Here is a 72,089-nt window from a genome sequence, read left to right on the forward strand (position 1 = left end):
TAAAACTTAACATTGTAAGCTGATGCCAGATAACAACATCACTGCACTCCAACTGCTAACGACTGAAACCACACCACGTAAAGCACCACATACGTCGGGATTAATTGCTTTCAACGTGTTTTATTAAAATGTAAATAAGTGATTGACATTATGACATTTATTTGCCAATTTTATCGAGTATCACCTGCCAGTATGTCAAAGCTCATGGTTTATATTCTGTTTTAGTTGTTCTGATCAGAGTTAATTATCTTAACGTGGTATTAGGGCCTATAATGCAATTAAGTGATTGACATTAATGACATTCATTTTGAATCTATCAAGCATTATCTGCTATTGCCAAAGCTTATGTTTTATATCTCTGTTTTAATTGTTTTATTTAGTATATGTGTAATTATCAACGGTGTGAACATTGTAATTCATAAGGTCATTCGAAATGGTATATAACGTTTATGTCGTTGTTACTCATGTTTTACCATTATGGCATTATCAAGTATGTATTAAGACCATCTTTTAGCATCTGAAGATGGCATATATATATATATATATATATATATATATATATATATATGTGTGTGCCGAAAATATGTCAATACAATATTAATAGATAAGCATTAGACGGTCCCATTCAATCATAACCTATTATAAAAATATGCTAAATCTTGAAAATCCTAGCCCTAATCATTAAGTTTGATCTCTGGTAGCGCAAATAAAGCAAAATCATACTATTTTTGTGCTTCTGACTTTCTTAAAGTTCGATCACTGGTTTTAGTTGGTACGGTTGCAGACTACGATAGGTACTTCCTTAGAATTCTCCAAACCGTGCTTGTAATCATTCGAATATGCCTAACACTATGAATTTCATAATAATTATTTCCACTTATTTCGTTACTTGTCTGAAGCAGTGGCGGCTCGTGGGTATTGAATTAAGGGGGGCTGCATACAAAACGTTTAACATAATCTTTATAATGGAAAACATAGCTAACGCGGTCAGTCTCTCTTCTCTCATCGTATTTCTAAGATAGGACTTTACTCTCTTCAAACACGAAGAGCAGCGTTCTGGTTCGGAAGTTGTCATTGGTATGGTGATAGCTATGCGTAGTAGTTCCACAACTTCTGAAAATGAGGCCTGCAAGTTCTCATATAGAAGAACCTGCAAGAGCTTCATTGCGCCATTGATATTTCTGAATTCTTGTCTCTGATACAACACAGTGAGTTCCGTTTTTAGTTTGCCTTTATCGAGCATTGGAAAAAGCTTCACACATATATTTAGGTCATTTTCAGGAAATGAGCTTTGTAGCTTTCAGATTTTTCTTGACACAGAAGAGAAGATAATAGCAGATGATCTATGAACTGGAATCGGGTGTTAGCTTGTGAGATAATGAGGTCACACACTTCCTTGGCTGCCGCAACCCTTGTCTGAATCCCTTCGACCTTACGACGCTTTTTAGGGTTTTCATTTTCACAGACCTCGCCGCTCAACTGTGCACTGTTCCGTATTGTCTGTATGGCATTAACAAAACTTGATATGCAGAGTCGACCTCGGTAGCATAGTCGGTTGCGGGTTCGATCCCGGCCCAGGTCGATGACATTTAAGTGTGTTTAAATGAGACAGGCTCATGTCAGTAGATTTACTGGCATTTAAAATAATCCTGCGGGACAAAATTCCGGGCGACGCTGTTGCTGTTGCGAGTGTCGTTAAATAAACCATAATTTAATTTTTTATATGCAGATTTGAACCTTAGAAATATCTAACTGGCGATGTTGTAGTTGGTTGTATAATATATCTACATGATACATCAATAAATGGAAAAAAAAAAAAAAAACTGAGCCAGAAATTGAATTCAGGATCTTCAAGAGTACGCACCAGGGCGCTTGCCTCATTTATTGTGATGTTGTTAGATGTTTCAAATTCCATTATAGTTTTAAAACATTCTAGCAATGGCTCCTTCTTCTCATGAACAACATTTACTGTTCTTGTTTAAAACTCCATCTTGTTGCCCCAGGTGATGGAATTGTCTTTCAAACATATTAATTTAATATAGACTGTGTGGAGATCGAGAGAAGAAAGCAGGGATACTGGAAAATATGCGAGCTTTGTAGGCTATTTTGTTTAGCGGCTCTTTCCATCATGAGATTCAACTGATGGGCACTTAATTTCACATTTCTCCTGAATTGTTAAGGTACTGAACTGAATAGACTCTAAATATTGTACAGAATTAAACATTGTTGCACTTGTTATACTAACAACGTTAAAGAAAATGTATTTAAAACTGCGCGCTACTGACAAACTACTGCAAATTTTGCAGCGCCTGGAAACTCTAGATTCATGGCAAGGGGCTAGCAGGAGGAGGGGTAAAACTAACGCGCAAAGCTTCCGAGACGAGACTGGCAGCTCCAGGGGAGGAAGTGGCTTCACTCTATAGTCCTTGTCTCTGGTTTCGCTCTGGCAGCGCCAGGGGAGGAAGTGACTTCACTGACGATTGCGTGCATGTCAATGAGAGCGAAATTAAAAAAAAAAAATCGAGCCGCTAAATAGAGAATGTATAATAAATGCATTTCACAACATAAAACGAGACAAGGGCCAGGGGTGCTGCAGCTCCGCAGCCCCACTTCGAAAGCCGCCCCTGGTCTGAAGTATCTCAGAAGCAGTGATATCATTGATTACCTTTTATCTTCCAGATTTCTTCTTATCTACAACAGAACCAGTTTCCCCAGACTTCCTGATAGGAAGCGATGAACTAGTAATAGACTATAAACAAATATTTTGTCCAGGAAATAATGAATCTGTTGCATACGAAGATTGTAGGGGTTTTCGTTGTCAGTAATAAGAGTGAAATATTTCTTTTTAACAATTTAATATATAATTTAACATATAATGTAACAAAGACAATTATACAAGAATTATAACAAAAATAGTTTACTTAAAGCACTAATAACAATAACAAATTCAAATATAATTAATGATAAAAATATCTACAAGAATGTCCCAATTTCGAGTGGTAGGTAGATTTGAAATAACGGATAAATGGCAAACTAACGAACCACTTAACTCGTTCCCCGTAAATATAGAGGCACAACTAAAATCAGAGGTCGATAAATTCTGAGAAATCTGACCTACAGAAATAGATAGATCGAAGCAAGGCCGAGTAAAGTGAAAAGCAGAAGAAAGGAAACTAGTTGGAGTATATACTGTAACGACATGTTGGGAGGAAGATAAGAAAACGGAATTAAGATTGATATCTCTATAAAGAGAGATATGTGTAGCCATTACAAAACTTCATCCTCGAAACCCAGATAATCGTCGTTTTGAGAATTAGAAAAGTATCTCTTGGAATCTCTCCAAAACTTACAGAAGTGACATAAATGTGGGATTATTTTTAATTGTTTTCACTTTTTAATTCAGTTAGGAGTGTTTAAATTTATAATTTTAGAATCTTACATCATTAAACATTTTATGTTTTATCTTTAAATAATGTTACATTTTATGTTTTCTTTAAAACATCTATGTTCATTGAACTATAGACTATGCAATCATAACTCTCTCTCATGTCGTTGCATAGAAACAAACAAAAAACTGTGCAACTTGCAGTTAACGCAAGATTCTCTTGCAATCCTGACTGCTTGCGTGGAGTGCTTACACAAACAAAGGTTATGAGAACAGAACGAGAATTTCACCGTGACACAGATAGAAAATATCAAATATTTCGGAGTTACATGTCGGCTCTACCATCAGGAAAGGCACACGTTACCGGGGAAGAATGCTCTTAAGAGCAACTTTCCTATCTGCCAACGTTCCTTGATGACAGAACCGAAATGTAGTTCCGAAACCTGGGATCTTTCTGCATGTGTGATATAGTGCAACATGCTAAGAACTTCGGTACTATGTTTTACATTATGAAAATTTAAATTCATAAAGCCTAGCATATTTTGATAGATGAAAATTGAACGAAAAATTTCAGCTTTCGATGTATCAGATGCATCTTGAATTTTTAGGAGGAAAAATGTGTCTCATAAACTGGAATTTGTAAATAACAGCTTTCAAGGATGAAGTCTTACAGATATCTATGTAAGTTGTTGGCTACGGAAAGGAGAAAAAATTGGAACATTCGAGAAAACGTCGGAACAAACAATAAATCACTTTCAATCTAGCGAAATTATGACAGACTAATACTAAACAGATCCTTGTTTCCTGGACAGCCAGGCTGCACTTGGAACTTCTATTAGTCACAACATTCCATTAGGAATGATAATAATTCGTCTGAATCTGTTCTCAACCTCGGTAGAACAGAATGAGCATAAACCTCTTTGTAACGGGAATAGATCTTTGACGTAATCCGTGACGTTTATAATGATGATAATGATGGTGTTGATGATTATAATGCTGCCAGTATATGCATCATTTTCATACACTCTACAGGGTTAGTGAATCTATCCTGAATGTTTTAGATCCCTTCATTTTGATGCATTTTTACCTTTGTTTTACGGTATATGTACACCTTCACACACAAAAAATTTTGTTTCCCACAATTTTGCTCTGTAAAATTTTTATACAATTGAGAATGCTACCAAAAAGAGAATGAAGTGAATAGATTCCTTGAAATTATGTCTAAATTGTTTATAAAAATTATTTTGTTTATAACTTTGACATACAACTTGAAACATGATAACTCATGAAGTTTTTAAGATAGAGCCACAGTTCTTTCACTGTTTTATAGGTAAAACTATTCTTTAGTGCCTGACATAGAGCTATTTTTTATTTTTATTTACATTAATTAAATATTACCATATATGTAACTTATACTAATATTTTATGTTGCATAAATCATGTAAAAAATCCATAGATAATTATTAACTATATTAATGTTATTTTACTCATTGTCAGGCACTAGGGGGCATTTCAAGCTTCAAAATGACACCAATATCTTCTTGGTATCACCATATTTGGCTGAGATATCATGTTTAAAAGAATTAAATATTCTAAAATTACTATTTACAGGAAATGAGCCACAAACTTTCAGAGCCTAGAAGACTGCATCATCATATGTCACCTTTAAGCAGCTACATGTCGGTCCAGTTTCAGCTTCTTTCTGCCTCTCAAATACCTCCGCCTTGCTTTAACTTCAGGTGTTGAATGTTTTTTTTGGCATTTCTGTCCCGATTTTCCATTGATGCAACAAATCCTGCGATGGTGCTTGTACCAGAGTTTATGCCCATCTTCCTTAGAATTGTAATTTCTACTTTTGGACTCATTAAAATGACGTACAACATCACTGACACAAATTTACAGTTTTATGATAACAGTAAAATATTATAGGCCTATATTTATTCATTATGTAAAAAAGTGTTTTCAGTCTAATGATCATGCCCTGATATCTATGCATCTATTTCGGGACTAGAAAGAAGTTTATTTTACAAGCACTGCTGGACGAGGGGATTGACTGCTACAAGGATCACTCCAAAAGCAATCAACAATATTTATTTAAAAATTACAATTTTATCCTACAGCTTTGCTATTTTCATAGAATGTAGATACATCCTTCAGGAATAATACGTCACTTTTCCACATAATCCCCGCACCTTTTAACTGCCTTACGTAGGAAGGATGTATCTATGACCTCCGTAAATTGCAAAGGTTTAGAATAAAAATATGTTTTAAAAAATGTTGTGCATTACTTTTGGAGTGACCTTTGTAGAAGTGGCTGTGGCTGATGAAGCAGAATTTTTGAAAATGGGACTTATCTGAAAAACCATAAGGCATAAATCGAAAATTTTTATATCAAATTAAAGGGGAGAAAATTCTCTATTAAAATATTTATATTTTAAAAATTCTAATTTTTCATGATTTTTTGCGTTTTGTTAATCGTCTAACACAGGCGTTCTTGAAAATGGCGCTTTTTATTGGTGGAATGTTTTGATAATTTCCTAGAGGCTAGTCAAACAGTGAAGGAATCCGCCCTCAAACAGAGATGGCATGAAGATTTCTTGAACTGTTGAGATAAGGCGAAATTTATTTGGACTTCCGGCGAACCACGTAGAAAATTCCACCAGCAATAAGAAGAACAGCTACCACTCCGCCGACAGCTATGCCCACGATAGCGCCAACAGTGAGACCTGAAATGAATTACACATATGAATGCCGTTCATAATTCTTACGAATGCAAAGATTACACGTAGGCCCTAAATTTGAAGGGAAAACAGATTTGAACGTTAGGCTGATATTGATAAGGTTTTTATTTAATCTTGTGGTTAAATAATGATGGTTAATTTGGTAGATTCTGCTGCCGAGCACTTGAGAACGAAGTCATCGGCTCTTCTTAACGGTTCTCTGTTTACATGACGAAATTATTTATCAACTAGCCGTACCCGTGCGCTCCGCTGCACCTGTTAGAAATAAATATAAAGTAATTACATAATTAAAATAGGACGTTTGATCCAGGGAACAACTTTTACAACAGCGCAAGATAATCTGCTTCGCTCATTACCCAATTTTTTTTGCATTGCATTTATTGCATATATGTTTTATGTATTTTAACACGATTCAATTGAGCATAGTTAAAATTTGAATTATAAAATAATGGATTGCTAAGCTAACGTACTATTATTGCATACTAAATCAATACACTCTCGTTGTTCGTTAATTCTCTGAGATTAAAATGAGTGTACATAAATATTATTTTAAGAAATACAGAAAACGAATGTACAAAATAGCCTATCAAATTTTCTGTGCATAAGAAGCTATTTTAATCTTACCTGTCCTCGATTTACTCAGACGTTACTGTAATAACATTATAGCATTATGTCCATCTAGAGAAACTACACTTTGCAATGGTGAAATAATAATTAATTATACAAATCGGTTAATTTAGCTTCTGATATTACTTCATACAAACACAGAAACATTCTCTGTAGGCTATGTTTAATAACTTTCGATTGTTGATGTCCAAGGCCCCTGTTTCGATTGTTGTTGTCCAAGGCCCCTTATAGACGAAGTCATTTGTTCTTAATTCATTGCACCGTCTTAGATGGCGTTATTTTAATTTTAAAACTCATTTATCTCATTAAATATCAGTCCTATCAAAATTTTGTAAAGAATAAAACTTATCGGAAATCATTTTTAAAGAAACTTTTGTTATGTAACATTTTTCACAAAAATCAATAATAAGCGAGATATTTCGATTTATTTAATTCAGGCCCCCTTATAACCTCCCTTTTAAATAAAGTATTTTGAATGTCATATAGCCTAAAATCTAAGCTACAACGAACTTAATTTATATTCCAATTTTCATATAAATCGGTTCAGCTATTATCGCGTGAAAAGGTAACAAACATACAGACAGACATACAAACAAAAATTTAAAAAATGCGATTTTCGGTTTCAGGGTGGTTAATTATATATGTTAGGACCAATTATTTTTGGAAAATCGAAAATTACCAGAAAAATTTCGGCTACAGATTTATTATTAGTATAGATGTGTACACCTAGTGATATCACATAGGCAGAATCACTATGTAGATGATTCTGGACTAACGAGATTATGAAACGATAATTTAATAGTCTTAGAGAGATCTCGTTATAGAAGTCAATCTCTTAGAAAGAGTTTAAAATGGATTAATAATGACTTAACTTTTCGAAAAGCTAAGTATCTCATGCAAGTCCAGAACGTGAATTACAAAAAAATGACTACACATCTACTAAAACTCACAAAGTTTGAGAAACGAAGTAAACACCGTCTTCATTTTGATTATGAAGCTTTACTGCTTCGTTAGGGCTAAAATGCTTGGTGAGCTATACAAATAATTTAATGAATCAGTAAATAAATTAATTTAGCATTAAAAACATAGTGAAGCTTGGTGCATTTGGCTATTAGTTAATGATGCTACATCTTCGTCTTCTCTTCCATATCCTGATATATAAATATTCTGTGTGTTAGTAAATGAAGAGTTCACTGCAAGAATGATGGATGTCATTTGGAATACATTTTGCAGGAGAAGCAATTGAAAGTTTGAAATGCTTAGCGCTCAAAGCTTAACTGTGATTTCCCGATCATTACTGGACAATGACTATCAGTGTTAATGCCATGTAACTCTCTATGTACATTCTATATGTCTTAAGCTATGTATTGACAGTCTTGGTTCATTTTCGACAAGAAAGTGACATCCATCATTCTTTCAGTGGACTCTTCAAATGTAAGCTAGAAATTAGCTACGAAAAGCAATTATCAGCAATGTTGTGATTGTGCTGATGCTCTATTGTTTCATAGCTAATCTAATATTCATTTTGTGAAATCTTGTCTCTTGTCTTTTAGAAGTATATTTTTGTCAAAATTTCTATCAATTACCAACTATAAAATAGACTGTCAGTAAAGCTGAATTTTTCTACCGAAGAGACTTGGCAAATCATCCAAAAGGTCTTGTTTATGAATATTCCAAAGAGAGATGCTGTGGCACTTTAAAATCTCACTGATAGGATAGTAAGAATGCACGCAAATGCGTCGTAGGTAAATGAATACATAAAGTTGAACGCAATGTTTCCATTGCAAGCATGGGGCTGAACTCGTTATGGACTTTCCTGCGACAGCACTTACCGTTATCTTCCAGCGTCATGACGTCAAATCCTTCCTGGGCCGCACTGTCTGCCAATTTCTGCGGCAGTCCCAGACAGGTCCACTGGCCTAAGTCTTCTTCAGCTACGGAACTGATCATCAGTGTGCATTCCCCGGACATAAGTCCTGCACTAATAGGCTGATAGCGATCGAGGATCCTAGAAGAAATGAAATTCTATATGGAGTAGACCAGGGATGAGACGATATTAGCTCCCAATCATGGTAGAAGAGCTCGACCTTGATCACGAGCGCATAGCGCATCCACTACGTAGCGTCGTAACGTAGACAACAGGGATGTACAGTACATGCAGCGAATAAAGACAGCAATTATTACAGTAACTTGCGTTACTAAATTTCTGGCTATGTAATAGTGCTAATTATTCAGTTATTTAATATACATGTACATATATAAACAAATCGCAAAGGGAAGGGTTTGTTAGGAACAAAAAGAGAAATAGGAAAAGTTAATTGTATGTAAACCATTTTATTGTTAAAAGCAATTATTTATTATGTAAATACTTCACTTCATTGGTTAGGAGAAACTAATAGGCTCGACGTGTGTGATCTCTAAGTACTTTTGAGTATTTGTTGAAAAAATAATAATAGCAATATTGATTGAAATAGAGTATATTGATTGTGTGATTGTGAAAATGTAGTCCTTACTCTCCAGTCGTGATTATGTAATGAGTTTTCTTAGAGTGATTTGTGAGATGCACGTAACACGAAAAAACAAATTGATTAAATTATGGTATTGAGAGCCATCGTAATTTTTGGGGTCAATCATTCAAGGGGATATGTATTTTTTTAAAACTTCCTCAATTTCGGCCAAAATTTGTGAAATTTAAACTATATAAACAGATCTATAATAATATCATCTGTACAAAATTTGGTGCAATTAGGTCTAATAGTTTTGAAATTATATTTTTAAGTATATTTTATATTGACGTTACTAAAAAAGCTCCTTGCATCAAAGTTTTAAAAATGTTTAGTTCATATTTGCTAAAAATCCTGAAAATAGTTATTGGAATAAAAGTGAATTAGCATTTTGAGCTTAGTAATAGTATAAGTTAAAGTGCAATCAAAGATAAAATATTATTTCTAAATTAAAGAAACACGTAGTCTAATAAAAGTAAATATTCAGAAACAAGCAACAAAGAAAACATCAACAATACATTTAAAATAAAGAAATAAAAGGAATCTAGAAACTATCTACTGACCCAAATGTAAATTAATTTACCTTCGATGTAAATTCCGAAATGAATTTATTTCTCTCTTCTCCTGAATAATGCCTATTTTTTTTTCATGTTGCGTCTCATAATGTCGTTTTATGTTGGTTTTTTTGCAAATGATATTTTCTTTTTTTTTTTACACAACAAACACTGGACTTCATCAGCATGTTCGAAGCATAAATATTGTATCCTCCACTCTTCCTTGAAAGCTTTAAGAGCTTCCGTTCCGTCATGATGCGCTGTGTTCCAAGATCTGTACATTCTTCAGCAATGTTTACAGGTAAAAGAGCTCCACGCGCGCGCGTAGTGGGCATAAAATAGCTCTCGCTCGCAATTATTAGTCACCATCGCAAGATTGGCATAGACTGTTGCTTGTGTAATGTCGAGATGTAAGTGAATGACTGAGGGCTGGTATTATAAACGCCGTTTAAACCTTACGTTCAGTTTAAACTGAAGTTTTTCGTTCTGCTTCATATTATAAACCTTACCCACCAGTTAATCTTGAGTTAACTTGATCGGCAGTTCTCTGTCGTTTAAACTGCAGTTCAAGGCTCAACAGTGCATGATGGCGATTTCCGCAATACACATGGATATTGCAGATGTTTTCCAAGAACTTATGAGTGACGATAAGTGAGTGATCAATGTTACTGAACGACCACGGCGGCCAAGAATTTTTCGAAATAGAGTGCACCACTTTGAAATATACATAAATGAACATAAGTTTTAAAACAGATTGAGGTTTTCGAAGCAGACAGTCCTAACCTTCAGAATTAGGCTTATAGTCCTAACCTTATTTCGAAAAATTGAAACTCCACAGCGTCGGATCGAACCCTCCTCTTTCGGCGTAGCTCAGTGGTCAGAGCGCTTGGTACGTAGAACCAAGGACCCGGGTTCGATCCCCGGCACCGGAGCGAATTTTTCTCCTCAAATATTAATTGTCAATATCACAGATATTATTCTGTAGGCCAAATTAATAAATCCATAATATTCTCATAGCTGTAGTGCATATATTTGTACAGATTCTTGTGCACGTAACTGTGGAATCCCGACCAAACAAGTCACTCAACTGAGTGCGCTCCTAATATAATGGCAGTTGACACTGGACATATACGTCAACATATATGCCTAACTTGGAGTCAGGCCACAAAGGGAAACATTGAAGGAGGAGGGATCGATCCAGTGCTGTGGATTGAATTCGGCGTAGCTCAGTGGTCAGAGCGCTTGGTACGTAGAACCAAGGACTCGGGTTCGATTCCCGGCACCGGAGCGAATTTTTCTCCTCAAATATTAATTGTCAATTATTCTTGTAGGAATATTAATAAAGTCATTAATGACTTAATCAGCGAGATGAGGAGTAGTAATAAATCGTTAACGTTTTAATCAGCAAAATGTGGAGTAGTAATAAATCATTAATGTTTTAATCAGCAAGATAAAGAGTAGCAATAAATCATTAATGATTTAATCAGTAAGATGAAGAGTAGTAATAAATCATTAATGCTTTAATCAGCAAGATGAAGAGTAGCAATAAATCATTAATGTTTTAATCAGCAAGATCAAGAGTAGCAATAAATCATTAATGTTTTAATCAGCAAGATGAAGAGTAGTAATAAATCATTAATGTTTTAATCAGCAAGATGAAGAGTAGCAATAAATCATTAATGTTTTAATCAGTAAGATGAAGAGTAGTAATAAATCATTAATGTTTTAATCAGCAAGATGAAGAGTAGTAATAAATCATTAATGGTTTAATCAGCAAGATTAAGAGTAGCAATAAATCATTAATGTTTTAATCAGCAAGATGAAGAGTAGCAATAAATCATTAATGTTTAACCAGCAAGATGAAGAGTATCAATAAATCATTAATGTTTTAATCAGCAAGATGAAGAGTAGTAATAATTCATTAATGTTTTAATCAGCAAGATGAAGAGTAGCAATAAATCATTAATGTTTTAATCAGCAAGATGAAGAGTAGCAATAAATCATTAATGTTTTAATCAGCAAGATGAAGAGTAGCAATAAATCATTAATGTTTTAATCAGCAAGATGAAGAGTAGCAATAAATCATTAATGTTTTAATCAGCAAGATGAAGAGTAGCAATAAACCATTAATGTTTTAATCAGCAAGATGAAGAGTAGCAATAAATCATTAATGTTTTAATCAGCAAGATGAAGAGTAGCATTAAATCATTAATGTTTTCATCAGCAAGATGAGGAGTAGTATTAAATCATTAATGTTTTAATGAGCAAGATGAGGAGTAGCATTAAATCATTAACGTTTTAATCAGCAAGATGAGGAGTAGTATTAAATCATTAATGTTTTAATGAGCAAGATGAGGAGTAGCATTAAATCATTAACGTTTTAATCAGCAAGATGAGGAGTAGCAATAAATCATTAATGTTTTAGTCAGGACGATGATATCTATAGAAATGTATAAAATAATGACTGGAATACCCTTTTGTTTGCCCTAAAATAGTGAAGGTTTTGTTTTTCTTTCCTTTCTCTGCCTCATATAATGTTTATAACGTTTCAAATTTTGAATAATCCTACATAATATTTCTCACTCACTTTGACAAAAAAATAAAAAATGGATGCATGATCCTGTACAGTTTCTTGCATTCAGGGCGCTTTGTGAGAGATACTGTACTTACACGCTATTGTAGGAGTCATAATAGGTGCGGAACCCCGTACCATCGGGGCGGACGAAGCGGCAGTACTGGATGGGCGTTCCTCGAGGGACGGAATAGCACGTGAGTGTGGTTGACTGGTCGGTAGACACCTCGATGGTCTTCGTTTTGCTCAACATGCTCGATCCTGTAAGCAAAGAGCGAGGCGTGCAGCACTACATGGACTATACTGTTAAAAGATGGGAATGTAACGAATTGGAAAGTCTTCTACATGATGATGATTCTTGTAATAATGACAATACTGTTGTAGTACAATTCCTATTACTGCTAATATTGCAATTATTTCATTATTACTGCCTTTGGGGGTGAAACTGTCCTCGAAGTAAACAAATACAAAGACCTTGGTGTAACTTTCAGGAGGATATCGTTTGAGGGGAACACGTGCCGACACTGATACCGTGGGGAAACCATTGAGAACACGAACGCTACACTTTGTGATGAGAGTACTTACGTACTGGCTTTTAAGGAACCCGGAGGTTCATTGCCGCCCTCACATAAGCCCCCCATTGGTCCCTATCCTGAGCAAGATTAATCCAGTCTCTGTCATCATATCCCACCTCCCTCAAATCCATTATAATATTATCATCCCATCTACGTCTCGGCCTCCCTAAAAGTCTTTTTCCCTCCGGCCTTCCAACTAACACTCTATATGCATTTCTGGATTCGCTCATAAGTGCTACATGCCCTGCCCATCTCAAACGTCTGGATTTAATGTTCCTAATTATGTCAGGTGAAGAATACAATGCGTGCACTTCTGTGTTGTGTAACTTTCTCCATTCTCCTGTAACTTAATCCCGCTTAGCCCCAAATATTTTCCTAAGCACTTTATTCTCAAACACCCTTAACCTATGTTCCTCTCTCAAAGTGAGAATCCAAGTTTCACAACCATACAGAACAACCGGTAATATAATTGTTTTATAAATTCTAACTTTCAGATTTTTTGACAACAGACTGGATGATAAAAGCTTCTCAACCGAATAATAACAGAAATTTCCCATATTTATTCTGTGTTTAATTTCCTCCCGAGTGTCATTTATATTTGTTACTGTTGTTCCAAGATATTTCAACTTCTCCACCTCTTCAAAAGATAAATTTCCTATTTTTATATTTCCATTTCGTACAATATTCTCGTCACGAGACATAACCGTATACTTTGTCTTTTCGGGATTTACTTCCAAACCTATCTCCTTACTAGCTTCCAGTAAAATTCCCGTGTTTTCCCTAATTGCTTGTGGATTTTCTCGTAACATATTCACGTCATCCGCATAGACAAGCAGCTGATGTAACCCGTTCAATTCCAAACCCTCTCTGTTATCCTGGACTTTCCTAATGGCATACTCTAGAGCAAAGTTAAAAAGTAAAGGTGATAGTGCATCTCCTTGCTTTAGCCCACAGTGAATTGGAAACGCATGTGACAGAAACTGACCTATACGAACTCTGCTGTACGTTGCACTGAGACACATTTTAATTAATCGAACTAGTTTCTTGGGAATACCAAATTTAATTAGAATATCATATAAAACCTCTCTTAACCGAGTCATATGCCTTTTTGAAATCTATGAATAACTGATGCACTGTACACTTATACTCCCATTTTTTTCTCCATTATCTGTCGAATACAAAATATCTGGTCAGTAGTTGATCTATTACGCCTAAAACCACACTGATGATCCCCAATAATTTCATCTATGAGATCTCTACAAAGAAAAAAAAATATTTCACACCAAATTGAAAAAAGTTTTAAAAAATACCATCCTCTCCCCTTAAAATGGCAGACACTTTAGGTGTTCCAAAATCAGATAATCCTCTGTGCGGCCGTAAAAACAGAAGTGTATTTTGTTTTAATACATGTACATTTTATTTATAATGCCATATTATAGTTTTTTTAACTAACAAAAATATGCTTTATTATTAAAAAAAAAAAAAGAAGAATTTTCTGGTAGTTTGAATGAGAAAAACGATATAAATTTTTATGCTCGCCATGCCGAAATGTAGTAATTATACACCTGGTAGCAATCCTTTAATGCATGTCATTAAAGTACACCTACTCATTAAAGTACAGGTGTTCAGCCAATGACAACTCAGCTTACAGGTGTTCAGCCAATGACAAGTCAGCTTTGTACCGTTATAAAACAGCAAGTATCGATTATTCTCGGATATGCAATCGAAAGAGAATTAGCGAAAAGACACGGAGGCTGGAAATCCAATACTGTCGCAGAAGGTTATGTTCTGTTACTATAATAATTAGCGTTAATTGTAAATAATATTCAAATAAATTCAATTTGTCATCTCGTTTTTCAATGTCGAATTCAATAATCAAGGTTATATCAAGTTTAACGGGATTACATCAAGGTCAATGACATTGTTGTTCCTCGGAAAAAAATCAATACTTTCGCGTCTGCGCACATCTCACAATTCACGACCTAGAACAAGGTCACTTCCGATCTTGTCAGATAAAAATAAAATGTATACATCTGAATAATTTCAAGTTAGAGATATGGTCGAGCATAAAAAGTCGTACGAAACTTGCCTATAATGGTAATTAAGACGCTCGTATTAATATTATGAAAGTCGCTTGCGCTCGTTTCATAAATATCCATACTTGCGTCTTAATTACTATCATTATAGGCTCGTTGCATGATGTACTATTTCGCTCTAATGAAAAAAATTTCAAGTGGATATAACGACTTTTGCCGGTGGGTTAATCAAATAATACAGGAGCTGATTACGGCTTTGATCCAAGTCATGCTCTACTGCTTACCTGCAACTGTCACCTGGATCGTCGCCTTCGTGTCCACATCCTCTCTTACCAGCACGCCCATGTTACAAGTCCACTCCCCCTGATCCGTGCCGGCGTTCGCAATGTCCACAGTCATGGTGCACTCCCCCAAGTTCAGCTTGTCGCTGTAGCGGTAGGTCAGAGCGGTGTCGGCGAAGGTGGCTTCGTTGGTGCTGAAGGGCACGACGTAGCCGTCTGGGCGTCTGAACCAGCAGTAGCTCAAAGGACTGTTGAGCCCACAGGACAATTCAAATGACGTTTCGTTTCTAACGAATAATTCTGTGCTCCGAGCAGTTGCAACCAATTCTCTCCTTGAAGCTAGAATGCAATAAAAGTTGTCATTGAAGGGTGATTTGTACGGTACTTTTTTTGACGCTAGTCGCTAGCGTATTCTGTCGCCACCTTGACGCTTTTCCGGAGCGAATATCTGGCTACAAATGTTTACACGGTGCTAGTAAAAAGTAGGAAATTGTCAGCTCTAAGTGTCATGGCGTCAGAGGAGGGTGTTATTCGTTAGAAGTTATTCATGCCCAAATACCCGATTCTGTAAACAACCACATTGCTTGTCTTTGATCTAAGATACCAGTATTTCTAATTTATTATTAATTACTTACTTACTTAAGGAACCCTGAGGTTCATTGCCGCCCTCACATAAGCCCGCCATTGGTCCCTATCCTGAGCAAGATTAATCCATTCTCTATCATCGTATCCCATCTCCCTCAAATCCATTTTAATATTATCTTCCCATCTACGTCTCGGCCTCCCTAAAGGTCTTTTTCCCTCCGGCCTCCCAAATAACACTCTATATGCATTTCTGGATTCGCCCATACGTGCTACATGCCCTGCCCATCTCAAACGTCTGGATTTAATGTTCCTAATTATGTCAGGTGAAGAATACAATGCGTGCACTTCTGTGTTGTGTAACTTTCTCCATTCTCCTGTAACTTCATCCCTCTTAGCCCCAAATTTTTTCCTAAGCACCTTATTCTCAAACATCCTTAACCCATGTTCCTCTCTCAAAGTGAGAGTCCAAGTTTCACAACCACAAAGAACAACCGGTAATATAACTGTTTTATAAATTCTAACTTTCAGAATTTTTGACAACAGACTGGATGATAAAACTTCTCAACTGAACAATAATAGGCATTTCCCATATTTATTCTGCGTTTAATTTCCTCCCGAGTATCATTTATATTTGTTACTGTTGTTCCAAGATATTTCAACTTCTCCACCTCTTCAAAAGATAAATTTCCAATTTTTATATTTCCATTTCGTACAACATTCTTGTCACGAGACATAATCATATACTTCGTTTTTCGGGATTTACTTCCAAACCTATCTCTTTAGTTGCTTCCAGTAAAATTCCCGTGTTTTCCCTAATCGTTTGTGGATTTTCTCCTGACATATTCACGTCATCCGCATAGACAAACAGCTGATGTAACCCGTTCAATTCCAAACCCTCTCTGTTATCCTGGACGTTCCTAATGGCATACTCTAGAGCAAAGTTAAAAAGTAAAGGTGATAGTGCATCTCCCTGCTTTAGCCTACAGTGAATTGGAAACGCATGTGACAGAAACTGACCTATACGAACTCTGCTGTACGTTTCACTGAGACACATTTTAATTAATCGAAGTAGTTTCTTGGGAATACCAAATTCAATAAGAATATCATATAAAACTTCTCTCTTAACCGAGTCATATGCCTTTTTGAAATCTATGAATAAATTAATGTAATTATGGTTTGTAATTAGTTACCACTGCCACCGGGTATTTACCCATTTGCAGTGTGAATAAATATGGAAGGCTCTGTATTTTATATAAGTGGATTAGTTAGAACTCACCGAAGTGAGAAATTTGATATGCATAACTCAATATTAATTTTTCCTACAGTAAGTAGGGTACGTTTTGTCTTAAAAGGACATGAATGTGGTGTGTGCTTTATAGGAGCAGGCCTTCTCGCACATGCTTTCTTATCTCTTTGAGACAGCGTTAAAATTGGACTTGTTCAACTTTTCAGCGAGCGTCTCTTAGACGCTGCGAATTCAAAATTGGTAGTTTCAGAACAAAAGAAGCAGAGTCTTTGAGAAGTTTTTGCCAGCGACTTGGCTAGTGACTAAAGACGCTTGTTCAAAACGAATAAAACCAGCACCGTGCAAATCACCCTTAAATAAGGTATAGAATTTAAAGCATGCATAAAATTATTCACAAAAATCTAAGCAGAAATTGATGTCTCAGAAATGACAGTTTTTCGCATAGGTCTATATTGGTATTCGATCTTGGCAGTTCACGTGTTTAATTTGTTGCCTCTTTAGGCCCATTTTCCACTAGTATAAGGAATAATTTCTGTCAGATGCGTTTCCAATTCGTTGTGGGCTAAAGCAAGGAGATGCACTATCACCTTTACTTTTTAACTTTGCTCTAGAGTATGCCATTAGGAAAGTCCAGGATAATAAAGAGGGTTTGGAATTGAACGGGTTACATCAGCTGCTTGTCTATGCGGATGACGTGAATATGTTAGGAGAAAATACACAAACGATTAGGGAAAACACGGGAATTTTACTGGAAGCAAGTAAAGAGATAGGTTTGGAAGTAAATCCCGAAAAGACAAAGTATATGATTATGTCTCGTGACGAGAATATTGTACGAAATGGAAATATAAGAATTGGAAATTTATCTTTTAAAGAGGTGGAGAAGTTCAAATATCTGGGAGCAACAGTAACAAATATAAATGATACTCGAGAGGAAATTAAACACAGAATAAATATGGGAAATGCCTGTTATTATTCGGTTGAGAAACTTTTATCATCCAGTCTGCAGTCGAAAAATCTGAAAGTTAGAATTTATAAAAAAAAGTTATATTACCGGTTGTTCTGTATGGTTGTGAAACTTGGACTCTCACTTTGAGAGGGGAACAGAGATTAGAGTGTTTGAGAATAAGTTAGCAAAATATTTGGGGCTAAGAGGGATGAAGTTACAGGAGAATGGAGAAAGTTACACAACACAGAACTGCACGCATTGTATTCTTCACCTGACATAATTAGGAACATTAAATGCAGACGTTTGAGATGGGCAGGACATGTAGCACGTATGGGCGAATCCAGAAATGCATATAGAGTGTTAGTTGGGAGGCCGGAGGGTAAAAGACCTTTAGGGAGGCCGAGACGTAGATGCGAGGATCATATTAAAATGGATTTGAGGGAGGTGGAGTACGATGATAGAGAATGGATTAATCTTGCTCAGGATAGGGGCCGATGGCGGGCTTATGTGAGGGCGGCAATGAACCTCCGGGTTCCTTAAAAGCTAGTAAGTAAGTGAGTAAGTAAGTATAAGAAATAATTAATGGATAATCCATTTTATAATTTAAATGAATTTCTTTACTCGTATAAGGTTTTATTTTATTTTTATTGACAATGTCAATAGCATTTTGTATTTATGGCAATGATTGATTGATTGATTGGTTAGGATATCTTTCTTAGTGCAAGTGATACAGGCCTACGTTTATCTCTGGTGACAGATGTCCCCCACGCGAGTAGGCCTACTGAAGTGTGAATAAATCACTTTAAGTATTTTTAAATTTTTTCATTGATTTACAAGTATGTTACGATGCTTTGTCAACTGCGATGGTTATCTAGCGTCTGAATAAGATGAAGATGATAATGTCAGCGGAATGAGTCTATTGCCTGTATAGAGCTTAATGACAACAAAGATATTACATTACATTACGTTATATTACATTACCAGGCTTCGGTCTAGTACACAGAGTAACCAGTATGAGGTTTAGAGTACACGGAGTATAAATAACGTCATGACCCGTGTGGGGGAACGACTGCAGCAGCACAGGTGGGTCCGTGATGTGCATTACCGTTGTGTGTATTGCTGCTTGGCTGCGGTACGTGTAACGGGCTTCGGCGTAGGGACACCTGATTCAAGGTTACAACTCACGTTAATACTTTAACGGTAGACATTTATTGTCTACATAGGAATGTACTGTACATACTGCATCTGTAGAAGGTGAAAAATATTTTGTGCGAGATCGTGCATATTTGCTTGTTTTCCGCACAAAACCAATGCACGGTAAGTGTGAAACACCACATTCATTATTCCCAACGTAACACACATGACAATTTCCCTCTTCTTACCGCTTAAGCGCCATATTCATTTTACTGCTTTAGGCTTTTAACATATTATTTTTAGAGACGTTTAACATAGTAATAATTATAAATTGGAAACTTACCACTGCAATTTCACCTAAATTGCACTGTTAATTATTGTTTTTAAATATTTGCAAAAATTAAGTAAACTCTACAACACCACAAAAGTTACTGCATTTGTAATGCAAGTAACATTAAGGAAGCTGTGAAAAAATCAACAAGATTCCAGATGCCGATGTTATTACTGCAATATGTTATATAAATAATATTGTTAAAATATTAAAATGAAAAATAAATCATTACATAACCTTACCGTTTGTTTTAAGTTCGCATTTATAGACTGGGGGCAAAAAAAGACAGACGTATATCACGGCCTGCTGGAATATAGTAAACACAGAAAACATTTTACAGCAACAATGTTGAAGAAAGATATTTTGGTGTTCCGAAGTTGGCGTCATTGAACAGAAACCAAGATGGAGATTTCATTGCAACTAATTATAAATTCGTCTTTCAGGTATGTAATAAACGATCTTCGCACAAAATAATGTACGATACACGAGCGGTATGTTTGTTTTCATGTTGTTGGAAATTAAAAAAGCTCAACTACGTTTCGCTTTTTCAATCCTTTCCTCGAACATGAAAACATCAACATACCGCTCTTGTAACGTATATTACTATTATGCCGTACCGGTACTGTGACGGACTGTTTAGGCCTGCATGTTGAGACACGAAGTAACGGCGCGCTCCATCTCCCAGTCCACTCGACCAACACAACACTATCTTCCATGCGTTTCTGTGTCCAGGACCGAAGCCTGTACATTACATATAGTGAACTAATTAAGTGATTGTTCAGGAAGGAAGAGTAACTATCAAAATAATCGGAGGGAAAATGTATGAACGAATGTGTCCAGAGAAACAATAGATGATAAAGGAGGTGAATAGAGGAAATTGAAAGTGTTTGTTAATAGTAATTGGTAGTGAAATGTTGCTAATATTGGAAGTGTCGATTAAGTTAGCGTGCTATCAGAGAAATTAAAATGATAGGAAGTGAGGAAGTATTTCAATGTAAGTGTACAAATGAAGGTTGAGTTGACTAACAAAAATAGTGCCTAACGGAGAATTTATCGGGATGAAAGTGAACAAATAAACATGTGATTCAGTGACTAATGGAGAAATAGGGGATAAAAGTGATGACAGAAGTGAGGAGAGGTAGAAGTGATCGTAAATTAGAGATGAAAGTGAATCATTATGTTTAAGTAGTGTTAGTAAAAGTTAGTTTAAAATTAGGGACATTTTAGACGATAGGAAGTACTTCAATATAAGTAAACAATAAAAGTGGTGAGGTGTTCATTAGAAAGAAGAGAAAATTTTAAGGTGAGAGGTTAGAAAGCAAATTGAGAGTATGTATTACAGTAATAGAGGTAACAAAGGTAAAATAAGATGACTGCACACGTCGATGAAAGTTTGTAGTGTTATTGTAATTAGAAGGTGATGGGGAGCACGAATACAGAGATGTGGTGGCGATCCATTACTAAATAAGAGCTGTAGAAATAAATATATTAAATACTAGCTGTACCCGTGCGCTCCGCTGCACCCGTTAGAAATAAATATAAAGTAATTACATAATTAAAATAGGACATTTGATCCAGGGAACATTCGTGTTTGATAAAAGGATAAATCGTTTAATATGTTACTTAATTTAAATTGCATCCAAATAATTAAAATGCGATCATTTTGGTCCAGAGACACTCATTTAGTACAATGACAATTCCTTTAACATGTTTCTTAATTTTTATTACATGCATCCATAGTTTAATGAAGATTGACATCATTTAGATTTAATGTGTATACTTTATTTTACTTGTTATAGGTTTCCATTGAATTATGTTAATAACTTAATTTTAACCCTTTTTTCTACGTATTCAGTAAATGGTGCTTGGCCCACTATTGTTGTGAACCCTTCAAATAACTTAAATTATATTATATAATATTACATATTATATTATATTATATTATATTATATTATATTATATTATAGTATATTATATTATATTATATTATATTATATTATATCAGAAGTTACTGTAATAACATTATAGCATTATGTCCATCTAGAGAAACTACACTTTTCAATGGTGAAATAATAATTAATTATACAAATCGGTTAATTTAGCTTCCGATATTACTTCATACAAACACAGAAACATTCTCTGTAGGCTATCTTTAATAGTGTTCGATTGTTGCTGTCCAAGGCCCCTTATAGACGAAGTCATTTGTTTTTTAATTCATTACACGGCCTTAGATGGCAGTTATTTTAATTTTAAAATTCATTTATCTCATTAAATATCAGTCCTATCAAACTTTTTCAAGGAATAAAATAAATTATTGTTTAAAGAAACTTTTGTTATGTAACATTTTTCATAATAATTAATAATAAGCGAGATATTTCGATTTATTTAATTCAGGCCCCCTTATAACCCCCCTTTTAAATAATGTATTTTGAATGCCATATAGCCTAAAATCTAAGTTGCAACGAACTTAATTTATATTCCAATTTTCATCGAAATCCGTTCAGCCATTATCGCGTGAAAAGGTAGCAAACATACATACAGACAGACAGACAGACAGACATAGAAACAAACATTTCAAAAAAGCCATTTTCGGTTTCGGGGTGGTTAATTATATATGATAGGACCAATTATTTTTGGAATATCGAAAATTATCAGAAAAGTTTCGGCTACAGATTTATTATTAGTATAGATTAAAATATAGTGAACTAGGTGGTAATGAACCTAAATCGTTGGTCTCGATCCGCATATATGAAAAAAATACATTAATATTTCCGTTTATACTGAATCCTCACTTCGGCTTTAGTGAACCTAAAAATCAGAACTTCCAAGAAAATATAATTTTAAAACGACCGAAATAATCATTTACGAAAACTCTGTGTCATAGAAACTTGCAAGAATATGTTTAGAACAAAATTTCAAACCTGCTACTCCTTAAGTGCATTGAAAGACAAAACAGGATTTATTCTGCTTCCTGGAAGCTTGAAACATGTTAAAGAGAATAGAAAAATTATCTGAGATGTAACAAATATAAGAACTAACAAAATAATACGATTAATATTATTATTGTAAAATTAAATATTCCATTAGTTCTGGCTCCTTTAAAAGAGATTATTAGAGGAATAGGAAGAGTAGAGACTAGAGACTAGAGTTATGACCAAAGGTTAAGTACAAGAAGGATTACAGTAAAATGGTTCTGAACCCTCTTTCGCATCTTTGTAAAAGTGAACCCGAGGAAATTCCAAGGTCCAGTACACAGTAAGTATACCATTATTATTAGTGGGAGGAAGTGCTTTAATCTGTCATTGCCTACTGCCTACATGGTCAGATGAGATTCAACTTTTGGACTGTGAACATCAGGATGTCGAAAAGTAAAGTGTTTACGTTGATAGATGAAGTGAACATTATTACTGATATTGAACGTGGTATATCCCAAGCGGACATTAACACTGTATGGACGTCTACGTGATATTATACCCATACAATTGTTTAAAATAACTTAAATAAAAGGACCTCGTTAAGTAATTAACTGTCACGTGATTTCCTCCCTTTCTACGACGATGCGACGTAACCACTTGGACGGACAATAGATAGCATGTCTGAGTAATTTTATCTTTTCGGATCGGGCAGAAGTGAAGATTGAATTTACAGTACGTAAGGTCTCTTTTATATAGTAGAGATGGGTAAAAAATAACACAACAGTTATTTTGGAACTGTTCCGGTCTCGGAACTGTTGCAAAAATGAACAGTAGGTCGGAACCTCCTGTTCCGAAATAACAGTGTTCTGACTCCGAGCTGCTCACTTGCCCAGCTGTTGCGGGCTCGCAGTACCGCGTTGCCCAAGGTATGCTCCGACTCCGAGATAACAGTCGGAACGTCGGAGCTTGTTCCGATGAACCAACGACAGCTGCAGTTACACTGTTCTCGTTGTTCTTTATGTTGTACTTGGAACTTCGTTGGATGAAGTTGGTACTTGAAACTCGCACGTGGTTGGAGGGGGGCGCATGGAAATTGAAATCCTTGCGGTGGCGCGAACTTTAATATCAACATTTGTAAGACTGGCCAATCATCTGTAATGTTATAGTAAGTATTTAATAATCTGTAATATTCATTCCCGCTTTATGGTTTATTTCACCATTAGTTGACTAATTCTGTTTTATAAACATTCTACAAAGTCATAAAGTACGCATACTATTATTAATTCATTGATCAGCTGATTCTATACAAAGGTTAAAGTCGTAAATGGTAATGAGTGGTTTAGTTACAATGTCTGTATGTCGTTTGTTGAGGTTAAGTCTGACAAGCACAAGTTTTTGTGCTATCTTCTCTGTTATCAAAGAACGACAAAAATGTTGTAGCATTATTTGTTGGAAACTACCCATATAAGTACTGATTTGGAGAGCGAGGTTTAATGCGAAGTTTAAATTACACTTTGGTAAAGATGCGATTCCAACATTTTACTAACCCACTGCGGGGTTTCCAGGTTTCAGTACTGCCAATATATATCTTTTTTATTTATGAAATTGTAATATTTATTATTATTATTATTATTATTATTATTATTATTATTATTATTATTATTATTATTATTATTATTATTATTATTATAACTGTGCATTAAGAAAAGTAAAAATAAAAATTAATGATTTGTTTTTTTTTATTATGTAATAGAGAGAACAGAAATTACATACCATATGTTTTAAATGTTATGTTATTTTTTTTTTAGTTGGCTACCATGTCTTTATAACTTTATGTACGAAAACAAAGTGTTGTATTCTGTCCTTGTAGTCAACAGCTGTTTAATTACTAACATTAAGCTTTTGAGTTCTGTCCGCATGCACAGCTATTTTCCAAAATCGATTCGAATGTGCATTGCAGTGCCATCTATAGATAAGAATGTGTACTATGTCATGCCTATGAGTGCTCCAGTGTGAGCTGCATGGTGAAGAGGGAGGGTACTGTACCGTTCGTTTGAACGACTCAACGACTCCGACTCATCACCACTGATGACTGTTATTTCGGAACTTTATTTGGAACATAGTATTTTTTCGGAACCGGAACCGTCGGAACTGTTCCGGGAAAAGAACAACTTCGCCCATCACTATAGAGTAGGTACAGAATTATTTCAACATGAGTTACTGGTACGAAGTACGAACCTGGTAATTGGAATTACGTACAATAGTCTATAGTGCGATAATATGCACATTAGAACTGAAGCCTGTATCAAAATGAACGGCCACCATTTTCAAAAATGTGTATAAATATCCATATTATGACCTTTTTCAATTTAACTTCATTCTCTATATTGTACGCTAATGTGCTGTAGACAGTATAATATACACTGCATAACGAATACGTCCGCATGGAAAGCTGAGTTCGTGAGTAAAAACACTCATTGTTAATACTGTACTGCATTTTGATTAAACAAAAACCTAATGAAAATTATCAAACTCAAAATCGCGATATTTTCTACTTTACGTAAATGGATGAACTACTTTTCTTCCCTCCTATACCTAGTAAAATGATTTGTTTGTATATTACGCCAGTATCATCGAACTCCAGTCGTGGAAGGAGGTAGCAACGGTGTTTCCGGTTCACAATCGTTGATCCAAAGGTATAGCCAGGTTAATATTAAAAATGTTAGTAAAATAAAATGATGTCCCTGTACATACAGTGAATTACTTTATAACGCATGTAATGGTGTGAATCTGGAAGTTTATAGATTTGTGAATATATTACTGTAGTTTTCTATGTAGTGGTAGACTTACCACTTGTGTTTTTAGGGACGCTCAGGAATGCCATCTTCGATTTTGTTGTACCGTAGTCTGTTGACACAAATTCCATGACGCACTTCCACTCGCCATGGTCCTCGTCTTGCAGCTTTGGCCGGATCGTGAGCCCACATTCGGCATTGCTCCCGTAGCCATCGGGTGTCCCCAGCCCTTTGCCGTAGTAAAGGTACCGCTCGTTTCCCAGACCTTCGTGAGGCACGATGACGGTTCCGTCCGGGCGCACGAAGAAGCAGGAGCGGGCATATCCAGAACTCATGCTGCAAAGCAGGTCCACGCCCTCGGGGTATATCTCAGACACCTCTACACTGGTCCATACTCCGGAATTCTCCATAGCTGAGTGATAGTAATACATCAATAATAATAATGATAATAATAATAATAATAATAATAATAATAATAATAATAATGTATGCAAAAATATTAACTCGACGCCTAAATATTATTAGTGAAACAAAATTAAATGAAGTACAATGCGGGTTTAGAAAAGGAAGATCATGTTCTGACTGTGTTTTTGTGATCAGCAGATAATTCAGAAAAGGAGGGAATTTAATCTCCCAACATATATATTGTTTATAGACTATGAAAAAGCCTTTGATAAGGTCTTAAGGAACAAATTATGGAAAATATTGTATGAAGAAGGATATCCCAAACATTAGGTAAATATCATAAAAAGCTTATATGAGACAATAATATCGATAAGAGTAGGTAATCAGATAAGCAATTCAGCAATAGTAAACCAAGGCGTGAAGCAAGGTTGTCCGCTATCTCCAACATTATTTAATATATACCTCAATAAAGCTATAGAAGAATGGCAGAATAAAATAGCATTTGGTATAAATTTAGGAACAACTGTATTAAATACAATGCTTTTTGCCGATGATCAAATATTGATCGCAGAATCTGAGGATGATCTACAAATGGCAACTTACCAGCTCCAGCCAATAACAGAATGATATAACCTAAAAATTTCTAATAACAAAACTAAAACAATGGCTTTCAGAGGACTTAACCATAGGCGATGTAAAATAGTTATTAATCAAGGAACTATACAACAGATTATCTTCTTTTAACTACTTAGGCTGCAATATATCTTATTTGGGTGAACAAGATATTAACAGTAAGCTGAGCAAATTCCAACAGATGTGTGGAACAATAAGAAGAACGTTAAGAAATAAAACACAGCGCTCAACACGATTAAAATTTTACAAAACCCTAGCAGTTCCATTATTAACTTACGGCTCAGAAAACTGGTCATTAAACAGCGCATCAAAAAGAAAAATCCAAGTAAGTGAAATGAAGTTCCTACGAGGTGTTGCAGGTTATACTTTATTGGATCATTAAAGAAACGAAAATATCCGACGATTATTAAATATTTTTAATTTAGAAGAAAAGATTAAAAATCAGAAACAAAATTGGTACAAACATATTACAAGAATGACTAATGACAGATTACTAAAACAAATTATGGATTATGCACCAACAGGATATAGAAATGTCGGAAGACCGAAAATAAGATGGACAGATGATTTAAGACTTGAAGACGGAACAGGCCAATAGGCCTAATCCCTGTAGCTGAATAATAATAATAATAATAATAATAATAATAATAATAATAATTAACAGCCTGATGTTAATGACATAATAGTACATTATGCAACGAGCCTATAATGATAGTAATTAGGACGCAAGCATGTTTGTTTATGAAACGAGCGCAAGCGAGTTTCATAATTTTCATACGAGCGTCTTAATTACCATTATAGGCAAGTTTCATACGACTTTTTATGCTCGACCATATTTCTAACTTGAAATTATTCAGAAGTACCGGTATTAATTTTATTTGTATCTGACAGAAGATCGGAAGTGACCTTGTTCATAGCTCGTGAATTGTGAGATGTGCGCAGACGCGAAAGTATTGATTTTTTCCGAGGAACAATAATGTCATTGGCCTTGATGTAATGTAACATGAACTAATTATGATATAACCTGGAAATTGATTTAAAATTGAAAAACGAGATGACAAATTGAATTTATTTGCATATTATTTACAATTAACGCTAATTATTATAGTAACAGGACATAACCTTCTGCGACAGTATTGGATTTCCAGCCTCCGTGACGTTTCCCTCGTTGTCTTTCGATTGCATATCCGAGAATAATCGAAAACCTGAACTTTAATGAATAGGTGTACTTTAGTGACATGCATTAAAGGACTGCTACCAGGTGTATAATTACTACATTTCGGCATGGTCGAGCATGAAATGTCTTAACGTGACCAATAAAATGCGCTTGAATTTACACGAAAATGTCCTAAAATTTTAAAAAGGAATTACCTTACGAGCATTAAACAAAATAGATCCAGCCACTGCATTAAAAAAAAAAAATAAATAATACTACAATTACATATAGTAAGACAGTAAAAAATTTAGGGGTATATTTAGATTCAAATTTAAATTTTCAAAGTCAAGTGACCTACATATGTAAGAAAACTTTTTCCATAATTCATTCCCTCAAACACTTAACCAATGTTTTACCTCTCAGCCTTAAAAAGAACCTGATCCAAACTTTAGTGATGCCCCACTTCGATTATTGCGATTCTGTATTCACGAATCTAAATACTGATCTTGCCCATAGACTACAGCGTGTTCACAATATCTGCGTTCGTTTCGTTCGTAACATTAGAAAATTCGATCATGTAACACCGTCACTAGAATTGTTGTCTTGGAGTCCGCTTAAAGAAAGAAGATTCTTCAACTCTCTCTTATTACTATTTAAAATCATCCACACCTCCACACCCTCTTACCTAGCATCTCGTTTTGTTTACCTTTCACTACCTCGAACCCGGAACATGTACCTTCTCTCTATTCCTCTGCACAGAACATCCTTCTACTCATCATCTTTCAGCATATCTATTCCACGCCTCTGGAATTCTCTCCCTGACCACGTCAGAGACTGTCGGACAATATCAAAAGTCAAATTTAAATTAAAAATCACATTTTAGTTCGTGGAATTGCTTGTTGAACACATGTCAGGTTGAGCAACTTCACCTTAACCCATGACATATAGTAAATATTGTAACTATGCCTTTGTAAAATTGAAAATTAATATGTAATGTATTTATTATTATTATTATTATTATTATTATTATTATTATTATTATTACTACTACTACTACTACTAATACTACTACTACTATTATTATTATTATTATTATTATTATTATAATTATTATTATTGTCAGTTATCAATATCATCATTGCTATCTCTGTTTTCTTTCTTTTTGTTGCATTAGCGCGATGGGAGCTCTATAATGTACTTTTGACTCTGTTGACCTTCTTTAACTGAATTTGTATCATTTTCATCAGTGTTTGTATTTCTTTTTTGTATTTATATGTGCTATCTGGTAGGATGGAAGAGAAGGCCTTATGGCCTTAATCCTGTCAGATTAAATAAATTATTATTATTATTATTATTATTATTATTATTATTATTATTACCTTAAATTTTAATACATTAAAGCAGGGGACCGTTTATGGCAGCGCTGTCAGACAGAGACTAGACGGAGCGGAGCGCTCCACTAGACTCGTTGTGTGCTCAGGTGTTTCCACAGACATAAGCAAGTTCACGCTCCGACTCTAGCTCCACAACCGGTTTTGGAGCTTACAACTCTGACACTACTGGTTTATGGGTATATAATAAACAGAAAAAATCTGAGAGTTTTTAAAATAAATAAGAATTACTCTCTTGCTTCTATTTTTCTTGTATTAAAAGTTAGTTCTCAATTAATACAAATTCACGGACGATCATGGTTGTATACTGCAACACAGCATGAGGTATGATTTGTGAACTGAAGTAATACTTTCTTCATAGCAAGGAATATAACAAAAATTGCTATAACAGTTTTTAACATATTGAACACTTCCTACCTTTGTAAGTTGCCTACAAAGACACGTATAAAATAACAAGAAATACAATTTCCTTACGTGCGTGCAAGTATTCTGATAAATTTCGATAAAAATGGAAAGTAATAATACAAATCAATTCATCTTCAAAATATTACACTAAGATTACATATAAACTAATTCAAATATTCGACATTTGGAAAAAGTTATCGAAACAGTAGTATATAGTTTTCAGGTTCTGGAAGTTTCTTAGTCTGAGATGGCCATATCTCGCCTATAGTATTGTTGCTAGTTATTTCCTGCACGGACACAGAAACTTACCTACCTACAGGAGTTAACCCTTTCTTACCTATAGATACCATATGGCAATAATTAACTTTATAGCATTTATATACTTGTGTGTTAGATATGACGGTAAACTTTGCTGGATAACTTCTATTTCAATACATTTTTATCAATATAGTTTTGTTTCAAATGTTGCTACTCCCGTAACTCGGTCACTGAATTGGTCCTAATACAGCTCTTTGTTTCAACATGGATTGCTTGTAAATTTAATTTGGGTTAACACTTTTGTGCGAGATCGTGCGTATTTGCTTGGTTTCCACACAAAACCAATCCGCGGAAAGTCTAAAATTCCACATTCAGTATTCCCAACCTAACACACATAACAATTTCCCTCTTCTTACCGCTTAAGTGACATATTGATTTTACTGCTTTAGGCTTTTAACATATTATTTTTAGAGACGTTCAATATAGTAATAATTATAAATTGGAAACTTACCACTGCAATTTCACCTAAATTGCACTGTTAATTATTGTTTTTAAATATTTCCAAAAATTAAGTAAACTCTACAACTCCACTAAAGTTACTGCATTCGTGATGCAAGTAACATTAAGGAAGCCGTGAAAAAATCAACAAGATTCCAGACTTGCCGATGTTATTACTGCAATATGTTATATAAATAATATTGTTAAAATATTAAAATGAAAAATAAATCATTACATAACCTTACCGTTTGCTTTAAGTTCGCATTTATAGACTGGGGGAAAAAAGACAGACGTATATCACGGCCTGCTGGAGTATAGTAAACACAGAAAAAATTTCAAGCAACAATGTTGAAGGTAGATATTTTTGTTTTGCAAATTTGCCGTCATTGAACAGAAATCAAGATGGAGATTTCATTGCAACTAATTATAAATTCGTCTTTCAGGTATGTAATAAACGATCTTCGCACAAAATAATGTACGATACACGAGCGGTATGTTTTCTTTCAATTCTCGGAATTTAAAAAAGCTCAACTACGTTTCGCTTTTTCAAACTTTTCCTGGAACATGAAAACTTCAACATACCGCTCTTGTAACGCATATTACTATTACAATGACGTTGCTCTGGAAGCAGGCTTAAATGGACGTGCATTTCCTATCTCAAACGGGTCCAAATGCCCGGCCCTACCACACCTCGAATTTTTTTACAATATTTTGAACACACTGTATAGGGACATCGGATTTTTTATCGTGCTTGAAACTGACTAGAGTAGGCAGTGTAAAATGAACGAATGCAAAGATTACCTGAAATATCACAGTTAGTGGACACTCACGTTATACACTTCAAACGACTATGTGTCTTGCAATCAACATTTTCCTATTATCAAAATAATGATTCACGTGGCAGAATTTCCGTATCTTCTGAATTTATGCGATCTTCCTCTATAGTGCGGAAATGTTGCTGTTTATATTGCACTGTATGTTTAGTTAGTACATTAAGGCCCAATTGTATAAAACTCCCTGACTAAAGATCAACTTTGATCGAAGGTCGAAAAGTGAGGCGAATTCAAACACTTCTTCTATTGTATAAAACTTTTCTGCGATCAAATTACCTTGGTTCAAATGCAATCTAAGTTCACGTGAAAAGGATTTGGCAACATCGCGTAAACAGGTGAAATATGTGATGCGCGGACCATGTTGTACAGGTTTGTTCAGTGTTGCCCATCCAGCGACTTTAACTCTTTTTCAACAACAATTTCTTTTAACTTTTATATTGCTTAAATAGGGATTTAGCGACCTTTTTAGCACCCCGTAGTGACGAAATTTAATCTTTCTTTGTTGATAATGAGAAATCTAGCGACGTTTCAACTACATTTTGGCGACTTTCCGTACACTCTGTTGGAGACACTGGTTTGTTTTGTGCAATGTAAATAATGGCGGACAATAAGAAGAAGGTTGACTGTTCTCTAAATTGTTATCATGTTATGGTGTTCGATACTGCTAAACATAATAAAGCTTTATAAAACGACAATTTTCGTTTAGTAATAAAGTTAATTGAAAATTTACGAATGTACCTTTAATATCCATTAATAATTAATTGTTGTTATAAACATAATATAATTATAGGTTATGTTATTTGATACTGCTGAACACGATAGAGCCTTATAAAATATAAAATTGTTTGTGTATTAAGGCAAGAAATTGAAAAAAAAAAAATATATATATATATATATACCATACCTATTAATAATAATAATGATAATAATAATAATAATAATAATAATAATAATGGATATTTTATTTGCACAATCTGTCACTCGCATATTTCAAACAGAAAAGAAATAACTGAACTTGGATCATCTAACTTAATCGGAGAAATTTCTTCAGTCACAGTTGACTTTAGTTTGAGACAAATTAATCTTAGATTAGACTTTATACAACACAAAATTCCAAGTTCAACTAGAACAAGGATCAATTTAACCTCTGATCTAAGATTAAATGGTTTATACAATCGGGCCTAAGACATAGCTGAAGGTGAGACAATGTCTGTGAAAAGTGAACGTACCTCTTGATACAGTGATGTCAAATTCTACAACTTCGGATAGTATATCTCCCTTCTGCCAGTAGAGAACTCTCCAGATGCCGTCGTCGGCGACTGTAGCGCCATACCTTGTATAGTGGCATGACTTATCGGTTGCCTGTGACAGCACAGTAACGTTACTTGGGTCTTTCATTTCACAAAAAGAGATATTGTCTCTATCAGCAATCAGCGTCTCAGTCTTCCCGATATGCCAGAAAAATTTGCGTCTCGGCGGTTTTGGAGTAGCTGTAACATTGAATGTGAGAAATAGTCACATACAAATAACTGAATTATTTAATATCAGCACATGCAAGTATGAGTAAAATTCAATGCTGGATGTGCAGTAGCTATGTCCAGATAAATAACATTTCATCTATGATTAATCATACAGTATACAACTAGGCTAACTGAAACATGGACGAACACAAAATTAGTTTGCTTCATTTTCAAAACACTATCTGCATTGCAGTCAATTAAGGAGCCTTCATTTGTTTTATTTGCGATTAGAGCATATAAAGAAAGAGCTGGTAACTAGGGAGCTGCATTGCATTCAATTAAGGAGCCTTCATTTGTTTTATTTGCGATTAGAGCATATGAAGAAAGAGCTGGTAACTAGGGAGCTGCATTGCATTCAATTAAGGAGCCTTCATTTGTTTTATTTGCGATTACAGCATATAAAGAAAGAGCTGGTAACTAGGGAGCTGCATTGTGTTCAATTAAGGAGCCTTCATTTGTTTTATTTGCGATTAGAGCATATAAAGAAAGATCTGGTAAGTAGGGAGAAGCATTGCAGGCAATTAAGAAGCCTTCATTTGTTTTATTTGCGATTAGAGCATATAAAGAAAGAGCTGGTAAGTAGGGAGCTGCATTGCAGACAATTAAGGAGCCTTCATTTGTTTCATTTGCGATTAGAGCATATAAGAAAGAATTGGTGACTAGGGAGCTGCATTGCATTCAATTAAGGAGCCTTCATTTGTTTTATTTGCGATTAGAGCATATAAAGAAAGAGCTGGTAAGTAGGGAGCTGCATTGCAGTCAATTAAGGAGCCTTCATTTGTTTTATTTGCGATTAGAGCATATAAAGAAAGAGCTGGTAACTAGGGAGCTGCATTGCGTTCAATTAAGGAGCCTTCATTTGTTTTATTTGCGATTAGAGCATATAAAGAAAGAGCTGGTAACTAGGGAGCTGCATTGCGTTCAATTAAGGAGCCTTCATTTGTTTTATTTGCGATTAGAGCATATAAAGAAAGAGCTGGTAACTAGGGAGCTGCATTGCGTTCAATTAAGGAGCCTTCATTTGTTTTGTTTGCGATTAGAGCATATAAAGAAAGAGCTGGTAACTAGGGAGCTGCATTGCGTTCAATTAAGGAGCCTTCATTTGTTTTATTTGCGATTACAGCATATAAAGAAAGAGCTGGTAACTAAGGAGCTGCATTGCGTTCAATTAAGGAGCCTTCATTTGTTTTATTTGCGATTAGAGCATATAAAGAAAGAGCTGGTAAGTAGGGACCTGCATTGCAAGCAATTAAGGAGCCTTCATTTGTTTTATTTGCGATTAGAGCATATGAAGAAAGAGCTGGTAAGTAGGAACCTGCATTGCAGGCAATTAAGGAGCCTTCATTTGTTTTATTTGCGATTAGAGCATATAAAGAAAGAGCTGGTAAGTAGGGACCTGCATTGCAAGCAATTAAGGAGCCTTCATTTGTTTTATTTGCGATTAGAGCATATAAAGAAAGAGCTGGTAAGTAGGGACCTGCATTGCAAGCAATTAAGGAGCCTTCATTTGTTTTATTTGTGATTAGAGCATATGAAGAAAGAGCTGGTAAGTAGGGAGCTGCATTGCAGACAATTAAGGAGCCTTCATTTGTTTTATTTGCGATTAGAGCATATGAAGAAAGAGCTGGTAAGTAGGGACTTGCATTGCAGACAATTAAGGAGCCTTCATTTGTTTTATTTGCAATTAGAGCATATAAAGAAAGAGCTGGTAAGTAGGGAGCTGCATTGCAGGCAGTTACGGAGCTTCGTACACTTCAGTTACGATTAAGAAGGAAAGGTAACTAGAAATTTGCTAAAACTGTTACATGATTTGTTTGCTCCACAGAAGTTGGAAATATTGAACTGTTCATTAGGTACTTGGTTATAGCTACTTACGGAGACCATTGATGACTAGGTCAGCATACATTGAGTAGGTTTCGTTGAAATACAGCAGTCGTAAATTCGTATCGTTAAGAGGATTGTATACGACCTCAGCCCCACAGTGACCTGGTTCTGAAATACAAAACACACATCTAGGTAGACAGTCCAAAGTGTTTAGAGAAAGAAAGATGTTCATTTATATTAATTACATCAGAAATAGATATTGAAAGATTAAAAGTTTGTAAGTTGATCTGAACTACAGTCATATTGTTTAAATATAGTAATACTTCATAGCTATATTATACCTTGACCAAAACTACTTCCGACTTGACAGCTTATACAGAAGGGGGAGCAGTGTTGTCATGTTGCCCATCTTTCTTGTAAGCGAGCGCGCTGCCGATAGAGTGCAGTAATGAACGGCTGACATGAACACATACATTTCTAACCGCATTAAAATTTGTGTACATTATTATTTTTATTAGCCTATAATATAATAATAATAATAATAATAATAATAATAATAATAATAATAATAATAATAATAATAATAGTAATTAGTAGTAGTAGTACCGGTATTTTTCAATGTAAATAGCGTTAGAAAAGCGTCGAAAGGACTGCAAACTGTAAAAATAGTTTTAATTTAATACGAAGCCTCTACTTTTATGAGTGTCGGTATTCTTCAATGTAATATTGTTAGAAAGGCGTTGAAAAAATTGTAAACTGTAAAAATATTTATAATTAAAAATCTGCACGTCTTTTTCTTTTCAAATATTGGTAACAGTGCTCTTATTAATTTTAACACAAGCAACAGTTCTCATTACGACTTGCGCCAAAGGTAAAAGAGGCCCGCCGTTATCTTTTATCCTGTCAAAATACTCTCTTACGTAACACACCATCTCTCGCGCTTGACTCTTTAACGGGGCACCTTGTCCAATATTCTTTATTCTCCGCCTGTCTTTCCTTCCTTCCGACAGTGCACAAGACATCTATTTAAAAACTCTAGTAGAAACTAGAAAACACACACTCCACCAATGACAACGAAGATAATAGTGTAATATAATTTAAACACAATAATTATCGATACACTAAAACAATAATACAACTAAATAATATTTTTAATTCACACAAATCACGCGTTAACCAGCCAACTCAGTCATTCCGGCCATTGTATTCACCACTAGGCCCTGGTATTCACGTGCAACTTGTAAACATAGACAAGGCAACACCGTCCCGCTACCATGGTTACGCGTCTCTTGTGATTGGTTGATTTGAATGGTTGCCATGGTAACATGCTAAAGGCACCATTTGTCAGGTCGGAAGTTGCTTTGGACAGATCATAATTTTTATACCTGTCTAGCTAATGTACGAGGGTCATTAAAAAGTGAGGTAACAAGAGCTCTCACATGTGACAGCAGTTGTAAAAGTACACCTACTAATAATTTCACCTTACTTTTTGAAGCATTCTTGTACTTCAGAATAAATATCTCCGTGCACCAATAATACCTTCCTTAGTAGCTGTATCCCTTGGCTAGGAAACTCTGCACTCCTCTGATTACGGATGGAGTCATTGCAGGTCATTTGCAGGACAGTTTATCACGAAGTACAGTCCAACATAAATCAAGAGCTAGAATTTCTTATTATGTAACTTACCATCTTTCCCCCAATATGAGACGTAGGAGAGCAGGTCGGATGAGCTATTGCTCATTTTGGGGTATAGATATGCTTCATCTGGTGTCGTTTCCGATATTGTTTGAATGATGCACCCCATAATATTGATGATGGGGTCCCTGAATTTGAAGAATGCACTCTGGTCAGGCAGTACATCCACCGCTGACGTGGGGATGAAATTAAATGCACTTGCTACAAAGGAAACGAATGTTTAGCATATTAATTATTGATGTTATATGATAGATCTATAATTGAAGAGTGTGATACAAAAACTCGCTCAGTCCCAAAGACGTTGTATCTTAGTCCATTTGCACTGCTTGGCTGAGAATGGGTCAACGAGAAGAGCAGGCATTATAGCCATCGATCGCCGTAATCAAAGAAGCCTCATTCTTGACCCCACTGTCCGTTTTGAGCCAATAACGTTAACGATGAAAAAAATCTATTTACAACCCATGTATTCGTCACTTCAGTGAGAGATACAAAATGAATATTAATACATGGGAAGTGAAGGACTTCTTTTTGGCGCTAGGGGAACTGCATTTAAGTTAACCAAAATCATTCTCCTTTCTCTTAAATTTTCTAATGAGGACATTAACAAAATTTGTCTCATGTTATTGAGAGATTAATTATCCATTTTACACAATCACTTGTATAATAGTATGTAATTTGTTTTCTTTTTATTTAATTTCATTACTCTTCAATGTATTTTCTTCTCATGTTTCTCTGAAATCAAATTATACTTTATTTTTAAATTTATCATTGTTCCGTATTCTCTCCGCAATCATATTGTATTTTTAATTTAACCTCTGCTTTGTATTCTGGATCCTAGTGATCAGCCGTAGATTTCGGCCAGATGTCCCAAATTGTGGAATTTGTGTATAAACAGGATGGCCCACATAAAGTGTTACAAGTTAATATCTCTTAAATGAATAGATAAAACCGAATGCTTTGTCTTTTAAATTTTATTGGAGAAAGGGGTCTTCCAAACTGTGATATGAGCAATATTTCCTCAGGCCTCCTTTAGGGGCGCCGGGTTCATTTTCAGAATTTTAAATGAAACCATGGATCTTTTTTAAATATTTTTGTTCTCCTCAATAAACTAAGCAACTTTTATTGAAACACTTTTTTTAATTGAATTATGCAGTAGTAGAAAAGATTACAAAATAAATAAGGAAATCAATAAATACCAAGGTATTTACTTTACATTATGTCATTAAGTGCTAAAAGTAGCCTCCTCTAATATCTAAGCACTTGGTGATTCTTGTGGAAAGGTTTTCTCTAACATTTAAGAAAATACAGGGCTAACAGTGCGACAAGCTTCACTAATTCAACGTTTCACATCCTCTATTGTTGAAGGTGATGTAAACATGACTTTTTGTTTTATGTTCGCCCCCCCCCCAAATAATCCAGTGGTGTTACATCGGGTGAGCGAGGTGGCCATGCAACAAGTCCAGCACGTCCAATCCACCTGTCATCAAATTTCTTTTCTCATTTAACATTTAACACTTACTCCTGCATTCACTTTCACATCATAAAGTGCCATATTTCTGGATCTATAAATGCCACACTAAACAATCAACATGGCCAGCGACATATTTTGAGATTTGAGAAGGCTTTGAAATCATAATACCGAAATAAATCAAACTGAAATTTTTTTAGAAAAGATCTACTATGCGTTTAGATGTTAAGGTTATTTTGAGCAATTAATACAAATTATGTAAAGTTATATCGTGGTTTATTATTATTTATCTGTATCGGATATTTCTCGTTTGAAACACCCGGTATTATTTCACAATTTCAGTACAGAAAAAATATTTTAAACAAAAGTTGCTTAATTTGTTTAGGACAATCAAAATATCTAAAAGTTATATCATCGTTCCATTTAAAATTCTGAAATTACTCCCCCGGAATCCCATTTTGGGGGACGCTCAAATGTTGTCCATGAAACTATCATGAAGGCTCCTTCCTCCGAAAACTGTGTAGGAAAAGTAGGGATTTAGTTATATTGATCCATTTAATAGATATTAGCTTGTAACATTTTATGTGGGCCACCCTGTGTGTATATATAATATATGTTTGAGACCTCTATCATTATATTTTAAGCTTGTTTTCTTCCAAAACAACGCCAATCCTTGTGTAAAAATTTGTCTTATTGTGCATGTCATTTGAAAACTCTCTCAGACTGTAGACCAGTGGATAAAAAAAAACTAACCCTGTCCTTTCATAAAAATGGACTGAATGCGTTTTGGGAATACACTCTTCAATAATTGTGATATGAAATTAAAATCTTTAATATCAGCATCATAGAAATATGTTTGCACGCTAAAATGCCCAATTTCGAAGTAATGAATATTAATTCGCTACGAATGGGTTTTTATCTGGTGGCAGCTACAGCTAGCAAAAAAGATAAATAAAACAAAAAGACGAATAAAAGAAGTGTAAAAATATGCTCTAAAAACCTAAGCATTATCAGAATACACTTTAAATACTTACACATACTAATCTAAATACTTAGCAAGTCTGAATAGAAAACTTTGCTGTCGTGATCCATATTTTAAGATAGGCCTACATTCCCGGCGTCATCGGGTGTGACTGAGGCCTGCAAAATTGAAATTTTCTCCTCCGTCGCTGAAAAAAACGTACGGGGGAGCTCTACGTATCTGATGACTGCAGGTAATAATATTTTACAGCTTTATCACGGTTCCGTACATTTTAAAATTGCGCTGAGAATCGAAAATTTAAAATTCGGATCAAATTTCTGCAAATTTAAGACACAAAGTTAAAATTCGTTCAATAATTTTTATCAGAAATCACTGCTCTCTTAAATTCACTGAGGATATTGGAAATTTAGTCAATAGTTTTCTTCAAATGCGCTACTTAAAGTTTCATTTAAAACATTTTACTTTTCTCGAAATATAAGTCAAAAGGAACAAAATTTTATTTATCTTTTCTGTTTAAAAAACCTGTATGACTAACTCCACTAAATCAATGACATGAGTGTTTACTCTGTGCAATTTATATGAAGCTGCATTTCTCTCATTTGTACCTCAAGAAAAAGAAGAAGTTTATATCAAATGACTCATATTTCACATGCTTTGGGAAAACTGATTCTTTTGAGAAGATTAGCTCCGTACGTAGATGAAATTATCGGGGATCATCAGTGCGGTTTTAGACGTAATAGATCGACTATTGATCAGATTGTTTGTATTCGACAGATAATGGAGAAGAAATGGGAGTATAAGGGTACAGTACATCAGTTATTCATAGATTTCAAAAAGGCATATGACTCGGTTAAGAAGGAAGTATTATATGATATTCTTAATGAATTTGGTATTACCAAGAAACTTGTTCGATTAATTAAAATGTGTCTCAGTGAAACATACAGCAGAGTCCATATAGGTCAGTTTCTATCTGATGATTTTCCAATTCACTGCGGGCTAAAACAAGGAGATGCACTATCACCTTTACTTTTTAACTTCGCTTTAGAATATGCCATTAGGAAAGTTCAGGATAACAGGCAGGGTTTGGAATTGAACGGGTTACATCAGCTTCTTGTCTATGCGGATGACGTGAATATGTTAGGAGAAAATCCAGAAACGATTAGAGAAAACACGGGAATTTTACTGGAAGCAAGTACAGCGATCGGTTTGGAAGTAAATCCCGAAAAGACTAAGTATATGATTATGTCTCGTGGCCAGAATATTGTACGAAATGGAAATATAAAAATTGGAGATTTATCCTTCGAAGGGTGGAAAAATTCAAATATCTTGGAGCAACAGTAACAAAAATAAATGACACTCAGGAGGAAATTAAACGCAGAATAAATATGGGAAATGCGTGTCATTATTCGGTTGAGAAGATTTTATCATCTAGTCTGCTGTCAAAAAATCTGAAAGTTAGAATTTATAAAACAGTTATATTACCGGTTGTTCTATATGGTTGTGAAACTTGGACTCTCACTTTGAGAGAGGAACATAGGTTAAGGGTGTTTGAGAATAAGGTGCTTAGGAAAATATTTGGGGCTAAGCGGGATGAAGTTACGGGAGAATGGAGAAAGTTACACAACGCAGAACTGCACGCATTGTATTCTTCACCTGACATAATTAGGAACATTAAATCCAGACGTTTGAGATGGGCAGGGCATGTATCACGTATGGGCGAATCCAGAAATGCATATAGAGTGTTAGTTGGGAGACCGGAGGGAAAAAGACCTTTGGGGAGGCCGAGACGTAGATGGGAGGATAATATTAAAATGGATTTGAGGGAGGTGGGATATGATGATAGAGACTGGATTAATCTTGCACAGGATAGGGACCGATGGCGGGCTTATGTGAGGGCGGCAATGAACCTTCGGGTTCCTTAAAAGCCATTTGTAAGTAAGTAAGTTATGGGAAAACTGAAATGTAACTCTTTTTTCATTAATCAAAAGTAATTTTTCAAAATTAAAATTAAAACCTTACCTTGTGCAGTGACGACACATAACTCGCTTTCCGTAGTGTTGTCTTCGTATGTGACTTCAAGTGTGTAAATCCCAAGACTGTTGAAATCGAAGCATTTTGTCATTAATATCTGGCAGTAGTCTTCTGTCCCTGTATAATTGAACTTAGGCCTATCAACCTCGTCGCCTGTTTGCTCAGAATTGGGCTGAAAGTCATATGTCGTTCCATTGGGTATCGTCAGAGAACACGTAGTTATGATTTCGCCCGTGCTCTCGGGGCCGTTGAAGATACACTCGTATGAATCATTCGGAATTACTGGGTTTATCAGATACGCTGAAACAATAAGTTCATAATTTTATACAGGGTACGTCAGAAAGAACGGATGGATTTCACATGGCAAGAAAATTGTAAAGATTCATCAAATCAAAAATTTATTGTTATCAACATATTCACCAATACATGCAGTTTATTTATGGAAAACAACATTATCCATATGATGTCCTTGGCTTTCAATACAGGCATCGAGGCGTTTTCTGATGTTCGCCATCACTTTCACAGTCATAGCTGGTGTAATTGCCACGATTTCTTCACGAATCGCTGTCTTCAGTTCGTCCAGTGTATGTGATCGATGTTTACAAACTTACGCCTTCAAATGGTCCCAAAGAAAGAAGTCGCAGGGCGCGAGATCATACCGTAGCCTCGGACAATCTCAGTGCAATAGAATTTCGTCCAGGTGATTTCTTCTTTAATGTTGAACCTATGATACGAAATGAAGCCACCCACCGCAAAATTGTATTCCGAGTTGGAATCCTAGCGTGACATCCGATGTCGAAATGAGTCCTGAGTGGCGATCACAGACTCTTCATTTTTCAAAAATGTCTCTACGATGAAAGCACGTTGTACACCAGACCAACACCATATTCTCAACTGAAACTGCATTCTATGGCTGACCCAACAGTCGTGGTCCCCCTCACTATATCTCTCTCCTCGTTGCGTATCGATAGTTTGAAATCCATCCGTTCTTTCTGACGCACCCTTTACTTCCTATACTACATGCTTGTACTATAAGTAATAACATGAGTCCCTACCAGGAAGTCAAAAGAAGGATAGCAGTGGTAAAGGAAGCTTTTAATAGAAAAAGGAGCATCTTCTGCGGACCTCTGAAAAAATAACTAAGGAAGAGACTAGTGATGTGCTTCAGTTTATTATTCATAGCAGTGAAATGGATATTACCTGATCTAAGGAGTAAGTTACCTTGACTAACAAACAAATCAAGTAAATTTAAGTGATTGTTTTTATTTTTTATGTTGAAAACTAAACAATAACTGAAATGCAAATCTAGTCTTTCAGGTAAAGCTCCCTGTAAAGCAGATTTGAATAATTTCAAGGGAAAAATTGTTCCGGAGCCGGATATCGATCCCGGGACTTCTGGTTGAGCGTACCAGTGCTCTGCCAACTGAGCTACCCGGGAACTCCACCCGACACCGTCCCAACTTTTCACTTTATATCCACACAACTCGCGTGGGCTGACGAAACGCCAGAGACCCACATCGAGTGCACACAATCTCTGTGTGACTTGGAATTCTGGTTTTCTGTTAACGTACACAGTGACGTATATATTATGCAAATCTAGTCTTTCAATTTCATGAAATTATTCAAATCTGCTTTACAGGGAGCATTACCTGATGGACTAGATTTGCATAATATATACGTCACTGTGTACGTTAACAGAAAACCACAATTTCAAGTCACACAGCGATTGTGTGCACTCGATGTGGGTTTCTGGCGTTTCGTCAGCCCACGCGAGTTGTGTGGATATAAAGGGAAAAGTTGGGACGGTGTCGGGTGGAGTTCCCGGGTAGCTCAGTTGGCAGTGATAAATATCTTTTAAAGGCTTTAAGTTAATTTTAAACTAATATCCTTCAAAGATATAAATAAAGATTAAACTTCTTTAAGCGTAACACAAAACAACTCATGTTATAATTTATAACATTTTCTTCCCGTTCCTGCAACAAGTTATATAACTTTGTTATATAACGTATTTTGTTATATAGTGTGGACCCAGCTTTAGACTCGCTGCTCGATTGTTTCTCCGAAAAGCTGGTACTCTGAGAGGCCGTCGTGAGAAGAGTGGTGGTTCATGAATTCGGTTTCTTATAATCCGGTCATTTACAACTCCGTGAGTGTACTGGAGGACAGGTAAAGCTTGCCAGGCAGTGATAGTCCGTGTGTAGAACCAGAAATCGATACTGCCGTGCTGTTGTTTTCCTTCCTCGGCCTTGATGATGTTCCTTAACATCACCTGCGACTTGATAACGTAGCCATAATCGGTGAATAACACACCTTGACGTGTTCAATATTCGAGCAACACGAGCTTGGCTTTGACCACCTTTTATCATTCCAACAGTTATGAGCATTTCAGAAGTTGTGAAATGCCGACCTTCGATGATTAAATAAAATGACTTCGTATGATTCCAGTAAGAAAACAAAAATATATCTTAAAAATGTTACATTTAAGAACCAAGCATAAAGACCTTCAACAGTATAATATCTATGAAAATATATAAAATAAACGATTAATTGTTCTAAATATTGTCATGGCAACGCTATTTTACTGAGGTCATAATCAGAAATGTAGCATAATAGTACATTATGCAACGAGCCTATAATGGTAGTAATTAAGACGCGAGTATGTTTATGAAACGAGCGCAAGCGAGTTTCATATTTTTCATACGAGCATCTTAATTACAATTATAGTCAAGTTTCATACGAATTTTTATGCTCGACCATATTTCTAACTTGAAATTATTCATAAGTATTCATGTTATTCTTATCTGACTGAGGAGCGGAACTGACCTTGTGCAATACCTCGTAAATTGTGAGATGTGCGCAGACGCGAAAGTATTGATTTTTTCCGAGAAACAAATGTCGACATTGACCTTGATATAATCTAGAGAGTAAAATAAACATTAATCTTGATATAACCTTGAAATTGAATTGGACATTGAAAAACGAGATGACAAATTGAATTTATTTGAATATTATTTACAATTAACGCTAATTATTATAGTAACAGAACTGACTTTATTTCAAATATAGGTGATTTATTGATTAATTGTTGTCTTCCGATTGCATATCCGAGAATAATCGAGACTTGCGCTTTCATATTGCTACAATGGTATTTTCTGATTGGTGGAACAACTGAACTATAATGAATAGGTGTACTTTAATGAGGTCCATTAAAGGGCTGCTACCAGGTGTATAATTACTACATTCGGCATGGTCGAGCATAAAATAATATATAAAAAATGTGGTACAAGTTGTAATTGTCCCTTAGAGTTTTTGAGCAATGTAGTTATTTAGATTGGGAAGTTTTGAAATGAAAGCCCCACATATTCCACAAAAATGTATTACACCTACCTGCGCCGTAGTGCAAGAACACTGCTGCTAGAATAATTGTTGCTGCGAAGAGCATCCGACTGAGAGAGGTCTCGTGTGTCATGATGAATTATTATCCACTGCAGCCGCTACAGTCTCTGAACGATTTTATGACGTGGATACATGCGAGCTGTCTCCATATATTGTATAAATTATCTTATCTTGCTATCTGAGTCCGCTGACGAACAGTCTGCGTCAATTGATTCCTTTTAATGTACGATTTTTAGCAGGCAAACAAAAAGACCCAGATTTCAGGAAGATCCTTGTGGGTAGTTAAGACGTTCCGGATGTGATGGTATTAGAGCTATGGTGTAACGCAGACGTCAATCGAAACCGAAGTATACAGAAACGTTAGGCCTACTTCTGCACAGCACGAGAGAGATCGACTGATAGTGGTGAAGTATGAGCACTTCATAGTATCTACCTCTGTGAAAGTCATTTAACTTCTTTCTTGAAAATTGAGGACCTTTTTTCCAAAACTTGCTAACTGCATAATCATCATCGTATAAAGCAAGCGACAGGGAAACCCAAAGGAAAACTATATGTGGTCTTCGTTGACTACTCAAAAGCCTTTGACCTAGTCAACAGAAGAATACTAGTAGACAAACTGGAGGACCTAATTGGCAAAACAAGTACGACAACCCTGATATCAAATATCCTAGCAGAAAACTACATCCAGATAGATGACGGAGTAGGCACATCCGACTGGCTACCGCAGACGAACGGCATCCTCCAAGGAGACCCGCTCAGCCCGATACTGTTTAATGTCCTGACACATGATGTCACGAAAGGAATGGAAGGAGTAAGTACGTACATCTACGCCGACGACATGGCCATCGCAGCGACAGACTTAGACAATATACAATCAGCACTAGACACGCTGAACAAATGGGCGGAACGAAACGACATCAAGATAAACGAAGAGAAGACGGAACTGGTAGTGTTCAGGAAAGGAGGAAGACTCACCGAAGAAGAAAATGTAAAATGCAATGGCAAACAACTCAAAAGGACAAGCGATTTTAATATCTAGGAATTACAATTCAGACGACTGGGAAAAGTTTCAGGCTACACATAAGATTGAGAGTAATGGCGGCCACAAGAGCCATGAATGAAATTAGGAACATGACACAATTATCGATCAGCACAGCTATGGACCTGTTCCGGATAAAGATATTACCCGTCCTGACGTATGGCCTAGAATACCTCACATACAAACAGATGGAAGAACTAGACCGGGTGAAAGCTAGGTATTTGAAGAGAGCTCTAGGACTACCACAGAACGCAAGATCGAGACTAGTGTACGAACTAACCAGAGAGACCTTTTTGATAGAGGACCTAAGGTGCGAAATAATGCTCCCAGCGAACGACGCCTACAAACGGCTCCTACAAGATCTGCACGAGAAGAAAACCAGCATATCGGAGGAATTCTACGCAACGTGTGCGGTGCAAGATAGGACATGGACGGAAGCTAATCATGAAATGAGACACGTGACGACAAGATTGGCAACCCATGGCTTCCACCACAAGGTGTGCGGCAACAAGACTTAACACGAACCAAATGATAAGTGTGTGTGTGTTTTATGCTCAGAACTATGTGACAGATATCATATTATGAAGTGTAAGAAGAGACAGAAATCCATCGCAGCTTATAGTAAAGACAAGTAATGTTTCTTACCCCATGCACGGTGTGTGCGCATTTCATCATCGTCCTTGCAGGTATTAGGCCTAGTGGCCTGTTACGGTCTCCGTCCATCTTTTCAGGGGGCGTCCGAAAGATCGTCTTCCATGTGGTATATAGCGGAGAATTTGTCTTGGGAGTCTGGAACGGTCCATCCTATTGACATGGTTAAGCCATTTTTGTCTATAGTGGTTGAGATGTTCATAAATAGGTGTAATTTTCAATTCTTTTGTTATTAGTTCATTCCTTTTGTGGTCAAGCAAGCTGTAGCCGGCAGTCCTCCTCAGAAATTTCATTTCCGCAGTTGTTAGGCGTTGAACATCTGAGTTTCGGACAGTCCAGGCCTCACTACCATACATGAGGACAGGTCTTGCTAGAACTTTATATGCTTTTTTTAACCTGGTATGTTTTTGGGTTTTCGTGGTTGTGAAAACCTGGTTGATGGTTCTTAAGACTCCATTAAAATGTTGAATATTTTCAGATATATCAGTAACAGGTTAATATGTCAAATTATAACCTAAATATTTAAATGAGTTTACCTGTTCTAATGTTTGGGTTCCAGTGCAAATTCTACTCCTAACTGGCTGTTTACCTTGGAACGCCATAATTTTTGTTTTCTTTGGGGAAATTTTCATATTGAAATTTTGTGCTATTATATTCAGCTGATGTATTGAGTATTGCAGCTCGTCCTCATTTGTAGCAAAAAGATTTGCAAAATTGCAAAATTTGCAAAATTGAGATTTTGATGGATTCGTTAATATAAGGCCTCTACATGATGTATGAGGCGTCTTAGTAAAATTGGATTATTTTTCTTAATCGTAGTGTGTCAAAGTGTGATCGTTTTTTCAAAACTTGCTTTCTTCTAAGTGAGAGTTACAGCAAAACTTCCTTACCATAGTGTTTTTTCTCTCCTGTAAAATTTAATTTTTCAGTTAGCAAGTTTTGCAAAAACGGTTCTCAATTAGTAAATACGTATTTAGCTTTCTTCATGTTTCTTTACCCTGTAACTGATAATTAAATTATTAATTTTGTTAATAATTAATTTGGATCTTTAAAATAATGTTGCTCCTAGCAGTGATGAAATTGAAAATAGTAACTGCCAAGATTATTATCAAATATATAACCTGTCGAAATCATGGTTCATGGTTTTAATTTACGTTTTACCCAATAAATATCCCAAGATGATTTGAAGTAAATATGCGAAATCAGTATGCGTTATGTAATTCCAAAGTATATAAAGCTGCAAAACGTGTGGAGTTAGGTGCGTATCAACTGTAGGTGATAAATAAATAAATAAATAAATAAATAAATAAATAAATAAATAAATAAATAAATAAATAAATAAATAAATATTTACATAAATAAATAAGTAAATAAATAAAGAAATAAGTAAATAAGTAAATAAATAAATAAGTAAATAAATAAATAAGTAAATAAATAAATAAGTAAGTAAATAAATAAATAAATAAATAAGTAAATAAATAAATAAATAAATAAATAAATACATAAGTAAATAAATAAGTAAATAAATAAATAAGTAAATAAATAAATGCATAAATAAATAAGTAAATAAATAAATAAGTAAATAAATAAATAAGTAAATAAATGAATAAGTAAATAAGTAAATAAATAAATAAATAAGTAAATAAAGAAATAGATAAATAAGTAAATAAGTAATTAAATAAATACATAAATAAATAAATAAATAAATAAGTAAATATGTAATTAAATAAATACATAAATAAATAAGTAAATAAGTAAATATATAAATAAATGCATAAATAAATAAGTAAGTAAATAAGTAAATAAATAAATAAGTAAATAAGTGAATAAATAAATAAATAAGTAAATAAATAAATACATAAATAAATAAGTAAATAAATAAATAAGTAAATAAATAAATAAATAAACAATTAAATAAATAAGTAAATAAATAAATAAATTAAGAAATAAAGTAAATAAGTATATAAATATTTAAATAAATACATAAATGAATAAATAATTGAGTGAATAAATAAATAAAGAATTGAGTGAATAAATAAATGAAGTATTAAGTAAATAAATACATAAGTAAATAAATACATACATAAATAAATACATAAATACATAAACAAACATTAAATAGAAAAATCAATCTATCAATCACTAAGAGAGAATATCATCGAAATGATAGCCGTCCAAATCTTGGATTTAAAATATCGGCATCCTAATCAATTCAAATGAACAAAACAGAAACTGTAAATTAATGTAAAAAAATACATAATGATATTTTAAAAAAGAATGTTCTGCGACAAGATGTGGTGGCTATCAAAGCGATAAAATTTATTGAAAATAAATAATATACATTGAATATTATAAATATGAATAGAGATGGTGATTGATGATGTTCAGTGAAGATTTTAAATAAATAAATAAATAAATAAAGAAGGAAATAAATAAATAAATAAATAAATAAATAAATAAATAAATAAGTAAATAAAGAAGGAAATAAATAAATAAATAAATAAATAAATAAATAAATAAATAAATAAATAAATAAATAAGTAAATAAGTAACCCCACTACATCCCATTAGCGCAAGGGCCTCCTGCATCAAGCAGGGTGAGCTCTCCTTATACTCGCCTGGGGAACTATTTCTGACGAGTCTATTGTACTGGTTTGAAAAAGTTATTGCCCTCATATTTAACGATTGTTCATTTACTGTCTGTAATGTTGTCCATTTTCAGTCACTAGAGGTTATGTACTGACAATAGTTAGATGTTTGATGTCAGTCCACTTAGGGTCTGTCCATCTTCCTCCGAGCATCTGCCATGTTGTCCTGTTCTTGTCCACTGTCTACCAGCTTCCCTCCTGAAGAACTCGCTCCATCCGGTCCTCGATCTTCCCACCGTCCTCTTCCCCGTTCTTGGTTCCCACGTGGTTGTCACATACGCCCATCTCGACGTATTCAGTCAGCTCACGTGGCCTCCCCACTTCCATTTCAGTCGCTGAGCTGCCATCACGACGTCTTGTAGGCCTGTCATCTTCCTTATTGTTGTTGCTGGCACTTTATCTCTGGCGATCCTATGTTCCATTTTTCACTGGCATCTTTGTAGTTTGTGGTACAAGAACTAAAACTACAATTTTTTTAAATTTCACAATGAGGCAGTGGCGGTGTCATCATTTTGAGTTTTGGAGTGTATCTGAGTCGCAGAACTTTGCTTAATCAAGGTGGACAACTCAGAGTGGGATCGCTTAACCCAGTGATGTCAACTGATGCCCATAGGAGCAAGCGTGCGCTTTAGAGCTCAGGAGAGCCTGAGCGCTTACAGCGGAAAGGAAAGAGACAGACGAGTGAGGTAGTATATTCTGCTTGGTTGAGCTATATACAGGAATGGCCAGCACTGATTCAATGGGAAGAGAACTTATTAAAACTGCATCCACATTAATTTTTCGTTTTGTCTGAGAAGTATAAGTGCATTATAAGAATGTAAGTTTTAATTTTAATATTCATTTTTCACAAGTTTGCTTTTTTATTCAAAAGGAATATTTTCTCAACTTTTTCGCAGAAAAGTGAAATTTTCAGATATGTTTGTTTAGTAGCCTTACAGGTACTAAAACAATGTTTTCGTAAATCTAATATATCGTAAATACGTATTACTGAAGACAGTGTATTGAAATGTTTGAAAATATTCTCATGGAAAATGTTTGTAAGGAAATGAATTAACGAAGCAAATACTGTTACATCACAAACAAAAGATATGTACCTATGTGTTGGTAAAACGTCAGCTCTATAGCTTCAGCAGATTTCGAGATAATTTAATATTCTGATAACAGAAAGTTGCTCACCAATATCACCTAAAAGCATAATGGGGTAAGAGTTTTATTATATAATATTAGTTACAGTTAAAACATATACTGTACCTAGACAACTTTGCTTTGTACTATAATATTGTTTTGATTACTTTTATGAGGCTAAAGATATCATCAATATCAATTTCAACTTATCATGTCATATTCAGTGTATTCCTTTGGGATAACACTTTCTTTATGAATTATGTTTTTAATTCACTTAGTACAGTATAGTTGTGTGAATATTCCTTCTTTACTCTTTATTATGTTATTAAAGTTTAAAACACAACTGCAATATTAGGCTAAGAAGTAGGTGTTGGTACTTTTGTTTTACAGACAATACAGAAAATAACAAACAGAAAGAAGCCATATAAAAATAACGACATAAAATTTCACGTTCCGTTTGAAGTTTGTGCACCACTGTTTTCTTAATCCAACAGGCTGCTTATTTCTCCTAGCATACCTAGCGCTTAATGCCCGCGCACGACGTCAAGGTCAGAAAAATGCGTTTGCTTTGACATCACTGGCTTAACCCCTAAACTCCCGCAATTACTTTTTTGGTACAACCCTTATTAGAAGAGCCTAACCTAGATGTTGATACAGCGTCGTAAAATAACCCAATAAAAAAAGAAGAGCCAATATATTTTCGATATTTATCAGTTTAGAATATTATATAATCGTTTATTCATAGAATTGATATACTCGTAAATATTCTGTGTAAATAGAAGTGTCGATATCATTCTTCAGATAACTCCCTGTTCGAAGAGATTCAGTACGTAGATGATGTTGTGATAAGTTGCAGAGATTATAATCTTTATCTCAATTTTAATTCTAGAGATATAGACAAGATTTAAGATAAGGTGATTTTATCTTTTACGGTGAAGTTCGTGTTACTGTCACATCTCACTGGATTTATTAATTTCTGTGAAATTCTGAAGCATCTTAAAATTGTCCAATTGGACTCTTACTTTGAGAGAGGAACAGAGATTAAGGATGTTTGAGAATAAGGTTCTTAGGAAAATATTTGGGGCTAAGAGGAATTAAGTTACAGGAGAATGGAGAAAGTTACACAACGCAGAGCTGCACGCATTGTATCCTTCACCTGACATAATTAGGAACATAAAATCCAGACGTTTGAGATGGGCAGGGTCTGTAGCACGTATGGGCGAATCCAGAAGTGGATATGGAGTGTTAGTTGGGAGGCCGGAGGGAAAAAGACCTTTGGGGAAGCCGAGACGTAGATGGGAAGATAATATTAAAATGGATTTGAGGGAGGTGGGATATGATGGTAGAGACTGGATTAATCTTGCTCAGGATGGGGCCCAATGGCGGGCTTATATGAGGGCGGCAATGAACCTCCGGATTCCTTAAAAGCCAGTAAGTAAGTAAGTAAGTAAGTAAGTAAGTAAGTAAGTAAGTAAGTAATAATTAAGTGTTATCCAAGAGAGAAAAGATATGAAGACCAAATTCACAAAGCAAAGTTTAACGTAACTTGATGCCGCAAACAGTAACATTTCAGAATAAGAATCTTTCACTAGGGAAGGAATCAATTCTATTGTTTTTCGATTAGTATTGTCGATGGTGGAATCGTTTGTATGAAGAAATGTTCCGTGTGTAGTTGCAGGGCAATGACTTTTCTTTAAGTTAGCCTACTTGTCATGGAGTTTGAGAGGTAATTTTGCTTTTGTAACCAGATTTTGTAGTGCTTCTAGGTTCCTTTTATAGTTCCAGAAAAAAAAATGGGCCGCCTAATTTCTAAAGTTCCAGATACAACGCATTGTGCATGTCCAGTCTTTCCACACCATTTCGCACTCATTCATTGTTGTAACGCAGCCGTGGCGAAAATGTGACTCACGAGCACATTGTGGCTCGCAATGATAGCTGTGCATTTCTCTTACGTCCTGCCTTCCCCAACCCCACCCTCTTATTCATTGCAATCAAACTCCGTTCCATTTGCTTATTTGTTTCTGATCTGGGAGTGGCGTATCGTCGCAATGTCTCTCTCGAAACAATGTACCTATACAAAAACGAAAGTTTCAAATAGGATGGGAGGACGCATTTTTTTGCTGCCAATATGATGACAATATTAAATGTATGATTTGTTCACAAGTATTACGAGGAAACGGTTGTATAACATAAAACAGCATTATACTGCATGTCACTCATGAAACATTAAAAAGGTTAAGTGTTATAATTATAATTATTATTATTATTATTATTATTATTATTATTATTATTATTATTATTATCTCTGTACGTCGATCCTTTTTCAGCAGATGTACGAATAATGCCGTTAGACCTTCAATTTAATCTCACAGATTTACAATGTGATGTTAAATGAAAGCTAAATGTAAGGACTTGACAAATGTTCGATCTTTCGCTTCCTCTGTTGAAGCCAAGTTCGCTCCAACTTACGTTTGTGAAAAATTATTTTCAACAATGAAAATAGTAAAAACCAAATTTAGATCACGACTGACAGACAAATACCTTCGTGATCAACTACGACTGGCAGTAAGTGACATAATTCCCGATTTTGAAACTGTCGCAGAGACATTCTGAAGACAATTAATTTTAGGTTGTGATAATGTGTCCTATGTTTTTTTGTTCATTTCTTTCTTCGTTACACGTACTAAACATTAGTTTGTAACCTTATAATGTATAAAACTATATTTAAGTGCTTGACGTAAGGAAAATGAAAATCCGTTAATAAGTCAGACAGTTGCTTCACTTCCCCTTCGGGTGTCCGCATCCCTCCATAGGTGCTATGCACGTTGCAGGTTACACAGTGGCTCGGCGCACGATGACATTTTCGCCACGGCTGTTGTAACGTGTAATATTGCCACGAAATGATGAATTATCACGGGTTTTCCCTTCTCCCTTCCCCACCTTCATCACCATCCTCACCCATTCCCTACACTAAACTTACACATATACTCATCCTAGTACACAACATAACTCTTCACAGATACACATCATGCATAACGTGGCCCGCCGAAGTGGTGTGCAACTTGAAAAATGTGTCACAGTCCTGCCATCTATCCGCAGTATGCGGAACCTCAATCACGCAAGTGAAGTGGGTAGGCATTAGATACACACACACACACTACTATGAACAAGAAAATAATTATTATTAACCCATTTTAAGGGGAGGCAGAGGTGAATATTTCAAAATCCACAAAATTTATCCGATTTGTTTGAAATTGATCATGGATACTAAGTATGTTATTAGTAATGGACATACCAAGTTTCAACTTTCTAAGTACAATAGTTCTGTAAATATTAATAATTTTATAAAACTTTATATAATAATAATAATAATAATAATAATAATAATAATAATAATAATAATAATAATAATAATAATAATAATAATAATGTTTTATTTTCGCCGGCAGAGTTAAGGCCATAAGGCCTTTTCTTCCACTCAACCAGCCTTAATCAATACAATACATAAATTTAAGTTACAAATATTTACGCTACACTTAAAAGGTTCTCCAGCAATATTCTTCACTACACATTTATTTAAATTTAGATAAATCTATAAGGTAAAGTAGTAACTTAATTTATGAGCTAATGTAATTCAATGAATTATAATTAATTTAATATTTGAGATAGCTAGTAAAATGATGAAAATTAATTTAATATAAGCTTACTAGGACTATGTTACAGGGAGAATATATATATATATATATATATATATATATATATATATATATATTTCTATTTCTATAATGAGAATATTAATATAATTGCCATTAGAGGTTTTGTAAATCTATTTAGAGAAATTAATGATAATAATAATAAGAATGGACAGATGTTAGTTTCATTATAAGTAACAAATATTAATCAGCAATTAATCTGTTAAGTAAGAATTTATGTAATTTTGACCTAAATGAAGTTATTGTCCAACTATATCGTTTGATATAAAATGCTCCATGGATATTGTAAGAAATTTTCAATATTTCTTTTTATTTATATGTTCAGAGAAGGTATATAAATAATGATAAGTATTAGTTTATTATGGGAATAATATAGTAATACAGTTATCTTGGTTTTAATTTCATACTTTAAGGGCAGAAAATCAAAAACTAACATCGGAATATCAAAATAAAGATAATAAAAATGGAAAAAACCAAATTTTCATTTTTTCTTCAGTTTTGTTTGAAAATTTCACCTCTGCCTCCCCTTAAAGTCGTATCCCGTTTGGGTTTCCTTCCATGTTTTGGGACTCGAAACTCAATTATAAAAACTTCTTTGTGTCTGCACAATACTCCCGCTTAAAAAAGTCTACAGTCCTTCGATTTACTGAAAAATATGTCATGGTTCATCATATTTGCATAACATAAAGAATGAATTTGTAAAAATAAAATATTCATCTATTGTTTCTTTCGCATTCTACAGCCTCTCAAATTCCATCCGTACCCAGTGGCCAGCTCTTTATTATAATTGAGAAGGATGACGAAGTTTTGAACGTGCCAGGAAAAGATGCAGTGGCTAATTTTTGAATCTGAATAAGCCATTGAACATAATTTATTAAATTGATTATGATTATGCATAAACTCTGATTTGTATGCATTATTATATGATACTGACACGAAACTTCTAAAGTGCAATTATTTAGTGTTCAGAAATATTAATTTCTTATCTTGCACGTGAATAGACTCTATCACACGCAAAATCAACGCGCGCGTCATTTCTAAGCCCTACCTTTAGTGCCATTAAGTGTTTTTCAACCTATGTCGATAGCCATCATAGATTACAGCTATCTCCAGAGCGATAAACTGTCTTCACTGTTAGCATTGACCGCATGGTAGGATTGGTCGGTCACGTTTAGCAGGTATATTTTGGTTTTTAGACTTTCTTTCTACCTCATATACTTACATTTATGAAAATGTTTAAACCTGAAAAAAATATTAATTAAATCTAACTTAAAACATGGGTAATTTAGGAACATTTTTCTCTACTGAGGCTAAGGGGAGAGGATGGTACTTTTTGGTGAAAAATGAGTAAATTAAAAAAAAAAAATCTTTAAAATACTCTGTGATATGTGTGGAATGCATAGCATAACATTTTTTGGGTATTTGTGCCCTTATCGAATGTTGAGTCGTCATTTTTAAACTTCCTGCGTTATGGATTTTTAAATCACTCGCCCACTTTTATCGGTTTCCAGTAACTTCATTTTCTTGCTACATTGCCAGACAAAAATGGATATAATTTCTGAACTATTAAAGATACATGCATGACATTTGGAACACACATTCTTTAGACTATTAGAAAACCTTTCTTTGTAACAGAATTATGTTAATTGATTTCATTTTAAAAATACGTCCGTTTGTTTGCAAGAAAGGAAATCAGAAAATTGTTATTAAATTTTAATTGTTTATTTTACAAACGTAGGGACTAATATCAAAATTCTGTTACAGACAGTTTGTAGAACATGCTTTTGCAAATACATTACAAAAAACTGTTTGAATCATTCTTTAAAAACGGTTTAGATATATCGGTTTTAGTACAATCCTGCATTGAGTATATATATATATATATATATATATATATATATTATTTTTTCAAATTTTGTCGCCCAAATATTTTTTTTTTCAAAATATTTTTATTTGGTTGAGTTGCCACAGCTATGAGCTCTCTACATACAAAAAATTAATATTTTACACCAAATAGGAAAAAAGTTAAAAAAAATACCATCCTCTCCCCTAAGAGGTTGAAACTTTTCATACTCCTATTTCATATTGTAATGAAGTCGCATGGCCATTTTCACATAGTTATCAAAATTATTATGGATTTTACAGCCAGAAAATTGTAAAAAAATTATGAAAATTTTTAAATAAATTATTTACAGGATGGAACATATTTTTTTCTATTGAACGAACAATCATATTATGATGCAAACGGCGGAAAATATAGTCAACTGAATTGGAAATATACTTGAATTTTTTAAGTCTGTAGTGCAAAAGATTTCTAGAAAAAAAGTTCCTAAAATACATACTATTTGTGTGTTCTTTTTTTTTTCTTTCCTTTTCTCATTTTCCATTTTAATTTGTATTTACACTTGTATCTGTTTTATCTCTTTTTTCATGTTATCTATGTTTTTTTTTGTAAACGAATATCTGTACTGTCTAATGTAATTGGGGCTTTGCCCTGTTGTAGGCATAAATAAATAAAAAATAAATAAATAAATAAATAAATAAATAAATAAATAAATAAATAAATAAATAAATAAATAAATAAATGAGTGAGTGAGTAAGTACGTACGTACGTACATACATACATACATACATACATACATACATACATACATACATACATACATACATACATACATACATACAGGTTGCATGTAATGTTACTACTGTAACGGGGCATGCAGATGTATTGTCAATAAAAAAATACATACATGCATAATACATAGATACATACATACATAAATAAATAAATAAATAAATAAATAAATAAATTTTTAACTTAAATGTAATTAATATTTTTCAGGTTTAAAAAGTTTTATAAAATCAAGTGTATGAGGTAGAAACACAATCTAAAAACCAAAATATATGTGTAAATATTGTGTGTAAGCTGCAAAAAATGATAAATTGATAGATTCAAAAGTTGAAGACCAATAACAATAATAATTTCTTCACTTATACAAAATAGCCTTACGCTCAGACTATCCAACCCTTAAAGAAAAGGGCTCTGTTAAGTAACTGTCACGTGATTTCCCCCGTTTCGATGATCCTGCAGCGTAACCACTCGGTCGTACAGTACAACTAGAATGGTCTCTGGTTCACGATTGTTAAAATGTCGTGCATTTACATAACTGCCGTAATAGTCAGATAAGTAAGGAACTACTCGACTCCAAACAAAAATGTTTTGGGAATAAATTAATTGGCTATCACTGCACGACAATAGGGTTATCCTGAACTAGCACCAACAGATAGCGCACGTGTACTTTGAGGGATGCGTTTTGCGTGTGCATTTGTTTTTCGATATATAAACATTGAGGATATACGTTATGTATTAGTGTATTAAATACTCTTAAAAACAACTACAAATGGCAAATTTTTGTAATGTTCCTATATGTAAACACCAGGGAAAGCTTTTGTCTTCAATCAGGTCCCGAAATATTCTGAATGTATGCTTTAAACCTTAAAAAATATAAGTAATTAAATTGTGCCTCGAAAGTTCTAGCTATTAAATAAAAGTAACTACTTCAAGTGAGGAATTGTTGACTACAGTTTCATTTTGGAAGAGGAAAAAGAAAAATTAATAAAAACATATGCAACCTCGACAGCGAGCTATGTTAGCTTAGATTATATGCAGTAGTTGTAGGAGTCTCCGAAGTTTACGCCTGCAGTAAACTCTCGATAAACTGGGATGTTTATTATCCAGGACGATCCGTAGTGAAATCCATTTCGTGAATTATGTTTTTAATGTACTGTACCCTAATTATTAAAACCATGTTTTAACTTCAAATTTTCAAAATCATCCTACATAGTATTCAAAACTGCATGTCCTTAAACTACAAAACACACGACTAATCGTGATACTGCTGCGATCATATTATATCATCCTATTAAAAATTGCATTTGATCTTTCTGCAACTACAGAAAAAAATACAAGGAATTCGATCTCGATAGTCCCTTCCCTATAAAAGAAACACATTGGTGGCTGCATATCATGTTTTTAGCGTACGGTTCTTAAATACTAATGATTAAAGAGGGCAATATTCACCTTCGACATAGTTCCTATTTTTTTATTCGTGTACCTCGTTCTCAAAGTTCTCGTTTAGGTTCATGAATATTCAATTTATTCGTATCTATATTCTGCATACTGCAGATTTCCCCACCCATCTCAGGGAATCGCTCAATATTATACAGGTTTACGTTATTATTTATCGTAACTTAAATTAAATTATGAGGTAAGAAAATATTGAATTATATTAAATTATGCTAGTTATACAAAAAAATTGTAAATATAATTTTGACATGCACAGAAAACCAACAAGCGGGAAAACGTAATCAACTGTAGCATATGACATAACATAGTCCTACAACATTTTGCGCCGCATGGAACGCTCCTGCCATCTAGCGGTAAAACTTCGCATAAGATATCCCTATTGTGCAACAACGAAGCAGGATACTTATGCAGACTCTAGCAGAAAGGACTGAAATTGTTGGGTTATTACATCATGTCTTAGATGCAGAATAACAAAACGCATAAGAATGATATCAGCTACACCAGGCCTGCACAAATGGCGCTCATTCAGCGCGGCCGCTCCTTCGGAGCGGCAGAGCCGTCTAACAGCTCGCCGGAAAGGTACATCGGAATTACGTAGGCCTGCTATAGGTAGAGGATAGTCCACGCAGCTATCTGGTGTAGTGTGTATTATCAGTAGTTACTTCACTTTATCTATCTACGGCTACATAATGGAGGAATCTAAAAGACGGAAAAGTGATCATCAGGCAAATTCTTTCAATATTTCATGGGGAAATTCTTATTTTTTCACAGCAGCTGGGCTGTATACATGGGCACAATTTTCGGTTACATGAGGCACTCGATTTGAAATAGGCCTAGTTTGTTTTCTAGGAGAGGAGACTGCAGAGTAGGATGGGAAATGTAAACTGCTGTGACCTGCGTCACCTTATCGTAATCGCTAAGGCGGTCAGTGGCGAATTATTAGGAAAGCGCTTGGTTAACGTGAGAGACTCGAAAACTTTTATTCAATTTGGCAAATTAATTCGGCAGCTTTAATCATAAACCTCTTTAATATTTCTCCATCATTGAATTGATTTAAATCACAGGCGAGAAAATTGCGTAACTAGCCAATAATATACGTTTATTTTCTAGAATATTCTGGCGTTTCTCAAGATTACTTAATAGATTTGCACGTTCTCGACCTAAAATAATTTCAGAAAATCATGTTTCGTTTTCTATGCACATTTGATATATATATATATATATATATATATATATATATATATATATATATATATATTTAATTTCTTTTGGAAATAATACGTACAAACAACATTTAATTCCTCGTATCTTTTAATGAGCGTGTTTAAGGTATAATGTCGTATTTAGTATGCAAATGTTAAGATCATAAATTTTCTTCGGAATAGTACGAAAAATAACATTTAATTTGTCTTACCTTCTAATTCAGCATGTTCTTTACGATATAACGAGTAATGTCGTTGTATATTAAATGTACAGTATTAATGCCTACTAGGATTTTCGAGCAATGCCATTATGCCACCACTGATATTGCTTATGAAACTGATATAGAACCTGCACACGCCTAGGAGCTACGTGAGGGAGGAACGGGGACTGTGAAGATGATGTCACTCAGAGCGATAAGCTCTGTGAAGGTCAGTGAGGCACAAATTCTCAAGTGAGGCACGATGCCCATCTGTGATCTACGGCTATATAATGGAGGAATCTAAAAGACTGAAAAGTGATCACCAGGCAAATTCTTTTAATATTGCATGGGAAAATGCTTATTCTTTCACAGCAGCTAGAATCAATACTTATCTCCACAAAAGTTTGAAAGAAAGAGGAAAACATAATATAATGCGTCATTACTAGTCCACACATACAGATACTATGGTTTTGTTGGTGAGGATAACAGTAAAAATGTTCAGGAGTTGAAAGTTGCATTATTACATGAGGTAGGGTACGTTAGAATTTATTAATCTTCAACAATTTAAATATCTCTCTTCAGGAATAAGGCCAGCTCAGTGTTGATATGTTGAATAAATTACGGGATTTCAGTCGTAAACTTACACTTTTCGTAAGTCAGTTTCGGGAAGGTAATATGACTCAATTTTCAACGATAGAAACTGCTCGTGATGAAGCCATGTTAAACGATTATGTGCAGATATTAATTGAAATTCAAAATTAATTCAATTCTGGGTTCCAAGATCTTGTCTTAAATGGAAATAAGTTTGAAGTTATCAAAATAAATTCCTTCAACACCAGTTGGAACAGTGCCATATGATATAATGCTTGAACTTATCGATCTTCAATGTGACCTAAGGGCTAAAGATCGTTTAAATAATACTACTAGTCTGGTTGAGTTTTACAAGACTAAACCTCAGCAATAATATCCACGACTACACAGGCTGGCTGTGAAAATGATTGCTATGTTTGACTCAACATTTATATTTGTGAGTAACTGTTTTCTATTACTTACTTACTTACTTACTTACTGCCTTTTAAGGAACCCGGAGGTTCATTGCCGCCCTCACATAAGCCCGCCATTGGTCCCTATCCTGAGCAAGATTAATCCATTCCCTATCATCATAACCCACCTCCCTCAAATCCAATTTAATATTATCTTCCCATCTACGTCTCGGCCTCCCTAAAGATCTTTTTCCCTCCGGCCTCAAAACTAACACTCTATATAAATTTCTGGATTCGCCCCATACGTGCTACATGCCCTGCCCATCTGAAACGTCTGGATTTAATGTTCCTAATTATGTCAGGTGAAGAATACAATGCGTGCAGTTCTGTGTTGTGTAACTTTCTCCATTCTCCTGTAACTTCATTCCTCTTAGCCCCAAATATCTTCCTAAGCACCTTATTCTCAAAGACCCTTAACCTATATTCCTCTCTCAAAGTGAGAGTCCAAGTTTCACAACCATAAATAACAACCGGTAATATAACTGTTTTATAAATTCTAACTTTCAGATTTTTCGACAGCAGACTGGATGATAAAAGTTTCTCAACTGAATAATAACAGAATTTCCCATATTTATTCTGTGTTTAATTTCCTTCCGAGTATCATTTATATTTGTTACTGTTGCTCTAAGATATTTGAACTTCTCCACCTCTTCAAAAGATAAATTTCCAATTTTTATATTTCCATTTCCTACAATATTCTCGTCACGAGACATAATCATATACTTTGTCTTTTCGGGATTTACTTCCAAATCTATCTCTTTACTTGCTTCAAGTAAAATTCCCGTGTTTTCCCTAATCGTTTGTGGATTTTCTCCTAACATATTCACGTCATCCGCATAGACAAGCAGCTGATGTAACCCGTTCAATTCCAAACCCTCTCTGTTATCCTGGACTTTCCTAATGGCATACTCTAGAGCAATGTTAAAAAGTAAAGGTGATAGTGCATCTCCCTGCTTTAGCCCACAGTGAATTGGAAACGCATCTGACAGAAACTGACCTATACGAACTCTGCTGTACGTTTCACTGAGACACATTTAATTAATTGAACTAGTTTCTTGGGAATACCAAATTCAATAAGAATATCATATAAAACTTATCTCTTATCCGAGTCATACGCCTTTTTGAAATCTATGAATAACTGATACACTGTACCCTTATACTTCCATTTCTTCTCCATTATCTGTCGAATACAAAATATCTGGTCAATAGTTGAGCTATTACGCCTAATACCACACTGATGATCCCCAATAATTTCATCTACATATGGAGTTAATCTTCTCAAAAGAATATTGGACAACATTTTGTACGACGTCAACAAAACTGTTTTCTATTATCAACTTTAATAAAGACAGACATCGAACATCTGTAACTGATGTTTCATTACGATCAGTACTGTTCCTTTCAGCTGCCAACAGCATAAAACCCCTTTTAGAGGTACTGGTAAATAAAAATATAAAAAATGATATTGCATATTTAAGTAGCTATAGAGTTTCTATTATTTCTGTAAAATAAATATTTCTTTATTAATTGATAATAGTCCAAGATAGTTTTGCAAACACTGAACGGGAATTCATTTCATGAACACTCGTACTAGTACTTCCTTTTGTGTACATTTTGTGCGAGATCACCCCTTCTTCCAGTCCACCCTTATATCTGTATTCCGCTCTTGAGCTGTGAGCCGGCTCGGAGAACACAAACCTATTGCAGGCCTGAGCTACACCATCATGGATGTTACAGATCCAGCAGAGAAGAGCAGGTCTTGATCACTGATGCAAGCAGAACGTTCTCACACAACTACGTTACTTGGTCACGTTTTGTAGACATGAAGCGTTTTATAGTTTATATTAATGGCATGATGCAGAAACCTAAATATACCGCACCACGTTAGATACTGTGAAAAATTTAAATTGTTCAGATTACCACACTTGAGTGGTCAAAATTACATCTCAAATTGAATTTTGATCACATCACTGGATAAATTTTTAAGGAAAAAAATTATCCATGCATGAAGCAGCATAGTAATCTATACAGGGTGTTTATTAAACTCTCCAGCTGCTTATGTCGAAAACAACGCATTGGTCAGAATGTTATTTTATTCTATTTTTTATTGCATTCAAGGCCCCAAAGAGCACGATTGTTCATGCTAAGGGGCAGTACACGAGAGTCCACACAAAAGTAATTACAATCATACATTTAAATAAGTAAACATCATTTAAATTAAGAAATAAATTATAACATTTAAAGTAAAACAATTTGACTTTCTTATACAAAATAATGTAAAAGTAGTAAGATTTGTTTATTGAAAAGAAACCATCTGCCCTATACCAGGGATCACCAAAAATTGCAGAAAGTCTCCTGTCAATACACTGCATACATTATATCTTTCCACGCTCGAATGTGGGCAGCTGCGCTGTGCACTACCGCTTCCGCCAGCATGGAAAGATAAAATGTATGCACTGTATTTGAACGACAACTTTATTAATACTTGCAAAATTTTTAACCCAGCGCCTTTAAGGGTTTATATGTAAATTTTAGTAAAGATACTCTTGCACGAAATAATATACTAATGACAGTACAGTTTCCAAGAGGAATAGAGTGTTTAACACTCAAATTTAATAGGAAAGGCATGGTTCATAGCTATCTTTCTTTTCACTGACTACTTGTGCTGACTCTTGATTAACTCTTTCGAGGCGTGCAATTGGATTCAAGATCACCGCTTTATGATGTTGTCTATTAATAGCAGTATTGGGCTCTCACTTTGAGAGAGAAACAAAGGTTAAGGGTGTTCGAGAATAATGTGATTAGGAAAATATTTGGGGGTAAGACTGATGAAGGTACGGGAGAATGGAGAAAGTTATATAACGCAGAACTGCACGCAATTTATTCTTCACCTAACATACGAGTAATTAGGAATATTAAATCCAGACATTTGAGATGGTCAGGGCATGTAGCACATATGGGTGAATCCAGAAATGCATATAGAGTGTTAGTTGGAAGACTTGAGAGGAAAAAGACCTTTGGGGAGGCCGAAACGTAGATGGAAGGATAATATTAAAATGTATTTGAGGGAGGTGGGATGTGATGGTAGGGACTGGATTAATCTTGCTCAGGATAGGGACCGATTACGGGCTTATGTGAGGGCGGCAATGAACCTCCGGGTTCCTTAAAAGCCAATTGTAAGTTATAAGTAATTCTGCTTTTCTGTTGGAGTCATCATGAGAAATACAGTACATTAATTTGCTTACATTTATATAGAAAATTATGTGTTGTAAGGAGTAGTGAAGTGCATTCTATAACCTCTCCTTCTCAAATCCCATCCTCTCCTTCCCGTGGTGCAAACTGTTTTAAAAAACGAGGCTCGGGGATCGAGTCACAGCGGTATAACTGTGCCATCAAAAATGGAGTAAATGCCATTCGAGCATGCATAAGTATCTCCTAAGTCATGAAGAGGGGATATGGTCGGTGGAGTTGTCTGACAATTCTTCCTAACCAACGGCCAACCAATGGAGGAAATGCCATGCCATGCATAAGCGTCCCCTAAGTGGTGAAGAGGGGGTATGGTCGGTAGAGTTGTCTGACAATCCTCACAGCTAGGTCATATGGACCCGCTAACCAACGGCAGGTATGGTCCTCCAAACAGTTTGGGGATTGTATATAGGTGATATAACCGCCATGACTTAAAAATATGGTGCCTACATCAAACGGTTATACTTCTTGCTACACCATTCTCTTATATTGGAGGGCAAGAGTTCAGCGTTACTTAATAGCATATTCAAACTTATTTATGTAACCTATATTAGATAAGGAACTTAAAATAAAAGAATAAGTTTGATAAACGTGAGAAGTATATTTTAACAGGTAATGAGAGACGTTATGTACTCATACATTAAAAATAAAACAAACTGACAACACAAATTTCTTCAAGAAAATGACATAAGCAACAATACATACTTTTACACTTAAAATCATACGGTATCTAAATACTTTTGAGTAGTTATGACACATTAATAGGGGAGAATTGTTTTGAAGGAAGTGAGAAAACGTAGTTATTAACAGATATAGTTTATATCCCTTATATTATAATACGGTTTTGAATAAATGTTTCTCCGTTTGAATGGGGAAAACAATGTCTTAGTTATTTTTAATTTTGTGGAGGGTATGAAGACCATTTTAAGGTGAATTTTTTTTAATCGGAACCCAATATTTTTCATCAGATTCTGATTTTACTTACGAAAACAAACACATTTTGTCTGAGATACATTTTATTACATTCTTATTTTTATAATATATTTATAAAAGTTGAAAAAAAATATTATTACACTGTAGTGCATTGCAAAATTTTATCTTAGATTTATTTCGTTGACCCCCTTGCCTTTATGTTCTATATTTATGTTTACAGCACATCTCACTTCTGTATTCACAGTGTGTTTGTTAAAAGTAATATCTGAATCTGATGAAAAAAGTTTGGGTTCCTCTTAAAAAGAAAACAAATTGATCTTAAATGACCTTGATAACCTCCACTTTATTAAAATAGCTATGCTATTGTTTTACTCTTCTAACGAAAAAATGTTCATTTAGTATTGTATTTTCACAAAGGAGTTGTTTTCGAAATAAGCAGTTGGAAAGTTAAAAAAACACACTGTGTAAGTCTTTTGGCTACAGACCTACAGAAAGAAAGAATACTGTTTCGTTGAAGAAAACTTTGATATAAACAAATTCAGACTTCCTTGTAATCGGAATATTTTGTTATCCGGGGCGTTTATGATTATGATGTTGATAAAGACGAAGATGATGATGATGATGATTATTAAATTAAATACTCTTCCTCGTATCACATTCTCATGAGACTACGTCTACGAGATTTCTCTATGTAAACATTTTGTAAAGCAAACAACCACAGCACCCATACAATTAATACTAACATCCGCAAACACTGGGTATAATACGATGATTGATGATCATGATGGTGATAATGATAATTAAAATACTGATAATATAAGTAATATTATCATATATTATATTAAATTACTGAAACTGTAAGGCTCCTGATTTTTATGGCACATTGATGGACTTTTCAGTCATCTGTGACAGGAAATACAGAACGCTCTCCAGAGCAACATTTTTTATTGGTAGAATTTTCCGATGATTTCCTGTGGTCAAACAGTGAAATCCAGAGTCCAACAAGAATGGAGTGAAGATATCTTGAACAATTGAGGTGAGACGAATTTTATTTCTTCTTGCGAACGATGTAGAAAATGATTCCAGCAACAATAAGAACCGCTACCACTCCACCGATAGCTATTCCCACGATGGCGCCAACAGTCAGACCTGAAACATATATTTCTCGTTACATATATGGCTCAGAATTTCTCACGGATGCAAATGATAGTCGATTATAAATTTCAGGTAAAAAGAGATTTGGATAATAATAATATAATTGTGGTTGTATCGTTGTCTTATTTTTAATTCTTATCATTTGAGAAATGTATCACCCGTTCTTCTCACCTGTTCAAATCGCTGACTCACAAGAGTGACGTCATGACACACTTTCAAATGAACACCTACTGTTGTCACGCCAGGAGAAGGCGGCTGAAGTACTTAGACGGGGCGGAGGGGAAACAGTCGCGCATGCGCACCGCGCTGTTCACTGCAATATTCCTGTTTCACAAACATCTACTGCACGTGTCTATGAATCTTTGCGACTTTGTGAAAATAATAGTGGGGTTTTTACTGTAGTGTTTTATTAGTTTCAACAAGACACTTGTTTTCAGTATACCATAAATCTTGAGAATTTTTATTTGAAAAAGAAAGAGGGCCACCGGCGTAGCTCAGGAGGTAGCGCGTTTGCCTGCTGATCTGCAGTTGTGCTCGGGAGTGAGTTCGATTTCCGTTTGCGCTGACTACCTGGTTGGGTTTTTTCCGAGGTTTTCCCAAGCGGAAAGCGAATGTCAGGTAATCTATGGCGTATGCTTGGTTTCATTTCGCTAAATACCATCTCGCCATCATCAATTCAATCGACACTGAAGAAGCTAGTAGTTATTACAGTGTCGTTAAATAACAAGTAAAAAAATAGTACCAAGCTGCAACAAACAGAGAAAGTTGATTTGAAATGAAAGATAACATTAAGACGAATACTGAAGAAAAAGGATTGCAGATGGAACAAGTGTGCAGCAAAAAAAAAAAATTGAGGAAAACACTGTAAATTAGAATACGTGAACAATAAGAAAGCTTAGGAAAGTGGAAAAACCGATTTTGTATCTGGACGAAATGCGGATAGATAGGCCTACCAATTTAACGTTTTCCAAGTTCTGGCACGATAAAAAATGTTACGGGAGTTTTGACTACCGTAAATGTGTCCAGAACACTCATTGTTGTTCATCAGGATGGGGGCGGTAGGGCTAATGGCTTTGTTGAGAGATTCGAATTAATATACACGGTTGGAACAACAGATCATACTCCAGAAATTTTGAAAAATGTGATAATGATAGTCATAGCGACAGCACCGAAGATGCGGAATCTTTTATGTCTGACTCCGTTCCCGTGTAGCCAAGTAAGTGGACTGAAGTTTTCAGGTCAGAGTGTAGCGTAAAGTTCCCCCGTCCCGCCTATCTACTCCCCGCGCCAACTCGTAGCGCGAAGACAGTAGTATAAGCACACTTCTCTCGTAGTACACAGTGTAGGCACAGAGTGCATAATTCTGCCCAACTCTGTCCTAGAGTATGGCACAATCTTCATGAATCACCCTGTATATGTGTTAAAAGGGAGTAAGCAAGCAGGAAGGCTTTTCATCAATACATACTAGTGTCCTCCAACGTAAAGACGTCCATTCCTTCCTCGGCCGCTGCGTGCGGTTGTCCCTGCAACATCCCTACGCAGGACCATTGACCGATGTCTTCTTCAGCTACGGAACTGATCATGAGTTCGCATTCTCCTTTCTGCAGTCCGTTGGGATGAAGCTCATAACGACCGAGGGTGGAAGGACTAGAAAAGATGTGAGTTAACTGTTTAGTGAATGTTTGTACTATACCTTGACCAAAACTACTTCCGACTTGACAGCTTATACAGAAGGGGAGCAATGTTGTCATGTTGCCCATCTTTCGTGTAAGCGAGCGCGCTGCCGATAGAGTGCAGTAATGAACGGCTGACATGAACACATACATTTCTAACCAATTTGTTGAACACTAGGCATTAAAATTTGTGTACATTATTATTTTTATTAGCCTATAATAATATAATAATAATAATAGTAATAATAATAATAATAATAACAATAATAGTAATAATAATAATAATAATTAGTAGTAGTACCGGTATTTTTCAATGTAAATACCGTTAGAAAAGCGTCGAAAGGACTGTAAACTGTAAAAATAGTTTTAATTTAATACGAAGCCTCTACTTTTATGAGTGTCGGTATTCTTCAATGTAATATTGTTAGAAAGGCGTTGAAAAAATTGTAAACTGTAAAAATATTTATAATTAAAAATCTGCACGGCCTTTTTCTTTTCAAATATTGGTAACAGTGATCTTATTAATTTTAACACAAGCAACAGTTCTCATTACGACTTGCGCCAAAGGTAAAAGAAGCCCGCCGTTATCTTTTATCCTGTCAAATACTCTCTTACGTAACACACCATCTCTCGCGCTTGACTCTTTAACGGGACACCTTGTCCAATATTCTTTATTCTCCGCCTGCCTTTCCTTCCTTCCGACATTGCACAAGACATCTATTTAAAAACTCTAGCAGAAACTAGAAAACACACACTCCACCAATGACAACGAAGATAATAGTGTAATATAATTTAAACACAATAATTATCGATACACTAAAACAATAATACAACTAAATAATATTTTTAATTCACACAAATCACGCGTTAACCAGCCAACTCAGTCATTCCGGCCATTGTATTCACCACTAGGCCCTGGTATTCACGTGCAACTTGTAAACATAGACAAGGCAACACCGTCCCGTTACCATGGTTACGCGTCTCTTGTGATTGGTTGATTTGGATGGTTGCCATGGTAACATGCTAAAGGCGCCATTTGTCAGGTCGGAAGTTGTTTTGGACAGACAGGCTCAGATACGGACTCCACAGCGAAGAGTGGCAAGGATATTCAGTAGAGAATAAAGAGTGTGATTGGAACGCTTACATTATTTTTAAAGCTTCTACAATTTTCATGCAAAACTTTTTAAATTTAAATTACTCAAACATGTTTACAATACTATCATCTGTGAAAAATTTGACGCCATTACGGCTAATAATTTTGAAGTTATATTTTATATATATATATATATATATATATAATTTGAACTAGTAATGGAAATTACGGGAAAACGGCTGAACGAATTTTAATAAATGACCCCTCATTTTGAAGCTTGGAACCCAAAGTTTTTCAGATAAATAGTAGTTTTCAGTGAAATGTCGATTTTCCTACATCATTTTCACTTTTTCAAAAATCCATCTGTCGTCAGTTTTGAGACATAATGGCTTTTCAAAATAAAACAAAACACAAACACACTACAATAAACAATATTACACGAAGGCCATGATCTGCATGATTGCTGACATATTTAGAGTTCAAATTCAATTGCTTATTAAAAACTTCAAGGCTTACAAAAAATAATTTACAGGTGTGATTCTGTGGTGTGTAATTTTCTGAGAACAGCTGTGTATTGGATATTAAATCTACAAAACTTGATGTGGTTTGATGACATTATTACCATTAGAAATGAAATATTATTATAGTTAATGCTATGATGTGACTATTTTTCATTAATGATAGGTACATATTAATGCTATATTGATATCATGAAAGTGAAACTTTTGGGGTTATATAAGTAGATGTAGAGAATTTATGAAATTAGACCTTCATTTCTATAATTTACTGAGTGACAACTATGTAGTATATATATATAAGCTACAAAATTTACGTAAGATAATATTGTTATTAAAAATGAAATATTTTTATAGTTTTTAATCATGTGGGGTTGGGTCTTTTTCATGAACTTAATGGCGGTGTGGTGTAGATATTTATATTCCTCATTCTCTTCAGTATTTACTCGAGAGAGCGCAAAAATTACAGTTCCTAAGGAAAGACCAAAAGGTATTACTTACTGGTAAAGTAAGAGGCCTAGAAAATTCTGTGGTCTCGCGATCATTTCAGCAAGATCTCTTAGCAGGATAAAATGATTTTACCCTCTACATTTCAAGCTCTACATGCAGCAGCTATACCAAGATGCTATGTCTTCGAAAGCATGGCAAACCTGACTTTTTTTAACTTTCACCTACAATCCACAATGACCTGAAATAGCTATTGCTTTACTCCCACATGAAAACCCACTGATCGTCTTGACATTTTTACTTGCGTTTTCGCATTGAAACTCAAAAACTGAAGGTGGATAGGTTCAAGAAAAAGTATTTGGGATAAAAAAACGATTCAGAGGGAGTATGTTTCATTATTATGGAAGAAAATAACTTTCAAAATGTCTGGTATTTTTCATTGAAAATAAATCTGGAAAATTATAATTTGAACGTCTAACGAACTTAGTTTGCAGCATTTGCTGCACAAGCCACTCGAATTTTATACTGACGCCATTAAAAAAGGCTCCTTGAATCAAAGTTTTCAAAATGTTTGGTTTATAATAGTAGGTGCCAAATCTAGGGAATCGTGTAGGACTATTTTCAAAAAACTACAAATAATGCCCATGGCTTGTCAGTATATCTTTTCATTAATAATCTTCCTCGTATGTAATCGTGAAAACTTTGTAACTAATTCAACAGTTCACTGCATAAATACACGTCAAAAAATGACTTTCATACTCCATCGGCAAGTCTATCGTGCTATCAAAAAGGAGTGCGTTATATGGCAGTAAACATTTTTAATAGCCTCCCTATCGATATAAAAAATGAAACTCAAAACATAAAATTATCTAGGGCCAAATTAAAGAAGTACCTAATTTCTCACGCCTTCTATTCTGTAGGTGAATTCATGACATTCAATAACGCTTCATGAAATTGATACTAAAACTATGTGTTGTACTAGTAGACTATATTGTAAATCTCGTCTGTATATATTTCATCTAGACTGTGACTATAAATTAAGATTTTATAATAGTATTAAGTTTTCTGACTTGTTCCATATTCTAGCTGTAAGCATGTATGAATACCATGGAATGTTAATAAATATAATACAATACAATAAAGTATTTTGAATGCTAGATAGCCTAAAATCTAAGTTACAACGAACTTAATTTATATTCCAATTTTCATCGAAATCCGTTCAGCCATTAACGCGTGAAAAGGCAACAAACATCCAGACAGACAGACAGACTTAAATATCAGTCCTATCAAAATTTTGCCTGGGATAAAACGTATCGAAAATTATTTTTAAAGAAACTTTTGTTATGTAACATTTTTCACAAAAATCAATAATAAGCGAGATATTTCGGTTTATTTAATTCAGGCCCCCTTATAACCCCCTTTTAAATAAAGTATTTTGAATGCCATATAGCCTAAAATCTAAGATACAACGAACTTAATTTATGTTCCAATTTTTCATCGAAATCCGTTCAGCCATTATCGCGTGAAAAGGTAACAAACAACCAGACAGACAGACATACATACAAACAAAAATAAAAAAAAAGCGATTTTCGGTTTCAGGGTGGTTAATTATATATGTTAGGACCAATTATTTTTGGAAAATCGAAAATTACCAGAAAAATTTCGGCTATAGATTTATTATTAGTAGGCTATATATGACACTAATGAAATGGCATTTCAAATCATGTATTGAAATTTCACGAGCGTGTTTGCATTTTATAAAGAAAAATGGAAGTTTCTTAGTATTTAAATATGAGTATCTACTCATATGTTCACTGCTATGGAGTAATTGTTAGCACGTCTGACCGTGAAACAAGCGGGCTCGGGTTCAAATCTTGGTTGGAACAAGTTACGTGGTTGGGTTTTTTCCCTGGAATTTTTCCACAAATAATTGTGGCAGAATTGCTGGGTAACTTTCTGTGTTAGACCTCGGACTCATTTCGACATCATTAATTCACATATCATCGTTATGCATACCATAGTCCGGGTTAAGTTTACTGTGCGGCGTGCTATACTTGTACAAGAACGCAACCGTTCGGCTATAAGAATCATTCACGGGACAGGAGTGGTAAGCACAATAAGCCTCAGGCTGCAATGTAAGCCTTCGGGTTCGTCTTCCGTAAAAAAAAAATCTACTCATATTATGACATTATACAGGGACATCTTTTTATTTTTACTTCAATTTTTATTGTACCTGATTTTTTGTATGTACTTCACTCCCACCCCTTCTACTAATGAAGTTCAACCTTCCTTCACACAGATCTAAGACTGCATATACAGTCATAGTAGCCTTACGGTCATAGTAAACAGTACGTTCCAAAAATATGTTCGCGTTTTCCAGTGACGAAAGAGCTTTCAATATTGAATCATTTTCGCACAGGTACTGTCGTCTATTTGCCTACGTCGTATCCCGGTTTCCCCCACCTGCTTTTATTCGCCAACTAGTGGCTGGGCTGTCGTCTTAGCTCTTTTTCGAGAACATTAATTTCTGTTAGGAATTGGACGTCTACGTAATATTATTCAACTGCTTAAAACAATTTAAATAAAAGGGCCTCGTTAAGTAATTAACTGTCACGTGATTTCCTCCCTTTCTACGACCCTACGACATAACAATACGACATAAACATTTGGACGGCCAGTAGATAGTTGTGTATTGGATACTAAATCTACAAAACTTGATGTGGTTTGAAGACATTATTACCATTAGAAATTAAATATTATTATAGTTAATGCCATGATGTGACTATTTTTCATTAATGATAGGTACATATTAATGCTATATTGATATCATGAAAGTGAAACATTTTGGGGCTATTTAAGTAGATGTAGAGAATATATGAAATTAGATCTTCATTTCTATAATTTACTGAGTGACGATTATGTGGTATATGTATAAACTACAAAATTTACGGAAGATAATATTGTTATTAAAAACGAAATATTTTTATAGTTTTTAATCATGTGGGGTTGGGTCTTTTTCATACACTTAATGGAGGTGTGGTGTAGATATTTATATGCGTCATTCTCTTCAGTATTCACTCGAAAGAGCGCAAAAATTACAGTTCCTAAGGAAAGACCAAAAGGTATTACTGACTGATAAAATAAGTGGCCTACAAAATTTTGTAGTATCCCAATCATTTCATTTTATCTTTTCGGATCGGGTAGAAGTGAAGATTGAATTTACAGTATGTAAGGTACTCTTTTATAGAATAAGTACAGAATTATTTCAACATGAGTTACTAGTTACGAAGGACGAAACTGGCAATTGGGATTAGGTACAATAGTCTATAGTGCGATAATATGCACATTAGAACTGAAGCCAGTATCGAAATGAACGGCCACGATTTTCAAAAATGTGTTTAAATATCCATATTATGATTATTTTTCAATTTAGCTTTATTCTCTATAGTGTACGCTGATGTGCTGTAGACAGTATAATATACACTGCATAATGAATACGTCCGAATGGATAGCTCACTTCGTAAGTAAAAAACACTCATTGTTAGTACTATACTGTATTTTGATGGAACAAAAACCTAATGAAAATTATCAAACTCA

The 72,089-nt window shown here is 34.7% G+C and overlaps 2 protein-coding genes across 2 annotated transcripts in view; both read right to left on the minus strand.

Annotated features, from left to right (window-relative positions):
- Positions 1 to 2,838: 2,838 nt before the first annotated feature.
- On the minus strand, positions 2,839 to 43,839 carry LOC138714678 (uncharacterized). The gene is made up of 10 exons (XM_069846741.1): positions 43,714 to 43,839; positions 40,315 to 40,626; positions 35,837 to 36,046; positions 34,202 to 34,318; positions 32,036 to 32,296; positions 25,283 to 25,639; positions 15,279 to 15,614; positions 12,482 to 12,644; positions 8,586 to 8,761; positions 2,839 to 6,111 (listed from the first exon to the last, which is right to left on the minus strand). Exons 1-10 carry the CDS (start codon positions 43,793 to 43,795, stop codon positions 6,008 to 6,010), a joined length of 2,118 nt encoding a protein of 705 aa, XP_069702842.1. The 5' UTR covers positions 43,796 to 43,839; the 3' UTR covers positions 2,839 to 6,007.
- A 17,676-nt stretch (positions 43,840 to 61,515) lies between these two features.
- The window catches only part of LOC138714680 (uncharacterized), a 54,948-nt gene continuing 44,374 nt past the window's right edge, over positions 61,516 to 72,089 (minus strand). Inside the window, exons 9-10 of the mRNA XM_069846742.1 lie at positions 66,230 to 66,411; positions 61,516 to 64,758 (exon numbers count right to left, since the gene is read on the minus strand). Of these exons, the coding sequence (XP_069702843.1) occupies positions 64,658 to 64,758; positions 66,230 to 66,411 (283 nt within the window). The 3' untranslated portion in view covers positions 61,516 to 64,657. The remainder of the gene's footprint in view (positions 64,759 to 66,229; positions 66,412 to 72,089) is intronic.

Source organism: Periplaneta americana, chromosome 15 (assembly GCF_040183065.1).
Source record: "Periplaneta americana isolate PAMFEO1 chromosome 15, P.americana_PAMFEO1_priV1, whole genome shotgun sequence".
Classification (NCBI taxonomy): Eukaryota; Metazoa; Arthropoda; class Insecta; order Blattodea; family Blattidae; genus Periplaneta; species Periplaneta americana.

Coding starts and splice junctions, on each gene's coding strand:
- LOC138714678 (XM_069846741.1), bottom strand. CDS start 43,795: ATGACACACGAGACCTCTCTCAGTCGGATGCTCTTCGCAGCAACAATT. Junction 40,627..43,713: donor GTTCTTGCACTACGGCGCAG/GTAGGTGTAATA, acceptor TTATTGTTTCAG/CGTATCTGATAAACCCAGTA. Junction 12,645..15,278: donor GATCCAGGTGACAGTTGCAG/GTAAGCAGTAGA, acceptor CTTTGCTTACAG/GATCGAGCATGTTGAGCAAA.